Here is a 72,089-nt window from a genome sequence, read left to right on the forward strand (position 1 = left end):
TTCCACTCATTCCACTGGCTCAAATTATTGCTAATTAGACTTATAGTCACCGAATGTCAGGGCCAAAGTCCCAGGGTAGATAAAAAGGGCCTGTGGGGATTACAAATCTCAGGGACTCCCCCTCCCTACTCCCCTTCCACAATCCCTTTCCACAAACCCCTTCCATCTTCCATAGGCGGTATTCCACCGAGGATTCACTGACGGTATTCCACTGAGGATAACTTGTGCTGTGGCCCACCGCTGCGGGGACTGGACACCATCGAGGCGGCACGCTACCTATCAAACCAGCCTGACGAAGGAGAGCTGGCACGACAACGTCACAATAATGTGCACGCCTTCTCAAAAATACTCCTTTCCTTTCCAGTTTGCTCATATTAATATGAAATGTGATACTGCATATTGGCGGGCCAGATTGTAACATTTTAACTTCCAAAAAATGGGTTTTTTTCATAACTCAAGGCGCGACGAATTGATGCCGTTTTTAACCCAGACACCGCATACAAAAACTAACGCTTATGTAACGCAGATGCAGGCATCAGACTATTCCTCATTTGCATACGTGTTCAACAATCTTGCATATACAAATGATCCAAAAACAAGGGTAAGAGAGAGGGTATTGGTGGGCGCTTACTGCTTGACACCCTGGGGACGAGGTTGATTGTAGGTCTATTCGGGTTTTTTTTAATAGTTGAAATGAGGTGCGACTTTCATATTTTCTATACTCAGTTCTATTGAGATTAAGTTTTTTATAGATACCAAAATACTTCCCCCAAACATTTAAAGCAACCTTTTCATGTAATTTTGGCCACATTAAACAGTATATGCTCACACATGTAAACCATATATTATATATATTATTTATATTCCAAGAGATAAACACGCAGTGCAGAGGAGAACACTTTGCTGGGAGTTGGCATCACGTGACGACAACATCCATTTGAACAAATTTAATCCATTTACCACATCGTCTATCGGTTCCCGTAACATATTCGAATTGTAAAATTCGGACCAAGGGCACAGCTTCAAATTTGTATACAGCGCAATGGGCTACCACGCTATTTAAACTTCGAGATCAGTGACCCCCATCCTCGAAGTTAGAAGTGGTAATGGAGGGACTAGGAACCAGTCTACGGGTCTAGGAAGTGTACCGAATTTTATTAAACGGTTGAATACACCTGGATAACAGTAGCGCAACGGTCCATTTTCCAGTTACACATTGTGTGTAGATGTACAGAATGCGTTCACAAGTTCAACTCTTAGTGCGGTGTGCTGTATAACAAAAACTCATAAAATCAAGTCCCACTCCTTTGAATGCTGTTGGAGCTCAACATCAACAGCTTACTTCAACGAAATTGGATCTTTACACTGGAGAGCAATGGCGTCGACAAGTTCAAGGACTAGGATTTTTGTGATGGTGTTGATCGGATTTACACTGTTGGTGTCAGTCGGCAAAGCCCAGGTAAGATCGAGATTTCATTATATTTCCAACAGGATTCAAACAGGATTCCTAGCTACCGTTTTATCTGTGCAGTTATATATTGCACTAAATATAAAAGTCAGGAAACCCATGGTTCTGTGCACCTGACCCGAGTCAAGTCAGTCAGAATGTGTTTGACAATCTAGGCTGTGAATGGAAGGTATTTACAAAACTAGGCTGATGGTAGGGGACTGATTCTATACAAGGTGACCCAAAAAAATACAACCCCAAAACATATGCCTTTAAAAAATGTATAGGATCTTTATGTTTTTTTTTTAATAAAAGATGATGCCTCAAAACCGCCAAACTCACTGGTTTGACTGGAATTCTGATGCTGCACAATTTTAACGTGTTTTTAGATGGGGTTATGATCGAGAATACGCTTCATGTGGCCTCTCTGGACTCCCATATATTTGCACTAAGTTTAGTCGGGCACCATTTGCGGTCATCAGCCGACATTTGAAGCAAAAAAAAACCCGTAAAAAAGAAAAGAAAAGCCGCGTCGCCGCACAACTTTTTGGGCAAGCTCCATGCCAGAAACCGGAGACTTTTTTTGGCCTTAAAAGCTAATAGCGTTTTCCTTCAATACTGAAACAATCATGACAAAAACACTTTGCATAATTGCACAGTGGGCTTACAGTACAATTTTCCACTGTTTGAAGTACTTGTGTAAAGGATGGAAAATGACTAATCTCAGCTTAAATCTCATACCCAAAATATAAAAATCCACCGATCCCTTTTTTTTTTGTTAAAGACACTTGCTTGAGGGTTGCATTTTTTGGTCACCTTGTAGATTATTTAGTTAGTTAAATAAAACAGTTAAACAATCAAAGCTTCAAAGAAGAGTATGTCTTATATCAGATTTACCTTTGCACACAAACTCGTGTGACATGAGTTTGCTTTGTAACTATTCATTGTGCGATGGGAAAAACCCGACTGGGGTTGCGAAACGAAGGGGAATTTGCAATGACCTCATGGTAATTTTGCAACACAGGCATTGTGGCGACTATGATTGCGACAGGTGTGATTGCGAAATGATGGTTGGGAATTCCAATTTAATCGTTTTCCACTTTTTCAACTTAATGACAAAAGTTATCAGGATGTGTATTCAAGATACTGAATTATACTCACACCCAAATAACAAAAACACAGGGATTACTCCCGTTTTGAATTTATGCCACACGCAGCCACGTGAAACTTTTAATGCATTCCAATTATTACATACTCATAACTGTGCCGATTGGGCAAATTGGTCACATCAATTCTAACACAACCATTCTGGCACCGCAGAGTGCTCGATCCAAGACTCGGTGAAAAATATATCCCCATAAACTTGCGAGCGACCTAATTGTTTGGATATGTATATATGAAAAGCAAACAAAAAGGGGGAAAAGGGGGATGGCGGAGGGTGAAACTGAAATGTGTACAAAACTTAAAACACTCCTGCTGTTTCACTGGCTGTGACAAAAGTGAGCCAGAGCACAGCCAAGCTGCATGCAGCCAGCATGCAATGCATCAATCAACATGTTACAAAACAAACCCTCTCATTGGCTAAACGTTGTTCTTTTCTTTCCCACGTGCATACTTACCGATTAACAAAAATTAATATGGCAATGAACATTTGGCTCTTCTCCCCCCCCCCCCCAAAAAAGGGGAGACTCCTGTAAACTCTAAAAGCGAAGTAATACCGATAAACAAACACCCGGCCTGTCTTTGTCCTACCCTACTATACTCACAAATAGAACACTCAGCACTCAAGCGGGCCCTCCTGGAACATTGACGTTCGATCAGCGAAAAGGAATATCTAAGTACACTCTTCGAGACCAGACCTATTTTGGCACACAAACGGCACTAAAACATAAAAGATGACCTGGTTCAGTCCAGGATTAAAACCGGCCGCAATCCAACCAAGAAAAAAGAATCTGGATGAGGAGAACGTGAAAGTCTTATTGATACTTCTTCGAAGAACAAAACTAATAAAATGATCAGTAAGCTATGGATTTCGAGACATGGCTCTGTAATTTAAGGCAATGGTGACAACACATAAGATATTCTTTACCATCATAAGCAGAAAAGTGAAAATATAGAAAAGAAATGAAACATATGGTGACTGGTGAAATGCGGAAAAAAGGTAATGATCTGTTTCCCCTTTACACACACACACAAAGAAAAACGGGGGAGGGCATATGATCACTGGTCCGAATCAAATTATTAAGTGGATTGGAAATTGTAAAAAAAAAAAACACTAACGTACACAAACCAGCCCTTACGTCGCCTACATACACTGGAGACGAGTTCGAAACTTGCACTCATTGGCAATCTCTTACCTAATGAGCTTCTCTTCTCTTACCTAAGGTCGCCCTTTTACCTAGCAACGACGTCCCATTGGCGGGACATTTCGCTGGTTGACGCGCACCGTTCCTTGTGTGTGCCGCGCGTACACCAGGGGATTTGTTCTATGTGCATGTACACGCAGTGGCCGCGCTTTGCAGCAAATGAATTGCAGTCAGGCAAGATGGCGTCGGTCAGTCACCCCCAACTGTACTTCCTTTGCCGTTGAGGGGGTACTTGTGAACGGAGCGGATAGGCCTGCAGGCGGCTTAATTGTTTTAACCCGACCACCGCCGCCACCTTAGTTGGCCTATGATACGTGAGCAGACTCGCTGATTAATTATGCAAGACAACCGCATCTTGACCTCTAGATTTTGACCAATCAGCAGACGCTTTCTATATCGGGTCTACGGTCATTCATCCTTGGCGCATCATAGACATGGATAAAAAAAAACCTGTGTCACGCGCTCTGTATCATGTCACGCGATATGCACCCGGCTGTTGTTGCATTACAAAACACTGATTTTTGATGTATTAAGCAATACAGGCCAAACGGATAACTCTAAAGGCCTGTTGGCACACTGTGGTATTTCGTAGCCCCTCAAATTTGTCGTAGGCCCCCAATTTTGTGTAGGCCCTGGGCACAGTGCCTACTGGATAAACCGTGCCACACTCTATCCGACTGAAACTAGGAACAACACAGTTTGGAGTAACACCCATTTCATGAAAAAGATGAAATGTTTTTGAGGCGTTTACACTGAAATGATTTTTTTCAAAGTATAATTCGATTATGGCTATAGTGCATTTTAACCCTTAATCGTCCATATATATTATCACTCTTCGAAAATTAGACGATTATAAAAACATTAAGAAATAGGGGACAAATGGAGATCTTTGAAAAATTAGTTGAAACAAAATTAGTAACGGCTTTATAGTTACAAAACAAAATGTCTTTCGAAGGTTTTTTGTATAGTATGCAGAGGGACTGATATTCTATAGATCGTTTGCATTAATATTGTAGCCATCTTGGAGGGGGTGGTTTGTTCCCCTTGGCGGGAAAATCATGAGTAAACCATTTGTGCATTCATGCAGGGGCGGCGGAACGCTTTTCAAACTGGAGGGGGAGGGGGGCCCTTCAGCAAAAATAATGGGCACCTTCCGTCAGTGTGAAAGTGGAGGAGAAGGATATGGGACCATTCATTTCGCTCTAAACCTATATGACCAGGAACACATTACGAATACGTCGTCAATGTTGCCCTTTGGGTTTCTTTTACCTTCTTATGTAGAGAGACCATTTTTTGTTTATCGGGAGAGGGGCACTATTACTTTTGATGGCCAATTCAGTGACCGTTTTCCGCGTAAAGAGCACTATTTTTTTTAGGAGCCAGTTTTCCATATTGAGAGGGGGCACATTATTTTCATGTTGCGTGCAGGGCACCAATTGTGCTTTCGAGGGGCAGTTTTCCATCTCGAGAAAGTGCACAATCTTGTTAATGCGAGAGGGGATATGTGTTTTTGAAGGGCAGTTTTCCATTACAAGAGAGGAGACAATTTTATTTGTAGCGCAACCATATTCATATGTGTGCGTTTGGTTTTCATCCCCAGGGGCATATTTGCATTAATTGTTACTAAATAAAAGTAAAAACAAATTAAATTAAAAGCTTGGGGGAACAGAACACGTGTCTCTGAAATAAAATTTACCTTCACACACAAACTCGAGTGATGTGAGTTTGCTTTCTGACTATTAATCGTACCATCGTTCTGCGGGAAAACCCCGGCCCCGCGGATTGTAGGGAAATGACGGGGAATTTGCAATGCCATCATGCGCTACTAATTCACTTGAACACACGCCTTCTCTGTCCCATTCAGCTTGTGCCACCAACCGTAGGCGAGGTCGGTTCACCATTGACTCGTCTTTTCATGTTTTGTCAATGAAGTTTACTCGCATTTGAACTCGGTGGGAAAATATGACTGCGAAGTGATGGTTGGGGAATTCGAATTTCCTATTCCCCCGGGAAGAGTAATCTGAGTAAAAAGAAGAGTAATCTGAGAAACAAGAGTAATCTGGGTTCATGGGCGTTGCCAGAAAGGGGCAAAGGGGGTGCTTTTTCCCCGCCCCTTTCCCTGTAAAAGGCCCCCCCACACACACAAAAATAAATTAAAATAATATAAAATAAAAAATAATCATAATATGAAATGTGAAGTCATATTTGTTATTAATTTAATACACATTTAACAAAACGGGCGTCTGCAGTGGTGTCAATGGGGGTGGGGTGGGTATATGGTGAAGAAAGTACAAATTCTTTCCAATAGTTTGACAGTTTTTACCCAATTCAACTCAATAATTACGAGGTAATTTTATACCAATGTCGGGTAAATTACATTGCCCAACCGTATTTTACCCAACGTTTTTACAATGTACATGTTATATGATCATTCCAACATCCAAAAGTGTCGTTCGGTTTCGTTTTATGAGCAGTCTTTTGATGATTAAGTTCATTCAAACTCAAAGAGTCGTTCCATTCATTTAATTTCGTTGAAGGCCTCGGAAAGAGGTTGTTCAATAATTTGATTTAATTTTGGATTGACAAACAGTTTTTCACATATCTACATTCAAACGCGTGCTTGTGGTGTACTTTTAACTGATTCGTATTTGCCTGTAATTATAAAAAAAAGGCCACATTATTTTGTTTTCATGTTGTAAATTTGACCCCGCCTTTGTTTCTGCAAACTTTTGTTCACTTCAGAAATAATCAGAATTGGTCCAAATACAGAATCAAAGAAAAATGCACCAATAATGTACACACTATTACGAGCGGGAAAAAAAATCCTGCCTTGAATTCATGCGACTCCAGAGACAGGAATAGACATAAAATAACAGATCACTGATATTAAATAATTTATTCTAATCAAGAGAACGATTATGGAACAAAAAACACTTTAGAACTACTTACAATTAAACATAATAACAATATGTACTACGCGTTCATGCAGTCCATATCGCTTCCAAATTGAACCCTCAGAGTTTAAAATAGATTGTAAACGAAAAAGGAAAAGTGCACGCAGATGAACGATCTTGTACGCTTATGTGACTGGTATTTGGATTGCACTAATTGGAAAAAAAAAGTCAGCAGAATTTAAACTCAAGAATGGTGAAAATGTAGTCTTGAATGTCTCTAAACAAAATAGGAAAGGAATCTGAATGGCAAAACCACAATCATGCGTTCCCCAAAACGATATTGATTGCGATAACTTGGAAAAAGAAACCCCCAGTATGAACAAAATGTTCATGTACATTCTGTACTTACAAAACAGAAATATTAAATGCAGAATACAATTCCATTTCCTGTGTTTTGATTTGGCAGAATGCCACCACGGTAGGACCTCCTGTGGTTTTAGCCAAGGTGCAGTCGACTGGAAATGCCACCACTGAAGGACCTAATGAGGTCTCAGCCAAGGTGCAGTCGACTGGGAATGCCACCACTGAAGGACCTAATGAGGTCTCAGCCAAGGTGCAGTCGACTGGGAATGCCACCACTGAAGGACCTAATGAGGTCTCAATCAAGGTGCCGTCGACTGGGGAGATACCTGCCTCTTCCTCCACTGGCGTAATTATTGTAGCAGGGATCCTGGCCTTGCTGTTCACACTGGTGGTGACTTACGCGTTGTATGTCTGTTGGTCTGACTATCTGCTGCGTCGACGAACCGCCAAGGTGAGTTTCACAATAATCAGTAAAACATGCAACATTTTTATGAAAACAAACACCAAATAGTTTAAAGAATAGGCCCTACCTACTTTACCTTTCTTTAAATTTAATCTTTAATTGCGTGTGAAGGCACAAACTCCAGACATTAGAAGAAAAAAAACAAACAAACAAAAATGGAAGAAATCGAGATAAGAAAACAGCGAGAAAAGAGAGCAGCTGCTAAAATTGAATTCATTTATTTTGTACTCTGTTATAGGTTTGCCCTTTCTGAAAAGGGAGACATGTATAATCATCTTCGATAATCCTGTTTTCTTTCTTTTTCATCGCTTATGGTATTTGCATGGTATCAACTCAAGAGACTCAGATTTGAATTGAAATCAGACAAAAAATCACATCCGTTTGGAATACTAATCATAATGTCTATAGTATAGCGCATATTGATATCATAAAATGAGTTTCCGCAACGATATCATCTTCATTAGTTCCAAGCTGCTTTTACGAAAGACTTACTGTCGAATCTCCATGGATGCAAGGTCCCTTAAAAGATTGATTGCTTCTGATAAGACTTCAATTGCGGTCGTTTGAGTCACTGATATAACGATACGATTTAGTTCAGCAGTTTTGAAGTAGGCCTAATTATCACTAAAAAATGATTGTCCGGAAAAAAATGTCTTCCTCGAAGATCTATACAAGTAAACATTTTTTTTAAGTGCCTCCTTTTAATTAATCACTTTTTTTTTATTGACATCCATGTCTAATGGTTTTATTGGAATACAAATCCGTTTTAATCCTGGGAATTTGTGTTATCCCTCCCCGCCCACACCCTCCTCTCTTAACTTCCTACATAGCTTTTTTGTCCTATTGTGAGTTTGATGTTTTATGACAGTTATGTATTCCTTTGTCTTTTTTTTGGTGAAAATCACATTTTTAAGCCTAGAAACTGTTTACCCATAAACCTTTTATCATTTTCTCTCATCCATAAATTATGTATGTAATGTAGTGCAAATCTTTGTATGTGTAGTCTTGAAATGATTTCCTTGAATTCCATGTTTATCCAGTCGTTGGTCTTGAAATGCTGTAATTCTATGTTTGTCCATATTCCTTGTCTTACCCCTCCCCTCTCATCCTCTCCCCTTCCCAGCTTACCTTCCACATACCCTCTCCATTTCATGTTTTTTTTAAATACATATATACGATTTTAGTCTTTCGCTGCTCTTATAAAGTAAAGTTTTTGTTTTTAATGATTAAACATTGTAAATGTTCTTTACAATTCCGCTGCTGGCGGCGAAAAAGACATAATAATAAACCAATTAATAAATAATAATCTATAACCCGTGCAATTTTTTAGTTGACCCTCAAAAATAGGGGTTTTTTTTCAATTACTATTTTGTGCAATTTAAGTCTGATCAGAAGCAATCTTTCTTTTGGAGGAACTTGCATCACTAAATAATACAAACGTTATTCAGTTTGGGATGAGACATTGAACAAAACATCCACCGCCGTTTAATTATTAAATTGGGGGCGAAAAAAATACATCATTTTTTTTGGGAAGAGCATGGGGTATATGCATTTGTAAATACGAGTTTTCAAAGGAACATGTGCGACTGAAACCACGACCGGCACCCACACAACTCGATTTCTTTTTGATTCAAACCTCTGACCCCAAAATGCGTTCCTTCAACAATTACACAAATTGAATAATAGCCAATTTCCAAAGTATGGTTGTGTGAATGTTTATATTCTACTGTTAAATGAAGGCCAGTTGTGCTCAGTTCGCGAGGCACTTTGTCATTCTTGAATGTTTGTTTTGCATTTGTGTCAGTGTATTCTAGTATAATGTTATGGTATTTTCTTCTGCTAATGTCACTACGAACATACATACAAAAAGTGTCTCTTATAATGTAGCCATCCCTTTTTTCCTTCTCATTCACAGCCCTATGATGGAGATTCTCTTCCTTTTGTCTACGTAAGTCTGAGAACATTTAAGCCAATATTAAGGGAAACTAAGAATTTTCATTGAAATTATTATTAACAAAGAGGCCTGATTTTTTTTTAAAGATCAAGTCTATTCTTTGATTACTTTTTCTTGGTCATGTCGTAGATTAGGCAATTCATTCGTGAAGTGGACTGCTATACACTGCAAACAATTCAATAACTGAACATACATCGTAGTGGACTTGAATATTGCATCAATTATCGTTGCAACACAAGGTTCAGTTAAATACATGCAAGTCTACCTCTGTTTACTTGGGTTGCTTGTGTAAAGATATATCATGCAACCCTTATAATAGTACAACAATAACTGCATTATGATGACAAGTTTGCCTGAAGGGCGCGTAAATAGCGTCACCTTGACACACTTGGTAAATTGTATGAAGTTTATAGTTAATGTATGAAGACTGAATTTCTGCAGAGGGTACTTGTGTCACAGCACATTCTTTACATAACTATAAACACTGTGTTTTTGCCGCTTGATTGCATCCACTCTTGTTCACGTTTGAATCTACATGTTTATGGATGACTGTGATATGTTAAGGTACGCCATCAGCCTTGGGGTTTGGTCAATATCTCATCGGGGCATCAATGATTATAGTGCGCATGCGTAAGGTATAGCGCCCCTAGAGTGGTAAAAAGCATTTTGCTGGACATCTTAAAAAAAAGGGTGATTTCACTGATAACACCCAAAAAGCTGCAACTGTTGCTTTGCTATCATATGTTCTAAGTAAGGAGGTGAAAACAAATCGGGGCATAAATGATTAGTCTATAGTGCGCATGCGTAAGGTATACGGCCCCTAGTCTGGTTCCAAGACCTGACAATTATTCCCGACGCTCAAATTGTAGGTCAGGCAGCCTCCGTGGCTAAAAGTAAGCATGACGACATTGATGGCCCTTTTTCAAAGCTCGGCTTCGTTTCCGACTTTGCTTTATCGCTTGTGGCTTTTAATGTTCATATCATTTTTTTTTAATAAAACACTCTCTTCGTAATCTCATACAGTTATGATAATACAGTTTGGAGTTTCTGTAAGATAACATTGACTAATGTTGATCTGGAATCTTCAAAATTAGGCACCCAAATAGCACTGTTGGCAGGCGGAGCCGAACAAAGACCGAGTTTTGGCAAATCTCGGTCGTCAAATTCAAAATTGTACATGACGCAGCAAAAAGTTTGCCCATACTATCCGAGTATATTTGATGCACAAAATCGATGTTGAATTCAAGTTCTCTAAATGAAAGCAATGAATATTAATTATCAACTCATTTTAAATCAAATTAATAAGCAATTAGCAGTTAATTAAACCTATAGGCTATTATATACTCGGAAATACTCGGGCCCTATCCGATTGTCGACCTAACGACTTCGGCAAACTTCGGAAATGTTCGGAAAAAGGAGGAATTCCTCCCGTTTTAGTCACGTGAGTGACATAAATTGTAATACAATGTATAACCGGAGGCTACCGGACCTAAGATTAATCAGGAGTAGTCAGAATCTTTTGGTCTGGGAACCAGACTAGACGGCCCCTAGAGTGGTAAAAAAAAACCATTTTGATGGACATCTCGAAAAAGGGTGATTTCACTGATAACACCCAGAAAGCTGCAACTGTTGTATTGCTATCAAATATTTTCCCAGTAAGGAGGTGAAAACCGCCTTAGTTCCCTATGATCGCTTTGACGATTATTCCCCTTATTTGATACCGGTGGCTAAAATGTTTGACCGAGGCTGATGGCCTAAGGTATACTGAGCAATAACCCTGTAAATATCATCAAGTATAAATCCATTAGATTACGTGTTAAGTCCCCCCCCCGAAAAAAAAACCCACATACACAAGTGTCTATTTTCCTGCAATCGGGGGCCCCATATCCCTCCGTTGTTTGTACCCTATTCTTTTTAGGACCTCTCGTTTGTTTTGTACACGAATCCAAATTGGGGAGATCTCGAATTAGGGACCCTATTATCCTCTATTGTTCAACGTCCCTTATTGCACGCAGAAACAAACTCAAAAACTCAAAAATCACAGGAGAAATACACACCAAAAAAAAACAACTAACTAACACAAATTAACCCCCAAAACCCCAGAAATGTATGTCTGATTCGTGGCAAACGTAGGGTGATTGTGCGCAATACTTTTCCAAAGTACTTAATTTCAGTTTCGGTTATGAATGGCACTGTTTTAAAATGGCAGAATTGATGAAAATGTATTTCTTATTTAATAAGCATTTTGGCTAAAGACGATACAGATTGTATCTTTTCTATAATTGTTTTGCCTCTGAAGAAGAACTTGTTAATTAATTTCGCAACATCAGGCTGTTTTTTTTTTAAATAAGAAATGATTAAGAGATAATGTTTTGATGGCGTCACAAGGGTGTCAGCAATTGGGCCACAGTGTCGCCATTGTGTACTAAATGGTGGATTTCAATGAACAAAATAAACACGAGATCATTTTCAAATTGTCCCTATTATTACTTCCGGTATGACGTCATCATAATTTAGAACTTCGCCAATTCATTTGTTACTGTTAAAACAACGTTCATGGACAATCTAGGCGAATTTTTTGAAAATGGTTTTCAAATGAGAATGGTTGAGATTGTCTCGATATTTTTTCTTGGAGTGTTTACATATTCACTCAGTTAAGGAATTTCGTCTAAAAATAGCTATTTTCTCATGTGTTTTATTTCATACAGGTTCCGACTGATTTGGACATTGTAAGTGTACAACTCATTTTCTTATCCTTTGGTGTACTCAAGTTTGGTTGTCTTTTTTAATGTAGCGGGGAAGCCAAACATCATACGGTCAACTTGTCGGCAGGCCTCGCCAGTTAATTTAAACACGGATGATAAAGCATCTCCAAAATTGCTTCTTAAAATTCTTTTTTGTGCAGGGCCGGCCCTCACAAAAGGTGTTTAAGGCGTTAAATCAGTGATGATTCAGAAAAATAAGAACCCTAAAATTACAATAAGTAAACAACTTAACGAGCTAGGGCATATTAGTACACAATTGAATTGTATATAACTAAAGTTTCCATTTTAAGAATTAGATTTCTAAAATAATGTAGTACAGATACATACCCCAGAAGCAGGTTCAGAAAAAGGTTATTTCTTGATTGGTTCACAGCTCAGTTCCAAACTAGTGATCTGGGCTCATCAAAAGGTTGGAAAACGTGCATGTAGCCTGACAATGAGAAAAGGCCAATATTACGGTCTGCAGTCGTTAACGTGGTGGTTGTTTTTTGCGTGCGCGTCCCAAATGTATACATTTTGTGGCAAATGTATACATTTCGTGGGGCTGAAGAATTATGGAGCGCATATGATAAAAAAATTAGTATGGAGCGCCACGATGATTTTCGCTGATTCCCCACATTAATATTTCGCCCATAATTGCTGGAAATATTTTTACAACATTCATAAGAAGTTCTGGAAGCTTATCTCTACCTGGAACTGTTTGTTGCTATTAAACTTGCTTAACTAAACATTTGGAATTTTTATACAGCTCCATTTCCTTCTTCAAGTAAAAGTGCTGCCGTTGGTCATTTCAAACTGTTGTCCATCTTGCTTTTAATTTTAACGCTAGCGTCGGGGAAGTTTCTTTTGTCTCCTAAGTGGCCAAGCAGCATAACATTGTGTTAAACGCCCTTACCATTCAATTAAAATAAGTCTTTACATTACAAAACTCGCAAATGCAGAACATTACCATTTTCCATATTGCTGTCCTTTTCACGCAGGATTACATAAGAATAATGTTTTTTTTTCCTTCAAAAATAATGTTATTCCCTCACTTGTTTCATTTCCTTACATGGGGACGTTTAAAAAGATACGGCCGTCGAGTACGGTAAGTGTACTATTCGCATTCTTCGTTAACACTGGTGTCGCTATAATACAACGTCATTTCATTCAATGTCATTGGATTCAAAAATTGTAAAATCCAATGACCTTGTTTTTCCGTATTGCTGTATTTGGGAAAGCGATTGATTAAACATGCTGTTTCAATAAGGGAATACATATGTGGTTATGCATAAGTTGCTTGGCAGGTTTTAAGCATGTACGTTTAAAACTGGATATCGTCCTGCATGGTCGCCGAACATTCATCACTATATTGCGGTCAAAAAGTCAACTTTTTACAAAATTTTGCAGTAAATTATCAGGGGTTTAAAATCGCCCAGTGACGGGCTCTCGACCAATGGGAATAGCTAGCTTAAACTGTCTCAGGTATTGATGAATAACTATTGTTCTCTCGTCTATTTGATCTCCATTCAGGTTAACGAATGGATTTCGCCAAAACGGGTGAGTGTGCAATTCACATTCAAAGTTCTAAAGTATTCATTTCTCGTCATTGATACTTTGTTTTGTTCTCGAAGAGGCTCAGCTATAGATTCAACGCAACGTGTGATTGAGTTCAAAGATCCATTTCCATTCTTACCAAAGTTAAATCAAATAACATTTTCCCGGCATTGCCGTTCTTCAGAACGCCATGGTCCAGTGGTTACGGTGTTTGGCTCGTGTACGAAGGTGCGTGGGTTTAAATCCTGTCAGGAACATGGGTGTTTGTGCCCTTGGGCAAGACACGTAACTACAATTGCCTCTCTCCACCCAGGAGTATGAATGGGTAACTGCATGTGAGGGTCGAGGACCGATTGAGCCCTGATATCGGCTGCCGCGCGGTCCCATGGCCTGATAAACGGGTTAATATTTGTAAAGCACTTTGAGATTGCAGATACGATGGAAAGGGATATATAAGCACAGTTATTATTTGTTATTATTGAGAAAATCGATGATATACATTAGAATACCGTTTTAATGATTATTTTTTTTTTTTTATTTCCTTACATGGAACGTTTCAAAAGCTACTGTCACCGTCAAAGGTTAGTGTGGGGTTCGCTTTCTTTGGTAATTTTGGCTGTTTTAACGTTTCTTATTGCTGTTGGTGGATATTATCTCTTAATCAGTACCTTTTACATGCGTTCAAAATGCAACACACTTTCTCTCTATAGGGTGAGTAAAAAAAGGAACCCAAATGGCAGGACCAATTTTTTAATGAAGTTTTGCTTGTATCACTTTCAAAATCTAGGATATGAAAACCCAGTTAATGAGTTTTCTTTTAGAACACGAATTATTCAAATTATTTATGTACTTTTCAGGTTACGGAATATTCAAGACAAACACTGTTTTAAAGTTCTGTCCACAGATCACAAAAGAAAGTAAGTGTTATTTCAGCAAAACAAAAACAATTCACATGCATCCCTGCGAGAATTGTTTTCGTTTTGCTGAAAGAACGCTTACTTTTTTGGTGATCCGTGGACAGATTTACAAACCACTGTTTGTGTTTAAATTCCGTAACTTGTAAAGTGCGAGAGTGATTTGAATGACTTTTGTACTAAAAGAAAGCTTAATGATTGGACTTTTATATCCTAGATTGAAAGAGCTATACAGGCAAAAAGTCATTCAAAAATTGGTCCTGCAATTTTGGTTTTTTTTTTTTTACTCACCCTGTATTCCGAAATGGCATTGGCAATATTTTTCACGGGTCAATGAATGATATATTTCGCAGATGTCAGAGAGGCCTACTGCCTTGTTTCCTGTCTGTTGGGTCAAGTACTGAATGAATAAACGAATTGTCATATTTCACTTGCAAGCGCCACGACAGAATAATCATGGGCTGCGGTCCCAAAACAAGTTTCTGGGTTTTTTTTTTTGGTAATTGAAATGAGAAGTGAAGTAAAGGCGGCTGTTTTTCAATCGATGCAACCCATTGCCCTTTTTCCCGGATTTGGGAAATGTAAACATATTTGTATCAAATAGATACGGCTTTAAGATGATTAGACTATTCCGTTGGGGGTCTGCTCGCCGACAATTTGGGTCATGCCGCACATTTCTCAGATTCACCGGCGTGCGTATTTTCATTTCAGTAAAGGCTGAACTCTAAAGGGCTTTTGTGCTAAAGTTGTACGTTTATTGTAAACTACGTTCAGAATTTCCGGACCATTAGTTCTCTCGAAATGTCACATTTTCCAAACACATTTCCTCTAACACAAAGTGACTGTCACTTTATCACACATGAATTTGTATCGACCGGCGTCTTTGAATGACAGTTATTTTCTTATACTGGGCGCTTCATAAATGCTTTGTATTATTATAATGTGCCTTATACTAAATTGCTGTACCGAAGTTGGCATTTGCCGATTGAATTTGTATTTGCTGATCCATAATTATAGCACGTGTGATCATTAATCGTACAGATCTGGTTTCTATTAAATCAACATAAACAACAAACGCAGTCCCTAATTTTTCATCTTCTAAACTTCTTCAGGAATCCAGCTTTATCTTTCCACAAGTGGAGACACCAATAGTTGTACACACATCTCCAGATGGAGCAGGAAATGTCCCAGGTGCGTAAACATAAATCAGCCATGAACGATGCTCACTCAGCAGAATTAATTAATATTAGTCGAATTTGGTGGAATCTGCAGTCTGCTTTTCAGGTTGCAATACACTGTCTATGCGTTATGAATTAAAGACAGGTGAACTCGGTCCCAAGACAACTCGGCCCGAATCAACTCGGTCCAGGTCAACTCGGCCCAAAGTCAACCCGGTCCATTCGGGCAAAATAAATAAATAAATAAATAAATAAACGTAGGTTAACAAAGGTCCGATAGGTCTCTGTTATTGTTGATGTCCCCTAACGTTGATGGCTCCTAATATTTCGCCCCTTGTGCCTTGCTCGAGCAGTCCTTCCTAAAAGGTCACAGTTGACGTGGGACCGAGTTGACGTGGGACCAAGTTGACTCGGACCGAGTGGACTCGAAACCGAAACGAATGTATACAATCGAGTAGCAAACACACATTCATTTTGTGAACTGCCATGCAGTGTATATGTAGGCAGCAAACTTTTATGTAAACCCATGATCTGAACACCACTCACACACTCATTCAAAGTCACTTGTTGATTGTTTGCATCGTTTATAACAAACTTTTTTACAGTGTAACGTGCATCCTGATTTTGTTGGTTTACAGGCAGTCCGTCCACTCCGCCAACACATCTGAAAAGGGTCCTTGAGAAACACGAAAAATTCGCCAAAGACTGCAGTGAAGACACACTGAAGGATAACACCTTTCAGTTGCCGTACATTGCAATCGGTTACTTCGACCATGATGGTGGAAGCCTGTCCTTGGGCAAGTACAATGTCCACCTGTACATCCCTCGTGGCGCACTTCCCAAAGGTCGACTACAGCAGGTGTACATCTATGTCAACCCTAATGCGCCACCTGTTGACGGGATCGATCCGTCAGATTGTGTCTTGTCACCGATGATCCAGTGCGGCCCAACAGGTCTGAAGTTTCTGGCGAGCGTTGTGCTGTCCTTCCCGCACTTTGCAAAGGAGGGAAGCGGATGGGAGCTGCGTGCACAGTTGTGCAATGACGAAGAAGGCTCGCTCAAAACCTGGAATAATCTTCATGCAAACGACGACGGCGTGCTGGTGTCGACTAAAGACAAGACCGTCGTTCTCCTGATGAAGCATTTCACAGGGGCAGCTCTAGTTGGCCAACCGTCCGCAACGAGCACCAAGATAATGATGGCTGGGGTATTTGGGACCCCCTTTGATCAGTCTAAGGATCTTTACAGTTTCCGGTTTCACCTCTGGAACAATGAACCAGTTGTCAAACAGGTAAAACACCTGGTTGTTTGTTTGTAATGGTTGACACTTTATTTTTTGTACACAATGCAAGGAGCGGAATATTTTGGTATGGGTGAAAAATATCGTTAAAAAATATGTAACTAATTAAACCGAGTTAAATATTATCATGGTCGATTTCTCCACGAATCTCGATGGTTCATCGTGATTGAATGACTCTACAAACCGTAGCTATTCGTAGTTCAAACCGTAAATGTGTGACTAGGGCTTTACGTTAACAAGTAATGTGTATACAGACGGCGAAATGATTTAGCATGAGCCTTTAAAATACAACTTGCAAATCCATGCTTTATTCACGTCGCACAGAAAGTTGTGGAATCGGAAAACGAAATGGGCTCCAAGCAGCTGGACGCTTACAGATCACTGATTGTCCGCAGATCGGGAGACGTGGACGCTGAAATCGAGAACATGAAGCCTGGCTGGGAAATGGCCACTCCTACTTTACAGGTAGTAGCGTTTTTTTCCTGATTGTCTATGTGATTGCCTGTATCTTTACCTGCAGACCAGAGCCTTTTTTAGTTGGAACAACTTCTATTGTCAAAAGTTGGCCTATGGCGTCAAGTGAAAATAACTGGCTTATATACAAAAATCAGACAGTTACTTTCAAACATAAAAACAGCATCCTTTTTAGAGGTTTGGCCTGGAGCAACAAAGTCAGAAGAGGAAACAAAGACAAAAGGCCATACCAGGGCTGACGTGGGTCTTTCTTGGAACAATGGATTCGGGTGATGTAGCAAGTGATATGCAAGATTGAAATGAACTCGTGATTGAAACCACCATTGAATTGCAACTCCCTAACACTGGTAATCGGCATTTTTTGTTTGTTGAAACAAAACTCACAATGCAGTGCTCCACCAAGAGTTTGCCAAGGAGAGTCAATTTTTCAAGTTTACGGTCTGCAAAACACGGCCCATTTGGATGAGTGTCAGTAGACAACTTGAGCTGATTTGCTATCGATTGGGGCATAGCGTTCTGCCGCCTTACACAAAAAAAACCCATACCATATTGGTAAAAAGAAAAGGAAATGGCAAACAAATGTTCATAACAGATAATCTTACGCTTAGGAAACTAATGACCCCCCCCAAAAAACCCAAAATGTGCCGAGCTAATAATTTGTCGACCATCTCACCACAGTGCACTAGGAAAAAAAATAACTTTCCGTGGCGAACTCCTGGTGGCGCACTGCATTGTGAATCGCCCAAATTGCATTTCCAATTATTGTTTTTTTTTCTTCAAATGAAATCAAAAGAGGCCCTTGATAACATTTAAAAGTATTTTTGACAATTTTCTGGCTGTTAGAAACAGACGATATCAGTCGAAAGAATCTGGGAGTTACCAACGGACTCTGTGACCTTTGACCTCGAGCGCCACAATTTGAACGAGGCTCCTCATTGCGACGCTTTCATTTCTCAGGAAGCTTCGACTGGAGGCAGGGTACGCTTCTCCATTAAACCAGAAAAGGTAAGACTTGAGGAAAAATGTACATAAACCATGTTAGCTGGAGAGTTTTTATATACATGTAACTTGTTTCAAAGTGTTCCGAGTGCGTCCAATCTGTTCCCACATCTATTTAGAGACCACTTTGCTTATTAAAAACAATAGCCAATTGCTAATGCACACCTGGGTTGATTTTCTGCTGATTTATTTCTCAAAAACCCAGTCTTTGAAGAAATAAAATGGCACGTTTATAGCTCTTAAAGGGAATATACAACATTTGCAAACATCGAAAAATAAAACTACCAAGCTTTTGCGAAATACCTTAATAGGATGTTGGTAAATGACAGTCTAAAGCATCCTGTAAAATTATGGCACCTGGTATACTGTCATTTTCAAGAAAAGTGGTATTTTTGTATCAATTTCCAACGCTGATCGGCCGATCAGCGTTGGAAACAACTGGCTTTTTTTCAAATACTGGCCCCAATTGACCATTGCACTTGTTTGCAATCGATTACAAACCTATGAACGGGTACGAGCCAGCTAGACTGGTTCCCTGACCTTACAATTCCCTAATGTATGTTAACTGCTCTGTTTCTTCTTTTATGGAGTCAGGGAACCAGACTACAGGAAAATGATCGTTTTTCTTGGTTTTTATAGCATTTTCGAACCCAAAACCTCCAAAAAGTCAGTGTAACTATATTTGCTTTATATTTCCAACCCCCCAATTCCATCCATTTCTGAAAATTACAGCAAAAGCAAATGATGTATATTCCCTTTAAGTAACTCAAGTCAGGGCTAATACTCTGGTGTGGTATACCTACATATTGTGTACATGTATATCAAATACCAACACATCGATTTCTGGCTGTGCTTCATGGTCACATGGGTCGCATGGCGGCGACCAAAGGCACCTTAACATGCCTTCGATTTGACCACGTTGTAGCCGCGTCCTGCACAATTTAGCTTCTCAGCTGCGAGGACGCTAATCGTTCCTCTCCCCAACAACAAAATGGGTTTAGTCCACATGACACCGATGAGCAATACAATTACCGATGTTTATACCTCCTCTGGCCTATGCAAGGGCGGATCCAGAACACAATTTTGGGGGGTGCCAAAAAAAATTGTGTCTCCCAAAAAGTGGGTCAAAAAATTACGGCGTGGGGTTCGGGGAAATTGTTTTGGATTCTCGATGCTCTGTGGTGCGATTCGAGGCAATTTCTGACCACTTTAGCCAATGTTTTTTTGAGGAAAAGATGGTGGTGCACTCATTGCCTGCCTTTATTGCGACGTCACATAAAAAAACCCAATTGGTTTCGGTTGGTTTTTTTTTGGCGGGGGGGGGGGGAGCATGGCCCCCTTTGGCCCCCCTCCCGGATCCGCCCTTGTACCTATGAACAAATACTTGCGAAATCTTAATACAGATGCCCCTCACGGTAACAGAAAAGCTTGCATGTTCGTTTTCTCGTATTCGTCTTAAAATAGAGGGAGTCGAGACCAGAGACAGACAAGCCGCGTCCGTGCTACAAATGCCGACACGTAAGTTGAAAAGTATTACATTAGATATTTGGTAGTTTTGAAAGTCGTACTGATTTTCGTAATAAGTTTAGTTAAATTAGCCGTTTTCGAACTATTAACAAGCGATTTATTATATTTTAAGTTATTGTGAAGATATTTTCATACGCTTACATGGAAAACGTTTGTTGTCGATTGCAATTTGCTTTTGGGTGGGGAGAGATAAGGTCAAAATGGGGTTCAAACGACATTTATTTTGCGTTAAAAATATTTGTAAGTTTTATTTGAACGCTGGACCCTTCTAATCTTTGCGATGCATGCCTTTCATTGTCATGTCTTAACCTTCACATGGGAATATATGAAAAAAAAGTTTAATACAACTGGGCTCCTTGAATACTGAAATTAATTATGTGGTTTTGTTTTAGGATGCAGCCCGCGAAATCTGCCCTTCCTGTGAGGTGAGTTTGTGTAAAACAGTTTGTTTTCTTTTATGGAGACAGTTTGGTGAGAGACTATTCCAAGTAAAACTGCATCAAGTCTTTTCCTAGTTTTTTCTTCTATGTAATATTGTGCTGAGGACCGCCCCCGGTCACGACCTGAGAGCTGAAACATATAGGGTAAATGTTCTTGAACACTTTTTAAAGAACACATTCTAGTTAAATATAGTTTTTGAAAGATAGAAAAGCCGCAAATACTGTAAAGGTACATACGCCTACTAAAATTTGTATCTTTGTGGAGTCATGTCTTTGTTCTCGTGTACTAACATCTTAGAATGTGGAAATCTAGTTTCAAAATGCTCCTATTTTACCAGAATTAATCTCCTGGGCTGAAATTCAGACTTAATATCCCTTACATAGGATACTTCAATTTTCGGCCGATCAAAGCACCTTGGAAATTCCTATTTTTTTTATAGTAAAGTCCATATATCTATTTCGTGATAGCCTTGTGGAGACGTATTCACCTATAAAATATTGCCCTGTGGAGAGGAATCCAATCTTTTGTTCCCTATATGATACACATGTCTCCACAGGGTACCGTGTATCGGACCACTGTACATAATTCGGGCCCTTTAAATGCGTCACAATGTTTACAAGCAGTTCGAATAAATAAATGTGTTTTAAAGTTAAACACCAGGTTTTATAGTATATGGACTGATTTTGTTTCAAACGTGTGAGTTTATCGATTGTCTTTTTAGGAGGCCATGGAATGTGTTCCAGTTCTCAAGAATCGAGACTTGTCGGACGGTGATTATGGAGGCTTGTCAGAGGAGATGGTATGCGCCGTGTATGGAGAACCAGACTTGGCCAGATTGCTGGTGGGAGCGGGGCAAGCAGATGTCGGCCAAAGCTCGATGGAATCACAGGATTCATTAACGGTCTTCTTTGGACGTCAGAGGGCGCGTGGCGTCCAAGACAGGACGGCTGTGAAGCGTCTGCTGGAATCGCTTGATGAGCACATTGTGAAGAGAGTTAGGAAGGAACTACGGGTGGCAGGTAAAGACAACTGAGTATCCCCTGAAATCCTGAATCGCTTACAATGTTATCACTCGACCAAAAACAAAATGATATCCGAAGCCTGAGCCCAAACTTGGTGCATGGAGACCCTTGTTATAGAAAAATGAGGGTTCCTGTATTTCTTTAACCATCTCATGAAAGATTCATACTGGACCTCTTTTAATAACTCCAGTAAAAATTGCAGTAAATTTAATACAAATTCAGGGCTACCGAATTCAATTGGCCGCTCACTTTCTTTAACAAAATGCAGTAAACCTTAGTTACAACTATTTAAAATTGTTGGTCTCCTTCGTAGCTAAAATTATTACATTTGCTCCTAGCCCCCGAAAACTCGCCAAAAGATGGTTCCACGTCGACGGGAAACCCTGAAGATAGTTCTCGGCTTGCCGTGAGTATTATGCTTGACAGTCTCTATCGATCGATGCAAAGTAATAGAATAGAATACTCCGTTATGAATTAGTGGATCTCGACGGAGGAAATTTAACTTTTCGTCCGCTGTTTTGATCAGCTCGGATGTTTCATTTTGTTTTATCTTTCCTCTATTAACTCAGGCACTATGGACTCCGCGCCCCAACAATCAGCGCTCGTTTAAACTTTTGAGAGCCCCGTAGACAGGACACACAGCTTGTGCGTACTGTGCTGTAGCATAGATATAGAACTTAAAGTACTATATGCGATGGTAGCCCAGACCAATCTCAACCCCCGGTAACTTTTGAGTATTCGAAATATGCAGTGGATGGACCGGAAACCAGTCTAGGTCTCGCCCAACTCTCCTTTTCTGGCCGTTGTGCATGGCGCCCATGGTGGAGTTTCCTTGTTTTTTTTATTGTTTCTTAGACGGTTTATGATTTTGTTTAACAGTTGGAAATTGCCGTCGAGCAACGCTTCCGTTGGCTTGCCACGAGGTTGGGATCAGAATGGGAGGCACTTGCCACTTGGTTGGGATTGACTAACGCGGACCTGTCCAAGATTAAAGACGAATACAGATATGAAGTCAGTAATCAGATGTTTGCTATGCTTGTGGAGTGGAAGCGGCAGTCTGGAAGATGGGATGAAAGCATCTTAGCCGGGGCCTTGGAGAAGGTTGGACGAATTGACCTGGCACAGCAGTTCCAAGGTGAGGAGAGATTGCCAGTATCGTATCACATGTGTTTTAATATGATAGAGACATGGCTGGCCGGGTTTTTAAAACTGTCCAGTGTAACATGAAATTTGGACTCTTATGAAAACCAGTACCTTTTACCGTTTTATTGGTTGAACGTTCACAATCCTCACGTAGGCATGCACAATACTACCAGTGAGACAGTCTTTCGTAGTCTTGAATTCACAACGCACCGCCACAGCTGCATTCTCTGCCACGCGCACGCCAATCTCCATATACGGAGTTGTTCTACTCGCGAGGTGGACACTGCATTAGTTACCTTGAGGGGAGTTTCGAAAAACATGGAGTGAAATTGTTGATAAAAAAAATCGTTGGACTAGTTTTCAATATTTGACACATTATGACTTTTTGACCGAAAATTTTTGAATTTCTACCGAAAAGGTATTTATTAATGGGAAGTAATTATCAGCGTCCAGTCTCCAGCCGGTTTTAACAGAGTGTTTCAAACCTCCCAAGCAAACATTTATTTCCTTAGTGAGAAACAGTGTTGCAGTTAATTTCTTGTAATCTAATCACTTGGAAGGTAATCAAAAATCCTCCTGTCCCACATCAATTTACAAGTTTTTTTTTAAATGAAAATTGAATAAACAAAATCATATGTATTTCTTCCCGTCACTTATGACCTTATTGTGATTGGTTTGTGATTGCATTGATTACAGCTCTGTGTTACAAAATAAAACAGTTTGTTGAAACGAAATATCCTTTTATACTTGCAAGGTACTGATCGTGAACAATTAAGTCTGACACTTCATTATTCGTTGGTCACAGATGACCGGCAATTGTTTTCTTGTATCTATCACAATGACTTACGAGTGACTGTCACTTGTGACTTAGACTGGTTAACACTGGTGACGATAGCCGGGCAGTACTCTTGTATAGGATTACTACGCAACACCGATGAATGGGCTAGAAATGCAGTCCCACGGTGTGGATAGACTGAAGCACGAAAAGACTTTGAAAAGTTAATCTACTGACGAGCAGCCACAAACAGATAAAATAAAAGAACTCAGGCGATCAGACACGCGACACCTTGTCTTTCGAGAACAAAAGAGTGACCCCCGAAAGGTCAACTTTAATGTAAACAACAGAGGGCGGTATCCTCTTTTACTAATTCATCACAGACTTCCAGTGAATTGCTATTTTGAACCAAGTGAATATAATTATGTGCACTCTGGGACCGGTTTTGCTGTGCTTGGCTTTGTCTTGTGTAATTGACATCTGCAAGACGTGATAATTCCATCTGTCTTCAGAAAACCAGAAGAGGGCTTCTATATAAGATTTATTATAAGCAAAAATCCTGCCTACCTTGGAGTTTTTATACATTGTAGTTGCAAGATCTGTTATACAGCGAGGTTTGTAAAACCACGTCCTATATACAGGGTGAGTAAAAAAAAAAAAAAAACCAAATGTTGGAACCATTGTTTTAGTCAAGTTTTGCATGTAGCACTTGCAAAATCTAGGATATAAAAGCCCAATTCACAAGCTTTGTTTTAGTACGAGAATCATTCAAATAACTTATGTACTTTTTAAGTTACTGAGTTTTAAACACAACCATCGCTTTAAAGTTCTGTCCACAGATCACAAAAAAAGGTGTATGTTATTTCAGCAAAACAAAAACAATTTACACCTATTCTTATGTGATTTATTTTTGTTTTGCTGAAAGAACACTGAACTTTTTGTGATCCGTGGACAGAACCTTCAAACGGCGGTTGTGTTAATAATTCCGTAACTTGAAAAGTATATAAATGATTTGAATGATTTATGTACTAAAAAAAGCTTATGAATTGAGCTTTCATATCCTAGATTTTGAAAGTGCTACATGCACAACTTGACTAAACCAATGGTCCCGACATTTGGGTTTCTTGTTTTTTTACCCACCCTGTACTGTCTCTAAACAGCCTGAAAATTTTCAGCTTTGTTTCGTATGATTAGTATTATAAGAAAAAGCATAGCAAATAGTTATTGCATCAATTTTCAGTACTTATTTCGTTCTTATTTCCCCCCAGAAAAACGTACGACATCAGGGTGTGAAGTTATTGAGAACATTAAGTAGTCAAAAAGGAGCATTTTTTTGAGTGAGTACTTTTTTCAAGGTAAGCACAAAAAAAAAACCAGTCTTCCCAAATCTACCGATGTATGTTTCGCGCGGCTTTGTTCCAATTTGCTTCGAGTGAGGTAATCTAGTTACACTGTTAATCTAGTATGCGTGTAATAACAATCATGGCGTTTGCAAGTTATATGATAATTCCTTTTCAAGATTGAATTTGAATGATATGCCGCCACTTTTGAAGCCACGTGGGATCATTTGCAATTACCCGGAATGGCCAGAAATAATCCAATTGATTTAATGACAGAAACATTGTTCAAAATAATACTACTTCTAATGCTACAGGGGACTTATATAGCGCACGCATCTACCAACAACTGCTCAAGGCGCTGGAAATAGTCGACAGTGAGGGAATGATATTGTCTATTTTAAATGGAGAAACTAAGTTCAGTTTTAAGGGCCCTTGCAATGTATTTTTTTTTTAAGTTGGCAGAATTTTCGATCTTTTTTCTGTTGTTTTGTTTTCTTTGGTGTTTCGATGTTTTTTCAGTACATAGCAGTAAACCTATGAACACAGGGTTCACAATTTGGACAGAATAGCCCCAAACCTGAACAGTTTCTTCCTGAGATGATTTCACAGCAACAGCGCCCTCAGTTGTCCGGAAAATGGACAGAAAATTGTAAAATGTTTGTGCACTTTTCACTTAACTTAAGCAAAAAGGAATGTCAAATAGTTTTCATATTTAAGAGAAGTAAAAGGTTGCAGAAAACGTGGTCGGAAGAAAAAATCATCTCAGTGACCCTTTTTGGAGAAATGTGTTTGGTTTTTTTTGCTAAAAATTAATGTAAAGGCAAGGTGCATTAATACAGGCTGATGGTATTTCAAGAATATTTCTTTACCTTCCCTACCGTGTTTTATTTCTAAAACAAAACAGCTAGGCCTGTGTTGTACGAACTAATGTCTTATTCTGCAATACCTTATAATAGGCCTCATGTGCATACGTTAAAACGAAGTTAATTGAAGTAAAAGTGTAATAAGTATATTTCTTTTTAAATGTAAAGAAAACGCTTAATTAAATGTTTTTAAAATTGCATTATTCGTTTAGTTCTAACATTTTCTGTATTTCTAGAATTGACGGATTTTTTTCTACATTTTATGCATGCTAAATTACACGTTTAGCTATTTTTATAAATCATCTGATTCAGTTTTTTTTTACATTTCAACGAAAAAGAATATGCTTAGAAAAGAACGATTTTTATGATATAAATGAAAACATTCATGTTGAAAATTCTGACGTCTGTAATCCCAGTGAATATATAAATTAGATGCTGCAACTATTTTGGTTCATAATTATCATGACAGCCATCTTAAATATATTGAGTTATAATTGTACAGCTAAATGCCTCGCCTTTCCCAAACAGTGCGCTCTCCTTGTTGTTATCATAGTTATCTTAGGAGTAGCGCCTAGGTGTAGTACAGCAAAGAGATTTAGTTGCTCCAACAAAATCCAACTGTCAATTGTTTTTTTAAACGACATTCACATTTTAGATTCACCGGTGATCGAACCCATAACCGAATTCAGCATCATTCAGCCCTTTGAACACTAAACTGACTGAAGATCGAAATTAAACATGGCATATGTAATAATGTTGTTATAATTGCTATTTACACATTCATATTCCAAGAGAAAAGTTTCTACGCGACTGTTTAACAACTCTAGCCGGTGTACCATTTGCGAAAAAAATATCACCAAACGAATATTGTGCTTAAGAGACAAAACATCCCGAAGAATGATTATTTTAAAGGTACAGGTTAGGATTGTGCAATTATCACGTTTCTGTATAATACTGTTAGTGATATCAACTGTTTGTATACCGACTGTGACATTGTTCGCATCGAATGCTAAGTTTTGAAAACATTCACCGATTAACCATTAACCAGTTTGAGAACTAATGCATGGAAAGAATGCGGTATCGTGACATCACCATTTTATGATATCATTACATTCGAACTGAAGAATGGTTCATCGGCTTTATTCAGTTTATTTTTGTATTTTCTTTTGGTGGAGGGATATAGACGTCTACATGGTGTATAAAAAAGAGTAACCCAAATGTGAATGTAAATTATCTATACTATTCGTATAGCTTTGTGTGTGGCCATGTGGTGGTCACGTCGAAGGCATTAATTGGGCCATGAGGGTTTAACTTCAACAATGGAGGTGGCTAAATCACTGTGTCAAAACTGAATAAGTTGTTTTAAGGAAAATGATTAATGAAAGGTTTGCGGAAACACCATGTGCGAATGATTTCTCAACTAAGAGAATGGTTCTGAAAAGAACCAGAGGTATAAACTCGACGTTCCGGTCAGTATGCTTTGACCGTCTTCAGGAGAAAGAGAGAGAAAAGGAAAATGACGTCTTCTTTCTTCAAATTAAACCGTTCCACATGCTCAGAATACCAGATGCCCTTTTGCACAAACTTGGCCCAGTACAGGCTTTGACTCTTTGACAGAATAACAACGAATGCTCAGTCACCCGTGGCCACAGACACTGGCACAATCAAGGTATCATTGGAAAGAGGACGCGTTGGGGTTTCATACTGATTTTTGAACTTATTTCAAAATATGTATTAGATTATTTATAATTTACATCTGGGTTTCCTTTTTTATTGATACATCCTTAGGCGGCTGAATATTACGCTTTTTCTTTTGCCTCACAATAACATTTGTATGATTACAAGCTTCTGCAATTGTTGTATAAAAATAAAACCATACAGAAAGCTCGTTTCAATTTCATTGGACTTCTTTCTTTAATTGGGGTGAAAAGGTATATTAAAAAAAAAAATATCGATTGCATTCATTTCAGCAGCAAATCTTATTAAAGGTGTTTTTTTGTCACATTAATTCTTTATCAACGAGGGCACAATAAACCCACTCGTGTGTATTGTTGCACAATAGACCTTTATCGTGCTGCCACCATTTCAGTCATGTTCCCTGTATCCAATAACAGTACTGAATAATAATATTTTTGTGCAAAAAGGAACCAGACTATTTTGCCTTCCAGCCTCGCCTTGGTTACGTTGATTTGAATGGGAAAGAATCAACATGGCCGCAATATGATAATGGTCTATTGCACAAACAGCAAAGATGGCCGCAAGGCCATGCGCTTATGTATACTAGCATACTTATGTAATACTAGCATTGTCAAAGCCAATTTCCAATTCTGATATCATTCAAGCTTTTTAATTTCGTATTCCAATTGGGATTTAGCTTTAGCAGGAGCTTCCACAAGTCACTTTGGTGTCAGTCGGTCGGTCCCCAGAAAATTTACCAAAAACCAACCCCCTAAGTTTCCTATAAATTTGCAAATTTTAACTTAAACCCACCCCCCCCCCAAATGAAACACTTCGCAAAAATTGTGTGTAACAATTCGTGAAGTTGTTTATGAAAATGTGGTCAATGGAGGCAAGATATGTGCGTTAATGTTATAGTCACGTGGTGTGTCACGTAGTTTGATGCGTGATCTTGCAGTTGTTTATGAAAATGTTGTCAATGGAGGCAAGATATGTGCGGTAATGTTATAGTCACGTGGTGTGTCACGTAGTTTGATGCGTGATCTTGAAGTTGTTTATGAAAATGTTGTCAATGGAGGCAAGATGTGTGCGGTAATGTTATAGTCACGTGGTGTGTCACGTAGGTTGATGCGTGATCTTGAGATCTCATACACTGATTTTGTTTTTGAAATTGGAATAAACTGACGCAATATCAACAACATTTTTGGTCTGTAGTACTCAAAAGTGCAGAACCGACAAGAGCTTAATTGTCGCCGACTCTAGTGTCCCCACAATGGCCGTTCCCATTTTTTGCAAAGCAAAGCCGAAAGGTACCAAAAAACCCAGAGACATAAAAAAGATTAAATTCACACGAACTGATTTTGTTGCACTTGACAGAAAGAAGAACTTGCCTTTATTTTCCAACCGTACATGACTCAAGACTAAACTAAAAGTCAAATTGGAGCTCGGGGTTTCGTAGTGAGTTTCATTATGACAAAATGGCTCCCATGGATAAAATGTGTGGAGTACAGTGCACAACTTAAACTTTACGCGTTGTTACTACACTCAGTCGCCTTATTGGACCGATCCGTTTAGTCCCGCCCACTGCGCACGTGGCCACTGCGCACGTAGGGAAACAACCCGTGCGCGTCTTCCATGCCACACTGCACGTTCTAGCCACGCCCATCACAGGCGCGTGCAAGCATGTCAGACTTTTGTGCACGCATGTCGGACATTAATCAAGACTGTGATTGGTCAAACCACACTGGGCGGGGCTTAATCGATCGGTGATTACTGGTTGTAATATTTCCTCCAGATTTTACTTCGCTCAAGTTAAATAACATGATGACAAGGATCCCGTATACCTCCGTGTACATGGATCCATATTATGCCTAATTTATTCAACAAATTCAAATAAGGTACATGGTAGTAGTAGCACTAAGTTGTATGTGGGTATACTTTGTTACTGTTGAAGGTAGATTAAAAGCTAAACAGAATATGAACACTCCGGTTCCGTAATCGAATATTCTCCCAACACCAACACTGCATAATTAATGTTAACTCAAAACTTTAACAGTTTAACAGGAAGGCTTATAAACACCAAGCTCACGTCAATAACAACGAAAGCCAAACAGTAGAAATCGGGTTCTGATGTCTGGAAAAAAAATCCATTCTTAGCGTCAACTTTGTGGATTATAATTCTTTCGATACTTTAAATACCATTAGTTCTTATGACGAGGGTTTATATCGCTATCTAAACTCTAAATGTTGATGAAGGATACCGAAAAGTATTTGTTATTTAAAAATACACAATTATCGAATTTAATGACGTATTGGAACATCCAGCGAATACAGCCTCTGTGAGCATCCTTGTCTGTAGCTCCATCGAGCGACCAAGGGTGAAGTCTGAGCCGATTTATTACCTGCACACCACTGGGTCGGCTCCGGGGCCAAGCCTCCTGTCGCAGACACAACCTGAGTTGCCGAACGCGTCAGGGCAACCTATAGCAAAGTGGAGAAACGGGACAACAAAATTATATTTAATACAACGGGATTTGCCCTTTACCAGCGTGCTTTTTTTTTTGTATATAAACTCAGTGTTGTACCCAGTAATGATGTAAAAACCCGACCCGAAACCGACTTCGGGTCGGGTCGGTTCGGTTTGTCCATCTTTTCAGTCGGGTCGGGTTAGGGTTTGCATTTACATTTACGGGTCGGGTCGGTGATGCCGGTTTTGAGGAAAAAAAACCGAAATAAACCGAGAAAAGAAACCAAAACAGTTGAGATATTCAGGTGATGCAATATCATTGACAGTCACTGTGACCGCAGCTCATTGTGGTGTGGCCAAATAAAGTCCGCACTATCAAGTTCCCATGGTATTAATATCTCCAGTCGGATCAGGACTGACGGTGAAAGAGATACATTGTAACAGTTTTCATGATACCGCGTAGTGATACCAGGCGTTTGTTCAATAAGCGGAGTTACTCCCGATCATGAGATAGAGAGAGAGACGATGGTTTTGCAAAAGAATTCATGCCAAGTGGGTAGGAGCAGGCACAACAAAAAAAGTGACCACTGTGTACAAGCCAGCTATTGGGGTTTTTGGGGTCGGTTCAGGTTAGGATCGGTTCGGGTTGGTTTTACCTTATTTTTTTGTCGGGTCGGGTCGGGTCGGTTTGAGGGAATTAAGATCGGTTTCGGTTCGGATACGGTTTATATTTCTAATGTTTCGGGTCGGTTTGGCCTGGTAAACCGGACTCGATGTACATCATTAGTCCCTAGTGATTGTGAAAAAATATTAGCACTCGGTTGGCCTCGAGCCCAGTCCTGCTTGCTAGTGCAGACGTCTTACCACTCGACCACCGAGCTTGCCGGGGTCGGCTGTCTGATTCGAATCTGAATCAATTTACAGACAACCGGAATTGTAAACAATCAGAATAAAGCCAATTTGCTGGGTGTTTGATCGAATATCTTAATGGTCAAAATAATGGTCAAAATGTAAATCGTCCAAGACGTCTGACTCCTTCCGTTCATTCCTCCACAGTTCCTTGTATTTTCAGTGAATACTTACTGAAGTAAGCGCTGCCTCTGCTCTTCCTGCCCTTTTTCCCCCTCTTCACCATCTCGTACAAAGCGTCATCAGCAAAGTCGTCCTCTTCGCTGGCCATGACGAAGGCGGTCAGTACGGCCAAAGCAAGGATCACGAAGAACATCTTGGCAGCCATTTTGTTTTTAGTTCTAGTGCAAATATACAATTAATTTTTGTTAGAATACAACAGTGAGATACACAATACACAATCGGTGCAATCATATTAACAGTAATCGTAGCGGGCATGGTTTATATATGTATATATAACTATTAATTGTTTTCTTCTGTTATTGGTATACAATTTCAGCATTTGAATGTAATATTAAAGTTTTAAAAAATGGCTTGTTTGGGTAAGCTTATAACTTTGTTATGTTGTATGTTCCTGTATTATGTGATTGTCAAGTTACTTATTTCCTTTTTGTCTGAATTAGAACGCGCCATTTTGACTTCTTGCCCCATCATTAATGTTTAGGGCTACTGAGTGAATAAGTTAAAGTAATATTTCCACAAAGCGATCATACCAATCAACAGACTGGTCAATTTGGTGTTCACAGAATAACCAAGTTGTTCTACCCAGTATTTTATCGGCAAGTGACCAACATTTATTTCCTTCTATCCCTTTGAAATTTCACCTATTTAAGCTCTTCTAGGAGCTTCTACAAGTCACTTTGGTGTCGGTCCCCGAAAATTTACTTAAAATATTACAATGTATACCCAAAATTGAGCAAGTGCCATGCTGTCGTCAGTAAATGCACAACAACTGTTTGCAACCATTCATAAAGTTGTTTATGAAAATGTTGTAAACGGAGGCAAGATATGTGCAGTAATATTATAGTCACGTGGTATTTTCAGTAGTGGTTGGACGGTATCCATAAGGAGGAAATGAAAATATACTAAAGGTATGGTGTTCCGTATGTGCCATCGGCGTCGCATTTTTCGCCAGGGCTTATTGCGCACTCGCATTTGTTTAAAGTGTACTCTCTAAATTCTAAAGAGTGAAAATCACTCAATTCGAGTGAAGATTCACTCCCACAGTCTAAAACTAGGGACTAGACGTTTTAGAGTGAAATTTTGTCAATCGTAAAGATCGAGTTTCACTCGAGCTTCGACTGAAGTGGTTCATTTTTCAGACAATGTCATTCGAAATGAGAGTGATTTTCACTCTAAAACGTCTAGTCCCTAATTTCACTCTTTGGAATTTAGAGAGTATCGGTTCTCCCGTCCAATTTCACTTCTTGGTCATTCGATCATAAAAAAAACAATGTTCATGCCATTTCAGGAGGCTTTAGAGAGTCGGGAACGAATGCGGTTTCTAAATCAAAGTTAAGAGTATTCAATTTCGTTTAAGTGTGTTCAAAAGCGTAAATGTGGTCCAAAGTTGTCGTGCAAGAAAATTCCATTTCGTTTGTTGGCTTTCGATTCGCACCAAGTAGGCGAATTCGATAGAAGAAGTAATAATGTTCAATGAAATATATTGGTGTAAATGTTCTAGTCAGAATTAACAAGGGAGCCCAACGACTGTGTTAATTGAAATTAAAGTATCTATCCATGGAATTTGAATGATACAAGTGTCAATGTAACCGGGAAAGGTATACTTAGTTGTAATACTTATGACAAACAGATTGTAATGGGAAAATGTGAGCAAAATCACACGCCAAATGACTTTCTTAAAATAAAGTGAGACGGAAGGAACAGGCAACCACATTTAGCTCCACAAAGGTGCGTCGGTTCAAATTGAAGAATAAAGCAAATACAAAGAAAACCACTAACAGCCGACTACTAATTAGCCGACTGCATTTTTATCAACTGAAGATAGTAACTGAGGGGAAATATCTCTTAGCACCACATCAGAAGTCTTTTCAAGAATGTCGTTGTGTATCAGCTCATGTGCAATAATGAAGACATAACAAGTGTGAACATTTCAGGTGTCTCATGACAAAGTTCTCTAGGCCTACATTAGTTGTGAACAGCTCAAACGATCATAATGATTTGCGAGAGTATTTTGTTTTTAGGACGGCGATGATTTTCAGTGCTGCAAAGATTACCACATCCCGTCTGTGACAACTAGGAATCAAGACAACTTACCGTTGCAGGTTCGGCGTGGAGACAAGATTTGAGCTAGCTGGTAAAATGTATAATCAAGTGTAACCATAGTAGCTCCCTTCGCGAGGCAGAAATCTTTGCTTTTTTTTGGGTGGGCAAATCGTGTGAATACTGATATCCCAGTCTGAAATTGTCTTGGTCTTATTTTTATTATTATTATTATTCTACTAACAGCTAGGATAGGGCGACAGATTTTGCTAACTCCGTCCACAATTATTAAGGCGACATATAACTGTCGCCCTTTGGTAAAAACGACCCTTAGGACAAGGAATGTTGCTTTCGCAAACCATCTAGCTCGATTCCTCTTGGTCCAATTAGTAAAAATACTAAATTTCGTGGAAAAAAGAATAAGGTAAACTTGGGTTAGCTGACAGTTTAGGTTTGTGCACACGTTCACGGGAAAGTCGCCCTAGTGTAGCAAAAAGAGTAATTATTATTATTATTATTTTTTTTGGGGGGGTGGGGTTGGGTTAACATTAATACATATTCGATGTGATTAGGTATTTTAAGCATGGTTGCTCTTGTTTTCTTTGTACTTGATAGCATATGAGGAGAGCCATCAGATAGTGATTAAGTTCGCGTTTGGCAATCGTTCAGGGGCTTTATCAATATTTCTTATATTTTGTTGGTTTGCTTAGAATGTGTTTTACTGGTCTGTTACCTAAAATCTTGGTATTATACTTTGCGTCAATGAATGAATTGGAAAATTTCTTCTTCTCTTTTTTAAGAAAGTAATTAAAAAAGGGTTCAAAACTGCTGTTGAGTACCCTGGGCGTCGCTAGGTTTTTGTTTCTAGAGGGTGCAAAGCACTCATCAGAAGTGTTTAAAAAGTCACCGGCTGCGGCAAAATCGCAAAGTGGTTGGAGGTGGGGACATGCTTCGACCTTTGGATGCGCTGTTCATAAACGCGTAATATACGAAATAATGTAAAAAAAATAAGAATAACAAATATGGTCTTTTTGGCAATTTCTCCTGCTAAATATACATTCTTAAATACCTCGGACAGTTTAGCCATTCCTATTGGTCGAGAGCCCGTCACGTGGCCGGTCTTAAACGGATGATAAAGGCATGGCTAGCTGGTCTTAAACACTTTTACAGTGTCACATAAAATGTGGACTCCTAAAAATCCCGTGCCTCTTACCTTTTAATTGGTTGAACGTTCACAGTCCTCACGTAGGCATGTGCAACACTACCAGTGAGTCAGAATTTTATAATTCTTAATTCAAAACACAACGCCCCAGGTGCGTTCTGCGCGACATCGCCCAGAACGCTTAATCGCCAGCTGAACACTCCATTATTTAGCTAGAGGGATGTTTAAAAAAGCATGAAGTGAACTTAAATATTATTATAATATTATATTTTTTGACAGAAAAGGTATTTATGTGTGGGAATAAATATGTGCTCGAGAGGTTTTAATCACTCTGTTTAAGACCGCTTAGAGTCTGGGTGCTGATAATACCCTCGCCTCCGGCTCGGGTAATTATCAGCACACAGACTCTAAGCGGTCTTAAACAGAGTGATTAAAATCTCTCGAGCACACATTTATTGCCTAATTAAATAAACAGTAACATAATACTTCGAATCTTTCTTTTTATGTTTTTTATTTTTGTTTTCTCACTTTTTTTCCTTTGTTTTTGGCTTTCCAGAGGGGGCAAGCGCCCCCTTACCACATCCATTCGACCACCTCATATACCTTGGGTTTTTTGGGAAAAAAACGGGTCTTTATCATAACAAATTATCGGGAATTTGACTACAAATAAATACAGACAGAGAACATCCACACATCATTTCTCTTGCATCCTACGTTTGCTGTTCATATTTATTCGAAGTGAAGTAGTGCCTTGATTATCAGCCTTGGCTTTCAGGCTGCCTTAAGACTATAAATTATGAAGCCTTGGCTTTAAGGCTTAAGGGCAAAAGCCTTGACCTTGGCCATGGCCCTGAGGGATGAATGCCTTGCAATTTTGAGTAAAGGCTTTTCAAGGCCTATATGTGTTGGCCTTTTCTTGATCAATTTTATATTAAATTATATTAGGCAAGATTCAGGGATAATCATTTGATGTTAATTTGTTGGAAAATTCTGAGAAGATTGCTGACGGTCAGATTTCTTTAAAGGAAAATCGCACTTGTATACCGGCATCAAATTTCCTTTAGGAAAAAATGGGACTTGTATACTGGCATCAGATTTCTTTTAAAAAACAATGGGACTTGTGTACTGACATCAGTGGCGTATCCAGTGGGGGGTAGGGGGGAGTGCCCCCCCCCCCCGGCGGATTTTTTTGACATTTTTTTTTTTTTTAGCGATGATTTCCAGTGTTTATAGAGTTCTCTGACATCAATCTCACCAAAGAAAACCCGCTCAACAACCATTACAATGCGGCGTGAAATTGTCCATATAATAATATAGTATACACAATAATGGTAAGTTTTGTTGCCCCCCCCCCCGACATCAAAAGCTGGATACGCTGCTGACTGACATCAAATTTCTTTTAAAAAAACAATGGGACTTGCATACTGCCATCAGATTTCCTTAAAGGAAAATTGGGACTTGCATACTGGATCAGATTTCTTTAAATGAAACATGGGACTCGTAAACTGGATCTGATTTCTTTAAAGGAAAAATGGGACTTGTATACTGGCATCAGATTTCTTTAAGGAAAAATGGGTTTGCATACTGGCATCATATTTCTGCAAAGGAAAAATGGGACTTGTGTACTGACATCCGATTTCTTTAAAGGAACATGGGACTTGTGTACTGACATCCAATTTCTCTAAAGGAAAAATTGGACTTGTAAACTGGATCAGATTTCTTTAAGGAAAAAAAGGGACTTGTATACCGGATCAGATTTCTGAAAGGAAAAATTTGACTTGTATACTGAATCAGATTTCTTTAAGGAAAAATGGGTTTTGTATACTGGCATCGGATTTTTGTAAAGGAAAAATGGGACTTGTATACTTGCATCCGATTTCTTTAAAGGAAAAATGGGACTTGTGTACTTGCATCCGATTTCATTAAAGGAAAATGGTACTTTGGTGCTTATAAACTGGATCATATTTCTTTAAAGGAAAAATGGGACATGTATACTGGACCAGATTTCTTTAAGGAAAAATGGGTCATGTATACTGGCATCATATTTCTTTAAAGGAAAAATGGGACTAGTGTACTGGCATCCGATTTCTTTAAAGGAAAAATGGGACCTTGGTGCTTGTAAACTGGATCATATTTCTTTAAAGGAAAAATGGGACTTGTGCACTGGCATCAGATTTCTTTAAGTTAGTTGTTAGTCGCACCCATTGCAGATTGATAAGTCTTCCTATAAGTGATCACGGTTAAGGGTTTTGATGGAAATTGGGCACTTGGAAACTTGCCCCCACCCATGCATGGGCAAAGGTATTGAAATTTATGATAAGAAAAAGCAGAGCAATGAGTCGACGAGTGAACAAACATTCGGCCTACATTCACTCTGTGGACTTCCTTACAAAAGATGTCCACATAAACCAGGTTTCAGAAACGTTGTGTGGACTTACCCACGTCCACACCAGGTTTTCCACTCTCTAAAAAAAAAACAGTTTAGAGACAATTTGGGGTCAGATTTATGCGTCGCAAAATGAAGAGAAACACTCAAAGGATTCATAGTAAAATGTTTGGGTTTAAAGTTCTCACTGTGTGAGTGCATTTTTGTTTTCATAGGTTTTTCTTAACTGCACGAAAACAAAGGAATGTCCACACTACGTATGTAACTTAAACGTGTGTGATGGGGGGGGGGGGGGGGGACGACCGCACGGCAAAATCCTAAAATTGCCCAGCAGTTGAAATTCGAAAAGTTGCGAGGGGGTTGGTGTTGAACATCACGTGACACTTGGGGCGCTGTACATGATGCAAATGTGCATGTTGCGTTCTTAAAATTACGTAACAAATAGTGCAATGTAAGCTCGTGTAGTAGTGTTTGTTCTCCGTTTTTCAAATGTAATAAATTTGGACCGTTTGAACGTTAAAAGATATTAACCTCAAATTCAGCGTTTGTTCTTTCTCACCACAAACATCTGGGGGGGGGGGGGAGTTCAATGGCCCATCTCCCCGGATCAACAAGTGTGGGAGAAATATCCTACCCCTTCCCCGGGATTTACACCCAGAACTCAAAGGCTCATTGCATGGTGGGAATACCGACAAGCTAATTACTATTTACTTATTAACATACACAACATGATCAGGCCCGGATGAAGTGTTTCGTGGGCCCTAGGCACCAGTGTTCCGTAGGCCCTACTCCGCCCTAGCCACCGGCACCGAATTCAGCGTACAAAGACCAAAAAAAGGTATCTGGTTTCTGGTAAGGAGCTTGCCTCAAAAGTGGTGCGGCGACGCGGCTTTTTTTTTTTCTTACTTTTTTTTCCTTCAAATGTCGGCTAATGACTGCAAATGGTGCTAGACTAAATTAAGTGCAAAATATATCGGAGTCCAGAGAAGCCACATAAGGCTTATACTCGATCGTAACCCCATCTAAAAACACGTCAAAATTGTGCAGTAGCAGGATTCCAGTCAAACCAGTGAGTTTGGCGGTTTTGAGACATCATCTTACATTGAAAAAAAGACCTTTTCATTTTGCCGACGCTCATGGCTACGGCGATATGCGCGTGCATACCAGAAACCGGAGACTTTTTTGGGGGGCCTTTAGGGCCCCGGGGAAAAATAGATTCTAGACGCTTCAGACGTTTTAGCAAAATATCCTCATTTAAACATCATTTTCGAGTTTGGAGTCATTGAATCAGCTATTCTGATCAACAGAATTAAATGTAGGCTATTTATTCAGGGACGAAAATAGTTGGGGGAACGACATGTCCCATCCCCCCCCCCGCCCCCGCCGATCGACGCCTATGGTTGACACCCGTGCGTCAGTTGGTGAATCGAAAATTCCGAGAGGGACCCTAGAAAAGATTAAAAACTTCTCTGTGCGCGTGGGTGCGGTGTGGGTAGGCCTATATGTGTTTTATGGCACACCGCGGTATTTTCGTAGGCCCCCGATTGTTCGTAGGCCCCCGAATTGTTCGTAGGCCCTATGCACAGTGCCTACTGTGCCTATTGGGTAATCCGGGCCTGAACACGAGGGATGTTAATTCCATAGCAGTACCGGTCTCGCTGAACTCCTTAACAGTCTAGATAGCTCATTGGCTAATTGGCGCTCCAATAACAATGGCATTGTTCAGATATATCTCCTAATTTATCCGCAGTCTTTACTGAACATGCAGATCGGTGAACTCTATACACTCGAAGTGAGAGTCGTTGATGGAGAGACTGGGAACCAGTCTAGTTAACTTTCACGGTTGAATACATCTGGGTATGTATGACACAAACAACTTTCCAGTTTCCATTGGACTAATACGTAGCGACCGGTACAGACGTACTTTGAATACTGTTGGAGTTAAACATCAACTGCTTACAGTACAATGATTGAATCTGTACTCTAAAGAGCAATGGCGTTGACAGGTTCAAAGACTAGGATTTTCGTGATGGTGTCGATTGGATTTACACTGTTGGTGTCAGTCGGCAAAGCCCAGGTAAGAACAGGGTTTCATTTTATTTCCAACAGGATTCTCAGGTACCGTTTCACAAGGCAGAGCAGTTACAGTATTGGAAAGTCAGGAAACGACTGGTTCTGTGTATCTAAGTCAAGGCAATCATAATAAATGTGTTTAAAAATGTTTGCAGTGCGCATTAGGTCTAAACTTGAGTGAAAATTAGCAGTAGATCAACATGGGTAAGACCCAACTCTCTTTCCGGAGCGGGCAAAATTCACTCTTTTCGAGTCAACACTCACTCCATCCATCTAGGAACATTCAGAGTAACATACATTTCATCAAAAAGATCCAATTTTTCAGTCGTGTTTGGCCTTAAATGAAGGTTAATTCCAAAGTTTTTCGATTCTAAATTAAAGTGATTTCACTAATACAAATCTGTCCATTGTTTTACTTTTCCAATATTTGAAATTACATTTCGAGAACCATAGAAAACATTGGGAGATAGTATCTTCGAAAAATGATATTGTTTGGTCCATATTACACCAAAATCTCTCTTAAATGCAATATTTTCGTAGGTTGCAGAGGGACCGATATTCTATAGATTGTTTGCACTGTAGGCATCTTGCTGGTGGTGCTTTTGTTCCCCTTGGGTAACCATGAGTAAATATTTTGTACACATTCGTTGTTACTGAGTTAATAGTCAAGACACCTCAAAGATGGCCACTGAATGCAACTTGTCTATAGGGTCTTGTGTTGGCCATCCTTGTACATTTATGTTCAAAGCGAACATTTTGACTTTAAACTCTTCCACCTCCAAGCTATAGCTGCCCCAACTATCACCAAATGTATATTTACAAATGTGTTATTTAGTTTGTAAATTAAGAGCTTTCAGGGGATAGGACGTCTCGTAAATCAGGTTCATCCTCACAAATATACTCATAAATTTCGAGTGAATATGCTTCAAAACGGTTAATTAACGGATCAAATGGAAACATTAAACCCGGCATTATGTGACAGAGGGCTACCCCCTTCCCCGTGTCCCTAAACCCTGTACACACCACCGACTGTTGCTACCTAGCACCCCCCCCCATATCTCGAACGAATTCCAGAGATTCTGGTATAAAAACAATGACTAACACAAGGGGGGGGGGGGCTCTGTCACATATCTTGCTGCGTATGGGAAAAACCGCCGACAGGGGTTGTTGCGAAATGGTGTTTGGTTTTTGGAGGGGAATACCAATGACCCAATGTGCGCGGTATTTTTGTTTTCATTCAGTTTGTTTCGCCAACCGTTCCTATTCGCAGAGGAGCCTTCTCAGTGACGTTTTGTCAATGGAACAAAATCGCATTGAATATTACAGTATTTCGGCGAGTGTTTACTTAATTGTATGACAAATCGGTGGGAAAACCGCATAAAGAGGCGGTTGTGAAATGATGGTTGGTTTTGGAAGGGAAAGTCCAATTACATCATTTTCGTGTTTATCCCATTCGTATAATTACACCAACCGGTACAGGCCACGTAGGGGAGCTGGAGCTTCGTGATTTGTCTGCCCATGAACAAGTGTCATTAGGGTCACAAACAGCTTCAATTTGTTACAGAGTTTACTAACTACACCGTTATATCATAATTATTAAACTTATACATATTCATGAGCTAAACGCGCTTCTTTCAATGACAGATGTGGGTCATTCCATGTTAGGCCAACGCACTTTTTTACCTCATGTTTTCCGATTTTGATAAACAAATTGCTGTGGTTGTAGGTTCTGATAAGCAATGAATGCACACCAATTTTTAGCCCGATCTGATCTACCATGTGGTCAGAGCAGAAACCACAAAACCGGACATTTTTAGAGTAAAATACCACCCTTTTGGTAGAAATATGTCAAAACCGCGTCAATTTTCATCGAATATATGCGAATTTGGTATAAAAAAATAAAAATTGCATGCTCAAATCAACTCTTTTGTCAAAATTAAATTTTGTGAAAAGGAGGTCACGTACCTTTAATATTTTATCGTGACCTTTTACCCAATTTATGTAATAATGTATCATTCTATTCCGAAAATCAACGAAATGAAAATGACTTGATAGAACATGTCTTCCTCTATCATAAACTACTAAAAATCAGTAGGGGTCTTCAAAATTTACAACTTTATGACTATTTTTGTACAGTTAGTGGGTTACAAATTAGTCAATTTATAGACTTTACATTAGAAATCCACCCACACAATTTCTCATGTTTAGGGCTGATGAGGTATAACCAGACTAATAACATAAATTATCAGCAGTGGCGCACCCCGGATTTGGGGGGGGGGGGGGTCTTAGCATTTTGTTGTCAAATTTCTGTAGAAGATTGAAAAAAAATCAAACAAACAAATTGACAACCTTGGAGGTTCAAGCCCCCCCCCCCCCCGGTGCCACTGATAATTAATTATCCCACAAGCGCGCTTGAAATATTGGAATATGAAACAATGCAATGCTTCTGTGACCCATATGCCACCCGAGGCACTACATTATTCCGTGTTCAACGAGCCATAACGAATTTATCTTCAAGCAAACTTGACGTCGAATGCGTACATTGTACGTGGCGAGGGATGTAGGTGCTTAGTGTATCGGACCGTTCACCAGCAAATAAAAAGAACACAATACATACATGTACATGTACTTTCGATATCTGGGGCGCAATATAGCTGTGCAGTATTATATCAAATCACACTGTTGTTGCTGTAGATGGACTAATCAGGGTCTAGGATTCAAGGTTGCTTGAAGATAATACTCAATATCGCAATCAAAGTTACCTTACTCATTCATCACTACGCTTCTTGAAATTTAATGAGTCTCAAAGACTTGGCATTTTTTTCCCTTAAAGATAAATTTCACCCACTGTACTGGGTCCGGGTAGAAAGCATAGAGCTGTTGCGTACCCTAAACAGTAACTGCTGATGACAATAGACTCTCAAGCATTCGACGTCAAGTTTGGTTGAAGATAATTTCGTTAGCCCACCTGTGCTCGTGAAACACGGATTAATGTAGTGCGTCGGGTGGCATATTGGTCACAGCAGGATTGCATTGTTTCATATTACAAGCGTGCTCGTGGGATAACTAATTATCAGTGGCACCCCGGGGTGGGTGGGGGGGGGGGGGGGCTCAATTCAAAGCGCACTCGTGGAATAAATAATATCAGTGGCACGGGTGGGAGGGGGTCGAGGGGCTGGAAAACCCCCCCCCCCCCCCCCCCCCAGGTTGTCAATTTGTTTGTTGATTTGGGGGTATTTCTTTTTCAATCTTCTACAGAAATTTGAAAACAAACAAATTATGAACCCCCTCCCCCACAAAAAAAAAAACCTGGGTACGACAATGCTGATAATTTATATTATGAGTCTGGTTATACCTCATCAGCCCTAAACATGAGAAATTCCCAACCAAGATTAATTGAAGTACCTTTGGAAACAGAATAATAAGTTGTGTGGGTGGATGTCTAATGTAAAGTCTACAAATTGACTCATTTGTAACCTACCAACTGTACAAAAACAGTCATAAAGTTGTAAATTTTAAAGACCCCAATTGATTTTTAGTGGATTCTGATAGAGGAAGACATGCTCTATCAAGTCATTTTCATTTCGTTGATTTTCGGAATGATACATTAGTACATAAATTGGGTCAAAGGTCACGATAACATATTTAAGGTACGTGACCTCCTTTTCACAAAATTTAATTTTGACAATTTGAGCATGCAATTCGTATTATTTTGATACCAAATTCGCGTATATTCGATGAAAATTGACACGGTTTTGACATATTTCTACCTAAAGGGTGGTATTATACTCTAAAAATGTCCGTTTTTGGTGGCTTCTGCCCTGACCATATGGTAGGTCGGATCGGGCTAAAAATTGGTGTTCATTCATTGCTCATCAGGACCTACAAGCACAGCATTTTTTTTATCAAAACAAGTGCGTTGGTCTGACCTGGAATGACCCATGTTCCAAGACGCATAAAAATAGCCATTCTGCACAGGCGCTGACGATCTCTTCCGTTTTTCCCTCGTACATTAATTCTCCGTGAGTTCTTTTCTCAATTATATACGATACATAGCATTAACTTAAAACTTTGAACCGACATCATTCCTGATCCTGAAGTGTGTATTTAACTCTGACGTTATGCCGACGTCATCAGGTATCAAATTGCCAGCGATTTTAGCTCGAAAATTATTTTTTTTCCTCGTTCATAACTCGTGAACAGGAACAAAGATCGTTTTCAAATTGTGTGATCTGATAGATCATACCTTGAGGAACATTTCTGATCTTTAAAGGCACAGTCGTCTGACCTTTCCATCCGGGGTTACCTACCGATTGTCAAATTTAAATTCATTCAAATACCGAAAGAAGAGTGATTATAAAAACAAACGGAATTTCTTCCAAGCGGTTTAGCGGAACTCGTACGAATATGAATCGTTGTCCACAGATGTATAAAGTTTTATGACGTCATTATCGCGTCATCTAAGGGCGGATCCAGAGAGGTTAGTGTATGTGGGGAGGGGGCTGACGCTGTGCCGGGGGAGGGGTAAACAATCCTTATTTAACACAATTTTGGTTTCTGCCGCGAACGCCCCCTCCGCTCCCTGGATCCGCCACTTGTCATCATATATCACATCACATGCAATTTTAGGTCAAAATTTTACAAAATATAGTTGGAGTTATAAATTCTGAATTGAACTGAGTGCCGTGTTCTTTTGTGTGGGATGAGGTTTTAGATATTGCCCTGAGCAACATGTTTGATTCCCGGGCACAAATACGGCTGGACATTATTTTACATCCAGGGATACCGAAAGTGTAATAAAAAGTGAATGTAGTGTAACGTACGTTGACCGGATCCTCGGTTGTCACACGCCAGACGAAGAAAACCACATACACTATTCGTCAGGGTTTCGGGGCTCTAGGCCATTTATTCTTGCCACTTTCTTTACACGAAGCTCTCTCTTTATACAACTCACAACAACAGAAAACGTTATACAAAATGTCACACTACTGAGTCGGCGCAGTCCAGCAACGGGTCTCCCTGGCCCAGCAGCAGGGGTCCCAACGCTACGGTTGCCCTTGGGTCCGTGCTGGTGCCCTTTGCCGGCGGCCCGGCACCTACGTTACAGTACATTGAAAAAGAACGATTTTACTTTAAGTATAGAATTTAAGCAAATGTTAAGTGAAGGATGCCAAGCACAAAATATGTCATGATGATGTTAAGCACACCCGCAAGTGGCACGTAAAAGAATTGTTTTTAATTTAAAAACCATTTGTCAACATTTTGCCAAATTGCCTATAAACATCCTTTGGACAAAAGCAAGTCACTTTAGTTTACTAAAATTCGAGATGTTAACGTCATCAAACCGATCAGTTTTTGAGGTTTTAAAATTGTTTGTGGGGAAAATCAAGCAAAATATTCAAATGGTCAATGGGGGATGCTCAACAGAAAGGAAGTCATGATCACCTCACCACACAAACGGGCCCTAGCAGTACGTCAAAGAAAGATGATTGTTTTCATATTTTGGAAAGGACTTTTCAAAATTGTACACAATTGCAACTAAATATGTTTTTAGGCAAATCGATATTTTTTCGAAGTTGCATAGTGTAACGAAACCTACTCAGGGATCCGCCAGTTAAGTGAAAGCAACACAAAAATAATCTTAGAAGGAACAAGACGTTGATTGCTACTCAAGGGGGACGAATCAACCCCTCGCCGATGAGCAACCGAACCCTACCAAAAAGCACCTACCAAAACAGGAAAGCCACATGCACGAAAAGTAAATCAAGCAACCAATTATTATTATCACAGTCTAGCAAATTTGAGTATCACAATTTAATAGAATCATAAGATATAATAAAATGAAAGAGCACGGCTGAAATAAATAATTACGATTAGGGCCCCTAATCCCCATCTCATCTGACTCAACATGTAACGTTGTGGATGCATGTTTGATAATGCCCCTTCTCATTAAACACAACAACTTAGGACATCACCTTTACGTTCATTATGCAGTCTTGTGGGTGCAGACCTGTTAATAGGCCCACAATTGCCTACGCGGGCCAAATCACAATTTATTTGCTATTAGAGCATTTGTGGACCATGAACATTAAGGTTTGTAAAAAAGATGGGTGGAAGCCGTGAAAATAATTTGTGACTTTAATAAAGGAATAACAGTGTGAGGAGCCGGTCTACACTGCGTGATAATGACCGGGTTTGGGGGTGACCGCTGTTAATGGACCGAGACCAAATACCCTTTTAACGAAATAAACAGTTAAAATGCTCCAATTGTGTGACTTTTCTTTGGGCGATATTTCCAGATGTTTTGTGTTCATGGGCCATATTTTAGCTTATGCGTGGTACCCTGTCTCTTCGATATGCGTTGTTATATCCCCCCATAGCCGGGCCCAAGATGCGCTTGACGACGTCTTCATCGTTGCATTAAAAACGACATATTTTTACCTGATGGAGGAAGCTGAAATTTCGTTTGCATATTCCTTGTGTCCACAATTACTAAGAAGCTTGGTTTAGGAAAGGTGAATATGTCGGTGGGCGAATTGTTTAAAGAAAATAAATCGCAGATCTACGCTTTCGTCGTCAACATCCTCAGTATATTGCTATACGATGTCGTTTGAAAACTTCCTTACGCGCGCGCACCCATAGCAACTGTATTGCGTACGCGCGCGTAAGTCTCACACGAAGGTGGTTAAGCGCATGTGCAGTGCTGTATTGTTACAAGCTGCCGTATAATTTGGCCAATCATTGTCTTGCATTGGGCTGGATCAATGCTGGTTCAGAGGCCAGTTTTTCGCTTGTTCTTTGAAGCCGGTCTTTATATCACCGTTAATACACCCCCACGTGATCGAGTCTCGACCAATCAGAAGGCACCAACTCTCCAAGGTATTTATTAATAGTTTTTAAATGTATTCAACGCTTTTGAGATAAAAATTGTTATAGATGTAGCCCAGCCAAAAAAAAAAATGAAATAGCGCCCTCTAGTGTTCACACTGGATGCAGTCTGAAAAAGCATGATCACAACTGTCATGGAGGCATCCATGTTTTCTTCACGTTCTGCTGCAATCGGCATGTAAAACGGGCCCAAAACGCTATTTTGAAGGCTCAATTCGACAGATGAAATAGTCCTGTTGAAACTGTTGGCTCTCAGGTAAAGCTAAACCTTTTGTAATTTTCATAATACATGATAGTAAAGATTTAGTTGAGAACCACATGTGCTCATTGTGCATGTAAATGATTCATATGCAATGCTAGTGTGTTATATGCAAAATAAGCAGATAAGGGTGGTTCAGAGTAATAAGATTTAATTATGTAGGGGATATTAAGCAGACTATTTAGGTTAATTTTGATCTTTTAGTACACTGTTTTGGACTTGTTCTGGGTACAAATGAAGCTTGGGGATGCAAATGAAGCTTGGGGGATGCAAATGAAGCTTGGGGGGATGCAACTGAAGCTTGGGGGATCTCTAGGAAAGTGTGTGTAGATAATGTCCTGTTTTAGGGGATATGCATGTGCTTACATAATTAGCTTATAGATGGGGTATTCTTACATCATCCTTTGGGTTAGATATGTACTATTATGTTTTATAAATTGTTTGCGGTTAGGTGAAAGCTAAGATGCTTATGGGCTAAAAACCAAGACAATTGTGTTCATATTATTTTATAAAATGTTTATTTTTGTCATAAATTGCTTTATATTGTAAGATAAGTTTTAGAGCTGACCGAAGATTTATTGCCTTGGTCGGTATCAAACTTTACAATTGTGGATGACAACTTTTGTCACTTCTTGTTAAATTTTGAACTGGACAACCTGTTTACTGGAGCCCAAGTCAATTATATTGATTACTCCATGGAGCCTTGGGTAATGTAAAATTAGCTATGCCTAAGCTATATTGATAATTGAAATTGTTATCAAAGTATAGCAACATTTGAAGTTGTTTACAAAGTAGCATGTATACTATATGTCTGCATGGTTTTCTTTGAATCTCAGGTTTGGATCATCAGATTCAGCTCTCAGTTTTTGCTAAGTCCCAGCTCTCAGGTTCTGCTCAGCTGAGACTCAGTCGGCTCTCCGTTCCCGACTCACATCACAGTCGTCAGGTGACGAGCTGCATGAAGTGCAGGCCCTGGTCAGAGTGCCCCTGATCTGGACCATCTTCAGAGAGATAAACCTGGTGAGGGAGAGTTCTTCCCCATTCGACGGTACGGAGACAGTCTACGGTGGATTCCGTTCTCCAAGGAGCAGTACACCTGGACTGGAACTAGAGCACGCGTGCAAATATCCTTTGGAACTGTCTGTTCCTTGTTAGTGGAACACAGAGCGAGGACAGAGACAGAAAATCCAGGATCCTGGTTCGCATTATGTACATGTACATGTTTTATTAAAGTTGAGCGCTCATTTTTTTCTTGTTGTTCTTAAATACCTTAAATCTGTATTCATACGGTCTAAGTAGTTAATCCGATTAATCAAAAGTAATTTGTTGTTCAGAAATCCGTGTTGAATTAAAGTGTTAAATCAAAACGAAACAGATAGAAGTCTTTGTGACACTGGTAGTTTGTTTAGGTGGGTTACATAGATACTCACATTTGTATTTGTTTAAACTATAAATGGCGATGGGAGTGGTTATAGGCCTGTAATCATGTGACCTGTGACGTCATGCCAACAGGCAATCGCCGGGCAACCCAAACCGTTAAGCATCTTTTGCATATTATTTAAGCAGTATATGTCAACACTTTCAAACCATTCATGTTTCAAGATAATTATATACATCATGCAGAAGAGAACAGTTTGCTTGGGAGTTGGTATCACGTGACCACAACATCCAATGTTTAAACAAATGCCACATCGTCCATAGGTAATCTTAGCACATTCGAATTGAAAGATTGGGAACCAGTGCATATAGCTTTCAATGTGTGTACAGCAAATGGGCTACCAACTGTTTAAACATCGAGATCAGTGACCCCACCCTCGAAGTTAGAAGTGGTAATGGAGGGACTGGGAACCAGTCTACGGGTCTAGAAAGTGTGCCGAATTTTTACGGTTGAACAGTGGCGTCACCAGACTTTTCAGTCTGGGGGGGCACAGGGGGGCACCAGCATTTGATGGGGGGGGGGGGGCACTTAGGTGGATACGGATCGCCGTCCTGGGGGAGGGGTCTACAGGCGCGGATCCAGGATTTCTTTAGACGGGGGGCATACCTTTAGAGCATTTGCTCCGAGGACTAATGCGAGCGCGAAGCGCGAAGCCCTTACGGCGTGGGGTCCGGGGCCCGCTTAAGGGCCCCGGAAAATTTTGGATTCTAGATGCTCTGTGGTGCAATCTGAGGCCACTCCTTGCCCCTTTCCCCCTGAATTATTTGAGCAAAAGTTGTTAAGCTTATGAGGATTTTTTTAAATATACATTAATGTTTTTACAAATTTTAAGCTACTGTGTACTTCAAAATTTGTGCAAACCATGTATTTTCGTCTTCGCGGAGCAGTGTCTTACGGCGTGGGGTTCGGGGCGCGGGCCTACCGAAGGGCCCCGGGAAAGTTTTGATTCTATAGAAAACGGATGCTCTGTGGTGCAATCTATAAAAGCGATTTCTGGCCCCATTTCAGTAAAATGTTGTAAAGATTGTTAGGATTTTTTTTTCATTATCGCTTCGGTTTGCGGTAACACCATGTGTTTCTTTATTTTTTGTTCATTGGTTTAACATTGTACTCTTGTATTTCTTTTGTTCTTTACTTGATAACCAGGTATTTTCGACGGCATTATCAATTTCTTGCAATTTATTTTTGAAAAAATAATTGGATAGGCTTAGTTTGTAGAAGATCTGCCCCGAGGACTAATAATGCGGGCGTGAATGTATTTCGGCGTGGGGTGCGGGGCCCGCTTTAGGGCCCCGGGAAATTTTTGATAATTAGATGCTCTGTGGCCCCTCTTTCCTCTTTCTTTTTTATTGGTTTAATATATACTCTTGCTTTAACAAGCATTTTAAGTTTCTTCGTTTTTCACTTTCGTCTGCATGTTTTCGTGCATTTTATTTTTGAAACGGAATTGTATAGACTTAGTTTGTAAACTTTTGCAAGGATGCTTTCTAATGTTTTGTATAAAGTTTAATTTTTCAGTTTATCAACAAGATAAGATTTTCTACGGAAATTTTATACAGAAGCAGACATGTTTTGGACTCGATCCTTGAAAGCGCGTGGAAGAAATGCTGGCCCCCATGACCAATAGTGTGGTCCAAAGAGCACACTATAACGGCCGTCACACGTACACGTGCGTGTTTTTCGTACGGGTACATACGCTCAGAATCGCATTTCATAAACCGATATACTATGCAGGGTTAAGTACGGTGGGATCGCGGTTTATTTCGAAGCTTCTCGAGTTCCCCGTGTCATACGGCCACACAATGTTTGCAGGTCGGTATTTTTGTTAGAAGGTTGCCCTCCTCCTTCCCTCCATTTCTCTCACCTCACCCTCTTTCCCCCTGTTTTATTAATTTTATTTTTTTTGTGGACTCAATTTGACGGGGGGCACGTGCCCCCGCGGCCCACCCCTGGATCCGCGCCTGGGTGTAAGGGGAGGGGGTGCCCCCCTCCCCTTTGGAAAATTTTCGCATACGGAGGATGGGCTAGATGCAAAATGGTGCCACATTTGATGCTAAATTCGATCTGAAGATATCTCCAGAAATTGCTATTTTCGAGGTAATGATTTTAACAACGCGCAGAATTTTTTTTACCAACCCAAATCTCAGATGGGGGGGCACTCGGGGGGGCACTAGGTTTTCCAGGGGGGGCACGTGCCCCCCCTGGCCCCCCCTTGGCGACGCCACTGCGGTTGAATACACCTGGATAGCAGTAGTGCCACACTGTTCCAGTTACACATTGTGTGTAGATGTACAGAGTGGACGTGTTCATAAGTTCAACTCTTAGCGCGTACGTGCTGTATAACAAACACCCGTAAAATCAAGTCCCACACCTTTGAATGCTGTTGGAGTTACTCATCAACTGCTTACTCTAACAAAATTGGATCTTTACACTGGAGAGCAATGGTGTTGACAAGTTCAAGGACTAGGATTTTTGTGATGGTGTTGATTGGATTTACACTGTTGGTGTCAGTCGGCAAAGCCCAGGTAAGATCGAGGTTTCATTTTATTTCCAACAGGATTCAAACAGGATTCCTAGCTACCGTTTTATCTGTGCAGTTATACATTGCACTGAATAGAAAAGTCAGGAAACCCATGGTTCTGTGCACCTGACCCGACTCAAGTCAGTCAGAATGTGTTTTACAATCTAGGCTGTGAATGGAAGGTATTTGAAAATCTAGGCTAATGGTAGGGGACTGATTCTATACAAAGTGACCCAAAAAATACACCCCAAAAACATATGCCTTTTAAAAAGGTATAGGATCTTTATGTTTTTTTTTTCAATAAAAGATGATGTCTCAAAACCGCCAAACTCACTGGTTTGACTGGAATCCTGCTGCTGCACAATTTTAACGTGTTTTTAGATGGGGTTATGATCGAGAATAAGCTTCATGTGGCCTCTCTGGACTCCCATATATTTGCACTTAGTTTAGTCGACCACCATTTGAAGTCATCAGCCGACATTTGAAGCAAAAAAAAAAAGGTAAAAAAACAAAAAGCCGCGTCACCGCACCACTTTTTGGGCAAGCTCCATACCAGAAACCGGAGATTTTTTTGGGCCTTAAAAGCTAAGAGCGTTTTCCTTCAAATACTGAAACAATCATGACAATAACACTTTGGGTTGCTGAGAACGTGCCAATCATGTAAAAGTAGTCATTTTTCCCTCCACACACCAAACATACCACAGGAAGGATTTTTCACAATATCTATTTGAATGGGCGTCGCGAGGGAGGGGGCAAGGGGGGGGGGCACTTGCCTTCCCCACGGAAAAGCAAAAAGAAAAAAAAGGAAGAAAAAGAAAAGACAAGAAAAGAAAAGAAAAAGAGGCGCGAAGACAAAGTGGTGTAAATTTAATGATTTGGGGGGGGGGGGGCAAAATGTCCCTGCCCCCCTCTAAAACTGATAAATCGAGAATGTGTTGAGAAATACAAGCATTTTTTGGCCAAAAATATGTTGCCCCCCTCTAGAAAAAAACCTGGCGACGCCCATGCCTATTTGTGCATGTCCTTATCCTTAGGCCAACAAACAACACGGCACACATTATGAAAGGAGTACAAATTAATTTGATGCAAAAAAACCTTTAGTTTCCACCTGAACAGGTATCTCATCCTTTTTATTTTAAACCGTTGCATATGTCAAAATACTTAAGAAATTGCAGAAATGAAGGATAATTGCACAGTGGGCTAACAGTACAATTTTCCACTGTTTGAAGTACTTGTGTAAAGGATGGAAAATGACTAATCTCAGCTGAAATCTCATACCATAAATATAAAAATCCACCGATCCTATTTTTTAAAAAGACACATGTCTGAGGGTTGCATGTTTTTGTCACCTTGTAGATTATTTATTTAGTTAAATAAAACAGATAAAAAATCAAAGCTTCAAAAGAGAGTATGTCTTATATCAGATTTACCTTCACACACAAGCTCGCGTGATATGAGTTTGCTTTGCGACTATTCATTGTGCGATGGGAAATACCCGACTGGGGTTGCGAAACGAAAGGGAATTTGCAATGACATCATGGTAATTTTGCAACACAGGCATTGTGGCGACCATGATTGCGACAAGTGTGATTGCGAAATGTTGGTTGGGAATTCCAATTAAATCGTTTTCCACTTTTTCAACCCGCTGACAAAAGTTATCAGGATGTGTATACACGATATTGAATTATACTCACACCCAAATAACAAAAACACAGGGATTACTCCCGTTTTGAATTTATGCCACATGCAGCCACGTGAGACTTTTAATTCATTCCAATTATTACATACTCATAACTGTGCCGATTGGGCAAATTGGTCACATCAGTTCTAACACAACCATTCTGGCACCGCAGAGTGCTCGATCCAAGACTCGGTGGAAAAAATATCCCCATAAACTTGCGAGCGACCTAATTGTTTTGGATATGTATATATGAAAAGCAAACAAACAAAGGAAAAGGGGGATGGCGGAGGGTAAAACTGAAATGTGTTCAAAACTTAAAACACTCCTGCTGTTTCACTGGCTGTGAAAAAGTAAGCCAGAGCACAGCCAAGCTGCATGCAGCCAGCATGCCATGCACCAATCAACATGTTGCAAAACAGACCCTCTCATTTAGTGATAAATAAATCAACTCAGAAAATAAAAGGAATAATTTCAACAGTCTTGTGACACCCTGTACATGAACACATTTCAGGGACAAAAAATCCCTACTTTATCCACTAGCACACTGCATAGGGATATCACATTTTGCAACATGTATGCCAACTTTGAGATGAGCCAAAAACCAAACAAAAAATATTGTGCCCTATTTTTTGATATTTTGTAGAAAACATGTTGGGGGTTTAATTTTCATCCAAGTTTGTCTCAATGTTGGGTGGTCGGGTGATCCACTAGATCAAATTCAAGGTCAAAGTATAGGTCAAAATGTCATTATACTTCAAAAACCCCGACATGAAAAACAATGGTAAATTTGGTTTTCTCCTGATGTAACCTTTCAAAAGAAATCAAGATTAACAAATTTGGCTCACAGATTATATAGTTTGGTCATTTAACAAATGGCAGCAATGTCCATTTTGACCAAAATTGCCTGGGCGGTAGCGCGAAAACCGTTTGTCCGATGGCGCTAAAAATTAATATAAATAAATATGAACCAATTTGAAGAGGTTGGGGTTTAAAATTTAAAAGTTTTGGGGGGTGATTTGACACTGAATGACCCCAATGTCAAATGACAAAATGTTGTTTAAAGTCCCCCGAAAAGCAACTTAGGACAGTAGTATATTATGTCGTATTTTTGGCCATTACATTTTTTTTGCTAAAGAAGAAATTTTTCTTTTATTTGGATAGAGTTTACCTTCCTAAGCTTTTCCATCTACCATGTGGCAGCCGTCTTGGAATTCAAAATGGCCGCCATTTCGCCTAATTTGTATCTAACTTCGGACCTGATTGTCATATGAAGTTCATTCTGATGGCAAACTCCATGTTTTTGATACCAAGGAACCCGAGAAAATCATTGTTGATGGGGTATACTCCCAGTGGAGTACCCCATCAACAATGATTATAACTAGGGTTCCTTGGTACCGGTATCAAGAACATGTAGTTTGCCACCAAAATGGACTTCATACGACATTCAGGTGCCACCTTATTATTTAAATGAAATCCAAGATGGCCGCTATTTTTGAATATCCAATATGGCTGCCATCCATTTGGGATGCCTAAATGTGTTAATTGGATTCCTTGGTATCACATTTTTGGGGTTTGCCACCAATAGTGACTTCATACGACAATCAAAGTCCAAATTTAATATAGTTCAAAATGGCGGCAATTATGAAATATCCAAGATGGCTGCCATCAATTGTGAGTACCCCGTCCTCAGTGATTTACTGAGTCCATTTACTTGAGTTCATTCAAAAACATGGACTTCATAGGACATTCAGGTGCAATGTTATTATAAATGAAATCCAAGATGGCGGCTATTTTGAAAAATCCAAGATGGCTGCCATCCATCTGGGATACATCATCAGCAATGGGTCATTAAGATTACTTGGGATCAAATGTACGGTATGGGGTTTGCCACCGAAATTGACATTGTACGACATTCGTGTCCGAATTTGTTATGCAAAGGAGCCGAAAATGGCGGCCATTTTGAAATATCCAAGATGGCTGCCATCCATTTGGAGTACATCGTGAACAATAATGTACTGGGGTTCCTTTGTATCAAAAACACGGGGTTTGCCATCAAAATGAACTTTATGTGACATTAATAAATAGCTTGGAGAGTTGATGGTTTCTGATTGGTCGAGACTCGATCACGTGGCCGGTCATTAACGGTGATAATGGACCGGCTTCAAAGATCAAGCGAATAAATGGCCCCTGAACCAGCATTGATTCAGCCCGTTCAGCCCCATGCAAGCCAATGATTGGTCAAAATATAGTAACAGTCCTGCGGTAGCTTTTAACAATTGAGCACTGCACATGCGCTCAACCCCCATCGCGTGAGACTGACTCGCGCGTACGCAACACAGTTGCTAGGGATGCGTGCGTGCGTGCGCGTAAGGAAGTTTTGAAACGACATCGTACAGCAGTGCAGTATATACATGTACTGAGGATGTTAACGACGAAAGCGTAGATCTACGATTTATTTTTTTTTGAACACTTCACCCACCGACATATTTACCTTTCCTAAACCAAGCATCTTTGTAATTCCGGACACAAGGAATGTGTAAACGAGATTTCAGCTTTCTCCATCAGGTAAAGATATGAAAACATTGTTGTAATTTGTTTCGCTACGGCAGCAGTTTCTGTTGAGTTTACGTCGTTATAGCTGTTAAGCTAAAATATGGCCCATGAACATGAACACAAAAAAGTTTGATATATCGCCGAAAGAAAGTCACAGAATTGAAGCATTTTAAATGTTTATTTCGTTATAAAGGTATTTATTAATGGGAATAACAGTGTGAGGATCCGGTCTTCACTGCGTGATAATGACCGGGTGTGGGGGTGACCGCTGTTAATGGACCTCGACTTCGTCTCGGTCCATTTACAGCGGTCACCCCCACACCCGGTCATTATCACGCAGTGTGGGGGTGACCTCACACTGTTATTCCCTTAATCAGGTCCGAAGTTACATGATACAAATTAGGCTCGAAATGGCAGCCATTTTTAAATTCAAGTTGGCCGCCACATGGTAGCTGGGGGAAAATGTCTCCAATGCATTATCCAATCGATTTAGGGAGGTAAACTCTTTCCAAATATGGCAAAAATTCCTTCTTTAAAAAAAAAAAAAAGCAAAAGTACATAACGGCCTATATACTACCGGTATATGGCCAAATCATATGAAAATCATGTAATTAGCGGCCTTTTGAATTTATGCAAATTCGGCATATTTCCACCACTTGGATTTTTAACAACTTTTTTAGGGACCTTATAGCAATGCACTGTGTTGTGAAATTTGACTTGGATTATCAGGGAAAATTCAATTGGTACATGTCCACACATTGCATCCATTATTTTAACTTTAACTTAGGCAAATTAATATACGGCATTTATGCAAATTATACGGCATTTGGAAAAATTTCGGAAACATAGGGATCTTGAAATTTACCTAGGACTAGAATAATGAGTAAATCAATGTTAAAGGACTAAAACTGTCGTTTAAAGTACCTCCAAAATCCACCTAGTAATCTACCTATAAAATCAATGCGAAAGTCCTAACATATGCGGCCATTTTGGATTTATGCAAATTAGGCATATTTCCACCACCTGGATTTCTTAAGACTTTAAGTATGTCTTTTTAGGTACCTTATATAAAATGTACTGTGGTGAAAAAAATTCTGTTGCTATTTGTTTGAGGTCACACCTTATATTGCCTGTACTATTCGTGAAAACTCAAAATCGCACACGCACGTTATTTTGTCCCCATAGAACAACGTGCATTTTTGCTACAATTGTCTCTTCGTGAAAACTGAAATTTTCCCTTTATTGATTCTCATGATCTCAATTTTGATTTTGACAAAATAAATTCGGGAAGATGTCCGTTGCAATACATTTAATCCATTTCGGCCCAAAAAAAGAATTAAAAAAATATATTGATTTTTGCCAAAATTGTCTCTTCGTGAAAACTCCGACGATGTGAGCAGATTCGATGATTAATTATGCTAGACAACTGCATGTAGATCTCAAGATTTTTACCAATCAGCGGCTTTCTATATCGGATCTACGGTCATTCACCGGTTGCGTGCCATAGACATGGATTAAAAAAAACCTGTGTTACGCGCTCTGTATCATGCATTGGAATTGACCAATCAAACCATTAGTCCTGATTTGGGTATGAAATGACGTCACGATTAAACTCGACTCCGATTGGCTGACGCGCGGCTTGAATGTTTATTCATAGACGTTGTACAGAAGACCTGGCTCCATGGATAACGGCTGATACTCAGACTACCGCCACCTTGTCTGTGTAGCCGGAATTGTAATGCGTAGTTACCAAAGAGAAAATACATTTAACAAAATACGCTCTCGGCAGTTCAATTAATTGCCTACACTGGTATCCCTACCAGATAAAACATACATCAACAAAAATATTCCCTAAACGCGGTCGTAAGGTGCATTTGAACATATGTACATCAGCTCGCAGAGTCTTTTATCCTCCAACTTTTTTCGGACCCCCAAAAACTGAAAAAGAACTAGGAATGGCTCTGTTGATGCTTGCTATTTTCCTCACATAAGAATACACTTCTTCGAAAAAAGAACCCACCTAACTTGTCTATAACCTTAAATAAAAAAGACCCACGGTTGCGGCCCCTTATCCCCATCTCACCTGACTCAACATGTAACGTTGTGGGCCCATGTATGATTACCCCCCTTCCCGGTAAATACAACAACTCGGAAATCACCTTAACATGCATTAATTAGGCAGTCTTGTGGGTGCAGACCTGTAGATAGGCACAGAATTGCCTACGCAGGGTTAATCACAATTTCTTTGCTATAAGACCATTTTGTGGACCATGAACTCGGACAAAGATGGGTGAAAGTGCTGCCGTGCACGCGAGTGCGCGCTCGTAAACTGTGAAATTCGTATGAAATTATTATTTGTTTAAACTAAAAATGTACAATGGGAGTAGTTATAGGCCTTTATAACACACCTCTTGCTTGTTCTTTATCCTGGTTGGCTGAAACGCGGTCACTGTGATTCACTAATAGGTTCGTGTATGAAACTTGCGTCAGCGAGTAGGCGCGCGTCGAGACATCGCGCGGGCGTAATTTCCAGAGTTTAGTACCTGATCGGGCATTTTTGACTGTTAACAGCGCCCTCTGACAAAACTCAAACTCAAAAATTTAATCTAGGGAAACTAAAAGCGTTCCATTAATTGTTGAATTGCTTACAGTTGAATTGCTTTTGAGTTAATTATTGATTAACAATTTCAATAATTAAACTCTGAAATGTTTCTTTTTTTATTTTATATTTTGGACAGAGGTGAGTTATAAAACACATAAGGACTGGCATAATTCGGTCCCTAGTGCACGTCTATGCCCCCCCCCCCCCTCGGGCCTGTTTGTGAGCAGTAGAAGCTCCTATTTCCCGAGGCCGAAATAGGACCCTCTTTTGCATTCTCTGGTCACTCACAGTCCCCTGGGGGGGGGGGGGGCATAGATGGGAGCTAGTGACCTCATTGCCAGTCTATATGTGTATAATATACCATTTGACCTGTGACGTCATGCCAACAGGCAACCGCTGGGCAACCCAAACCGTTAAGTATCTTTTTGCATGTTTTTGGCCAAACATTAAACAGCTTGGCGAAAATCGAGGGATCTCCTAAGTTTAATGTTTTCTATAACTGTTTATATATTTCGACTTTAATGTACACGTATTTAATGTTTAATTTTCTCGCACCACGGGTTTACATTGTTACATCTTTAGGTTAACGACAGATATCAGATACTATGAACATGAAGCAACTAGAGTGAAACCAATAACAAAAGAACATGTGAATGTCAAACAAAAACAATTAAACCTCGCATCTTAAATTCGTATCCCATTATTTTGAATACAGAAAGTGCTAAATAGAATGCGCAGAGATGAAAACAAAAATATGATTCTTTCGTAAATAACCATAAACCAAACCGACAACTAAATTGAATGGCCATTTAAACCGAATGACATAATTCAACTTAGGATGTGTTAAACATGAACATGTGTGGTCTAACAACGAATTTGAACGTCTGAAAACTAATACGAACCTCGGGAATGACAGCATGGAACTAATTTGCTTCTAATCGGCCACTATCGCGATGAATATGAATGTTATTTTTGCGAAATATTAACGATTTCAAAGATGGCCACTGAATGCAACTGGTCTATGGGGTCTAACGTCCTAGCCATCCCTGTACATACTAGATGTTCAAAGCAAACATTTTGACAAAAAACGGTTCCTATACTCAAAGCTGTCTTTCCCCAGCTTTCGATGAATATGTATTTATTTTCTTTCAGTTTGTAAATTAAGAACTTCATGGAACAGTTTGTCTCTTTAATCAGGTTTACCTTCACACACATACAATTATAAAGGTCGAGCGAATATAGTTTATGACCAGTTAATTAACAGATCGGGTGGGAAAACCGACGACTAGGACGTGGTTGTGAAATGATTTTGTGAAATAATTTTGTGAATTTTGTGAATTTTGTGAAACCCTAACCGCCTATTTATAAAGCTACAAAATACCACTGAGTAGTCACCTGTAGGGTGTATTTCTTTCCATACAAGTGTGCACAGCACATGTAGTATTCTGTGATATTTGGTCCTTGACCCCCGGAGCCTTTAGGGGGTCAGGGATAAATAGGGGAATTCCCATGACATCATGCGCCACGTTGTGAACGTCGTGAACAAACCTTCTCTGCCATGCCCCTTTCAGGTTGTGTCACCAACCGTTACTACTATACGCAGAGGAGCCTGGCAATGCAGCCAAATCGCATTGAATATTACGGTATTTCAGAGACTGTTGACTCAATGGTACCACAGATCAGCGGGAAAACCACCAACAGTTGCGATTGTGAAATGATCGTAGGGATTTGCGGGGGAATTCCCTTACATCATGCGCCAATTTTTGGGCACAAACCTTGTCTGTTCCATTCAGTTTGTGTCACCAACCACTATACTGGACGCAGAGGAGCCTTCCCTTTTGGCAATGAAGCTAAATCGCATTGAATATTACGGTGTTTCGTAGACTGTCAATTTGAAACCACCGATTAGGCGATTAAAAATGAGGGTTGGCTTTTGAAGGAAAATTCCAATTACATCGATCATTTTCCATTTTTGGTTCTAAACCAACCGTGTTTTTTCCCCATGTGGGTACCTACGCAAACCTTAACACACTTGTAGGGATCTGGAGCTTGTTGATTTGTCTGCCCAAGAACAAGAGCCAACAGGGTCATTTTTTCCCTCCATTTTTTAACAGTGTTTTCTTCACTGTTATTTCATATTAAACTCATGCATATTCATGAGCCAAACACGCTTCGTTCATAAGTAGATGGTCCAAGACTCATACAAGTATAGCCATCCCGCACTTGCGCTGAACCTCATTGTTCACAACTATTTCATCCTTTTTTTCACGTACGTTAATTCCATGCTTCTTTTTTTCCTAAACTGTACTCAACTGTAACTCTGACGTCATGTTGACATCATCAGTTTTCAAATAAAAATTGTTGCCAATTACCTATGAACATTCTTGGGATAGGAGCAAGTAACTTTAGTTTACTAAGTTTCAGAATCTTGACCAGGCGCGGATCGGGGGGGGGGGGGGTGGTCAATCCCCCAGCTCTGTCAAAAAATATTTCGTCCAAATTCCTAAAAATAGGTTGACCCCCCCCTCCCCCCCCAAAAAAATATATATACTAAATATATACTGGTATAATGTCCGCCTGTTCAAAATACGGTACACCATTCTGTAATCTAGTGTTAATAATCGTGAAATTTGAACAGCGCCCCCTATTGAAATATGGTATCAGCCCCCCCCCTCCCCCCCCCCCCCCCCCCCCCCCCCCCCCCCCCCCCCCCCCCCCCCCCCCCCCCCCCGGTTTTTGATTTTACGGACGCCAAGTGTTCGGAGAAGAAACCTGTGTAGCACTTTAGGTGAAAATTTGTTGTTGCTCTTTTGTTTTTAAAATGTTTACAGGATGAAAGGGCAGGTCAATGGCATTTTAAATTTTTGAAATGGCACCTTCCGTTACGGAGATACGGACGTTTTTGTTCCACTTTTTGTCAATGGCAAAGAAGTCCCATGTCAAAGGTCAATCTTTTTATTTTCTTTGTTTTAAGGGTGGCACCGTTGAATTCACATGAAAATGCACTTATTGGCTTATAACTTGAAATATATTTATAGCATGTACATGAAACTTTCAGAATATAATCTACATATGCCAAGCTGTCTTTTCGGCACATAAAATCAAAAGAATTAATTAGTCCTGCATCTTATTTGCATATTAATTAATTAAAATTAGCAAACTTGTGCACTGTTAACAAGATATACGAGGTACACATTATTAAATATTCCCATAATGTTAAAGGAAAAGTGCCTTACTTGTTCTCATGTTCAAAAAGTCACAACCTTATTAATTAATTGCCTCTAATTAGAAAATGTAATCAATCTGATGCGAAAGCACAGCCAAAGCTAAGTAGGCCTGCATGACTGTGTACGAACACTTAAAACTTCGAATGGGAGATATATGCCCCCTACTGCCTTTTTGTTTGTCATATGTAACACAACCGAGCATGTAATTTGAATATAATTATATCAACGAGTTATTAATTAATGATAATTATAACCTTAAGACTTGGAATGGAGGAATAGAACTTATGAAACTTGAAAGTTGCAGTTTATATACCAAAAACTACCCAAAAAAACCCACTACCCATATTTAAGTAGGAATGACATGTACATGATCATGATGAATTTAATAGCGGAATATAGACTTCTGTTTTTATGATTTTCGGATAATTAATACGCAGAGAAATATTTGGGGCGAACTGACATTGGGGCGATATGGCTGTTACTATAACGGCATTGAATATGGGGCGAAGTGGTTGAGAGTCCATTTTGGGGGCGAAGTAGATGACTGGAACGGTCGCGTCACAAACGGTGAAAAACATCTTCACTTTACATCTTTGTTTTTCATTTACACTAAAATATAAGCTAGTGCCCTTTTCACTATCCCCAGTGAACATTTTCACTGAAATAAAGCTCCGCAATTGGACGCAGACACGGACGAAACGATCCAAGCATTAAAGCAACATTTGTCCCACGGTACCGGGCCACGGCACCACGTGGCCCGGAGCCCAGTGACGGGCCGACCAACGCAGCGCATCCAGGCAGGCATGCAGTGGAAAGCCACGGTGCGCCGTGTACACGCACGCCGTACACACAAACTACGTGCGTACAGGCAACTCTCCAAAAGTGCTTTCATTTTCGTTTCCCTTTCCGTTGACTTTTTTCAAATCGTAGATCGTTGTCATTTATATCAATATAAAGCTTGAATATCAATGTTTTACACACACCTTGTTCCCTGGTAAATAACATGAATTTTCATCTTGAAAAACGATGCTGAAATTTTCAAAACTTCGTATCTCCACTCTTATCTAAAGTTGATAATTTCTGCCGTTTTTTTTACAGTGACTTTTTCATAGCTGAACTGAAACAACGTACATCAGAATAGTGTCCCGCTATAGTTTGAGCCACCACTGAACCTCCTGAGGTCATTACCAAAGTGTCGTCGGCAGTGGAAACCCTGTTATCTGCTTGTGCTTGTGGCGCCGGCGTGCAATCGTAAAAGGACGTGCAGCAGTTTACAAGAGTGAGTATCAAGATCTTAACGGTCACAATCACTATGGAAATTCATTGAGATATTTTCTTATGAAACTCTTTTGTAGAAAAATTAATAAAGGCATTTAAACGAATGCGACATTTTATCGTCATTCACCATCATTTGCAGCTATCCAAAAAGTAACCATTCAGCCCTGGTATGAAAAGGGCCCCCCCGGTACCTTGTCCGGTCCAGAGCCAGTCCGGTCTTCAGCCCAGTCTCGACCGGTACATGGTCCTGGCTGACCAGAAGTTTTGAAGTCAGTCAGGCGCATCAATTTATTGCCCTTCCGAGAACCTCCAGAGCAGAACAATAGCAGACTTACCGGATTAAAGATAAAATCCTTCCAAACGCCTTGGTAATTTACGGTCCCATTGTGCGCGAAACCGATATGGCAGGGGTTGTGATCTGTGCCGACGAAAGTGTTCTATTGTTTCGCGCTGAGAGATGAAAACCACAAGCGGGTTTCTTCTGGGATATATTACATGTGTCAATACTTGCAAACAATAGACCCGAGGATAGAGGAGTTCCTGATTAGCAACCGGATAAGCTCCTGGGCTGGTAGCTGGGACGGTGCGAAATGACTTCTTGGGAGGGGACGAGCTTACCGGGGGGGGGGCCTTTTCATACCGTGGCTGCATGGTCACGGTCCCTAATTATTGTAGAAAAACATATACTTGGTTGAAAGATAGTAATGGGACTAAAAACTACCTGTGAAATTGTTCTATCTGGCAAGCTGTCATTTTGAAGAATTCGTTGGAAATATCCATTTTTAAATGTCTTCGTACATGACAAAAGTACTCTAAGGATCGTGTGATCGAAAAGTTACAATTAACTGGTTGTACTAAATGGAAATTCCATTCAATGATTCTTTATGATGTATCACATTCACGAGTACATTTTCATGCGAACTGTATTCCAACAAAAAAGAAAATGAGATCGAAACAATTTAGTGTTTCATACGTGCAAAATTAATCGGAACGAAAGCAACGTTCTCATGCGGTATTTACATTTTTGACGAAAAAAGAACGACGCAGTTATGAAATGCAATTAATCCTACTCGTCGCACATCGCGTAACACATGGCACTGTTCACCATTGAACGACAATGTCAGATCATGGCAGATACGGCCACAAACAATTGTCAGTTATTTGTTTGTTTTACTAAATCAGAAGTGGAGTAAAGACATTTTTTCCAGAGATGCAATCGATTCTCTTTCCAGGTTCATTAACTAAACAGTTTTGGTTTCTGTCAAAAAGAACCCACGGTTAAGATTTGTTTCAAATGTACAGACTCTAAGGCTTACCGAAATTCAACACAATCAATGAATGTTGTTGGGTCAATATCATGGAAATTACCCTGATATTTCTATTTTCACAACACATCCTTTAAAAACAGATTTTTTGTTTAAACAAAAATATCGTATCTTTCATTTCATACAGGTTGACGAATTACAGGACATAATGGTAAGGGTACAATTCATCCACTTTCCCTTCTGTGATGTCGGCCTACTGTGAAATATGGCTTACTTTTTCATTGTGATGTTTCGCCTGGATCGGGCGTACTTATTGGCGGATATGTTTGAACAACGTAGTAGTAATTTGTGCACCACTATGCCTGGTAATGTCGATAAACTAGTGAACCGATGAAATACATTGGGTACAGTCAAAGTGATGGAGATTGTCTTGGTATTTTTATTCACACAACGACTCCGTAAGGAAGTTAAATTCTAAACAAATATTCCCTCATCTGTTTTATTTCGTACAGGATAGAGAATCAGATGAAGAAGTAAGGGAACAACTCATCTACTTTCCCAACTTTGGTGTATTCAAGTATGGTTTACTGTTTTAATGTGATGTTTCGCCTCTGGCGCCATATTTGGCAGATAATGTTCTCACAACATAGTAGTAATTCAAGAAGCGTCCCACTGCCTGGAAATGTTGGCTCGCTATAAAACTTGTATACTGTGGAATTACATTTTAGGACAGCTGCAAGGATTCTTTTTGACTTAATGATAGTACTAATAATAATGATATTTCTAAATCCGCAAAATACATAAAGAAAGTTCTAATGCGCATAACAGTACAAATTACATTATAATTAAAACCGTATGATTAGAATTAAAATTACTAATACTATACAATTGTTAGGTACTTCCAACATACAATCATGATTTACTGGACAAACATCGAAACCTTATCATAAAATATTCACCGAGTGCATATTACCTCATATAAAGCCTTCTGAAATAAAAAGGTTTTTCACTTCACGTTTAATTTTATGAAACCGAAAAAAGCTAATAGTGAACCAAACCTGATATTCTTCCCAAAATTTGTATTTAGATGATTTTCTTTCGATGTTGCAACATATAGATCTCACTCGACCGTTTCAAGAGGTTTTATTCTCGGTGAAACAACTCACTGTGAGATACAACTCGGTATTTATTACCCTCGAATATCAAAAAGCTGCATTGCAGATATTAAATTCCACTTTCAGTTAGTTTACGTATTTGTTTAATTCACAAATCAGATGCTATGCCTGCTGAATGAAGAGAAAACATAACTGAAATAGGCCTACGGGGAAATGTTCACCTACCAAACCGAAAATTGGATTTTACCGCGTAACACGATTTTCAACTGCTATAGTTATGGCATAAACCCCCTAAAACATTCCATTGTGAAATTAATAACTGTCCTTCCAGCAAGAGCGCATTGGTGGCTCGTTGGGGTAAACTTCCGACTACATTGTCGAAGGTACCGGGATCAATCCGCAATAACGGCGATATATTATTTTTCTTTTAATACATGTTTTAAATCAAATCCTACTTTCGTATTGAATGTTTTTTTGTTTTTAGTTACCATAGCTCTCGAGGTTTTCTTTTAGGAAAATCGAGTACCGAAAAACTATTTGGTTGATAGTCTGGTTCTCAGAGCCAAAGACGTCGAATATTGTCAGGTCGGGGAACCAGACGGTCCACGGCTTTAACGGTAGTAAGGGTGTTTCAAGAAATGTCATTCTGTCATCTATTTTATTTCCATACAGAGTGGGATCCCGCCACCACCAACGGTAAGTGTAGAAAACATGCTGTCATTATGGAAAGTATTTAGGCATACATGTCATCAACTTGATACAATCGTGGGAATTAAAACTGAAAAGAGAGGAAAGGAAAAATTATTATTAGTATTATTTTGAATTTTGTAATATTATTTATTTGTTATAAATAAAAACATTTGAATGTTGAGCCTCATTTCCTTCACCAAGTAAAAGGCCTGTCGATGTTTAGTTAAAATCAATGTCTAGCTTGCCTTTAACCTTAACCCTATAAGGGCCGGGTTATTTTGACCATCTCTCAGCCGGGGAGGGGGGGGGGCGGATTGCGCCCCCCTTAAGATCTCGGCCATAGCGTGACGAAAAATTTTGAAACTGATGGGTACATACATAGAGCAACTCATCATAAAAATACCCTAAAAAATTCATTGCTAAAGGTCAAAGGATTTTGAAATTATGGCTAATTAATTATTCCTATGTATGAATGGTAATTCTGCTCTGTGTACACGACGCATATGGAAAAATTCAGTTTTCACGGCGCGTAGCGTAGCGCCTGAATTTTTTTCGCTGGTTTTAACCCGACGTCCGATTTTTATTTTTTTGGTATCAAAAGATGTGCAAGCCTCGAGGCTAAAAAGACAGCTGGAGTCGCGAAAAAAAGTCATAACAGCTGGAGTCGCGAAAAAAAAAAATCATGGCTATCGCGGTAAAAAGTTGAGGGAGGCGGATTCCGCTTCCCCGGCCCTTTAAGGGTTAAAGCCACCCTCTGACAGACTGAAGAATTGCCTGGGTTAATTTTACCCAAGAAAGGTTGAAAACTGCAACTACCCAAAATTCGGTTGTACTATAACCAATTGATTGGGTCAGAACTTCTGCTAAATTCAACTAAAAGTTGTAGTCATTGGTCTTGTATGACTGCACAACGATCTTCAGTTTTTTTCTTTCCGATATTGTTGTATTTTAGAACACGAATGATTACGAGTACTGTTGCAATTACTTAATGTAATTCTTTCACCTTTTTTCTCCCAAATCTCCATACCGATGACGGATGAACATCTGCAGCCGCCCCCACCGGTAAGTGTTCACATTCTTTGCAAACTTCGGAGTTCTAAGCTTGCTTCGCGGTTTCGCGATTATTGGGGGATATGCTCTCGTTGTCCAAAGTATTTATATGATTTCGGGACTGGCTGCAAAATGGGGAATGCAAAATCCCGTCTTGAACCAAGACTAACCTTGACCCTGTCTTGTAGAATATAATGTAGAACCCATGAAAACAAATAGCGATTTCACTCCCGACCGGATTTACAATTGTAACCAAAACATTCCCACTTTTGCATGGAAAAACAACACCATGTTTACAGTAAAAAGTATTTTTTTACTTAAATAGGCAGACATTTGCAATGTCTGCCTGTCTTTTTAAGCCCCCAAAATATTAATAAGGTTCCCATCCATTGTGGTGTATCGAATTTAAGGTTATGTGAGATTTGAGGCAACCAGATTTGAATTCTTACCAACATTAAAACCAACATCGTTGAGTCAAAATGATCGAAATTGTATCCCATTGAGTATGACTACCGTAATGTGTAGATATGGGCAGCAGAGTACTATAGATAAAGTTTCCATGGGTCCAATAAGTGGTTCGAATGAGCTTATAGAGGGGTAACATTTCTGTTTACACAATGATTCCGTTAAGAAGATTGATGTTTACTAAATATTCCCTCATTTGTTTAATTTCATACAGCACATACAGGCAGGAGAATCAGATGAAGCGGTAAGTGTACAACTCATCTATACTTCCCAGCTGAGGTGTACTCAAGTATGGTTAACTGTTTCAATGTGATGTTACGCCGCGGGCTCAATACTTGGCAGACAAGTTTTCATAGCTCAGTAGTCATTTGGACAGCTTCTCTTTGCCCGAAAATATTGGTTCACTATAAAATTGTAAAATGTCAAAATTTAGGGCTGCAAGTTTTCTTTGAAAAAGAACTCTACTTTATACTAAGTTTCAGTTTATTTTACCGACAAAACTCGTGTAAATCGTGATAAACACTGACAAATCGCCTGGGTAAATTTTTCACAAGGAAGAGTAAAAACTGCAACTACTCAAAATTTGTCCTTTACTCAATTGTTTGGGTTAGAATTTCTGTTAAATTCAAACAAACCGTGTGGTCATACCAGACTAAATTTAATGTGGTCGTTGGATAAAATTAACCCAGGCAAAACTTATTTATATATTTATATATATTTATTAAGTACATTTCTTTACCCATTGGGGCCAGCCATACATCATAAATTACATCATCAACGTACAATTACAATTACAAATACAATACCAAAAATAAAATAAAAGTACATGATATTAATGTATTTTGAAACTTTTATAATTAAACACAATCGAAAAACAGGCTTTACTAAGGTTTGTGAACACAAAGAATGATATACTTTCGTGTGTATACGATCTCCTTTAGAACCGTTTCCTTTCCGTTATTAAACTCTTTAACTTTAAACTTGTGGATTGTTATGTTTCTTCTTCCGTGTAAAAAAAAATATATATTTATCTCGCGAAGTGGTTAAGCCAGATTCAGCCATGATTTTGTCGTTAGATTAAAAAAACTGAAATACGAGCACATGTCCCCATATTGTTGCATTTTAGAACGCGATTGATTAGAAATACCGTTGCAACAACTTAATGTTATTTTCTCAACTTTTTCCCCTACTTTCCATAAATATGGGTGAACATCTGCAGCCGCCCCCACTGGTAAGTGTACAATTCGACTTCTTTGTAAACTACGGAGTTCTCAGTTTGGTTCTCGGTTTTGCCTTAATTGAGGATATGCTCCTTATTATCAAAAGTAATCACAATTTCGGAATGCAGCAGAATCGCTGTTTGAATAAACAGCTTTTTTTGCTGTAAAGTAATCAGTACTTCGGATTCTTTCGCAAGTATCATTTATCAATCAGCCTTAAACCTGCCACCGATACATTTGCATTCTTAACCAAACACGACATTTGTTCACAAAGAAAAGTGAAAATTGGTTGAAGTTCTTTGTTAAAAATTCCATCTGTGGCACAACATTTATTAATATTAACCCATCTCTTTCAAAGGGACGACCTATCTGCCTAGACACCATATATGTAGAACATATAATCTCTTTTAAAATTAAAGTTTGATTCCTCCTGGATTTTCAAGTTTCTTCCAGAAAAAAAATCCTTTTCCATCTTTCTATTTTTGGCGTTACAATAGTTATTCAATTTGGAATTAGCCCTGAAAGAAACTGTAATTTAAAGCTGTAAGTCCATCCATACGTCGTGGGAATGAAATATTTTTTCAAATCCTATGACATTTTCCCGATATTGATGTTGTTCAGACGTCTTCTTCAGCGGCCCAACCATTCCAAACGACCGCAGCCGCCAAACCAGCCCAACTATCTCCACCGACCTCACCGGCCTCAACAGCCACATCGGCCACACAGGCAGCATCGGCCACACCAGCCATACCGGCTACACCAGCTGTTCCACCGGTCGGTATGGGAAGAGTAAGTTATCATCATTTTACTCTGTTAAAAAAAAACTCTTGCTGTTATTTTGTTCTGTATCTCTTTTTATATTTGCTGTGTTTGACCAAACTGTACGAAAACTGAAAATAAATGTATTTGAGAATATAAATATTAAGCTAGATTAAACGCAACTTTGTTTTAGAATTCCAACAACCGTCATTCGAACGTTATTCGGGAACAGTTGTCGAGACGAATACAAATAATTTTACACCTTTTTCCTTTGCACAACAATTCTAATTTGCTACTTTTTGAGTGCATGCAATTCGCATTCTTTGTAACTAGTTCTGAAGTTTGAATCGCGGTTTCTCCAAAATTGGCAGATATGCTCTGATTAGCATAAATACTTACGCAATTGCAGAATGCAGTAGAATTGTTCTTTGTCTGGACGACGTGATTTGTTGTTAAATTTGTTGCAAATTATCAATACTTTTGGGCGGCAAGTACCCACTGACCATGTACTTTGGAGAATTATTGATCGCGTTTATGTATGGCGATATTGCACAGTCGGCCTTAAACTTGAAACCAAAATATAAACATGCTTAACCAAACACTATGTATTAACACAGATATATGGTTCAGTTAAATTTCTTTCTTTCTTAAAGATTTCCTGTAGTACCAATTGTTATCAGCTAACAAAACTTGCTTACACCAATTCACTTTTGACTTACATTACGATTTAACATGCTTAACAACTGGGTGCAATCCTGGGAATTTAAACCTCTAAAGAACCACAAACATAAGACGACAAATGCTTTAATGCTACTAGGCTGGACAAAATTGAATTTAGAAATTCTACGCGGCCCAAACCACATAAAATAGAATCTATTGTCTTTAGACTTATCTATTTTTTTTTTAATTGTGACACCTTATCCAATTCCTTAATTACAGGGGGCATCGGCTTTGCGGAATTTGGTAAGTTGAAAACGTTTCGCCTTTTCTGATGTTACTTTAAATTGCTAAAGGTCGTTTCATAGTTTCGCAAAAATTGGCAAACACGCTCTCATATTCAATCACATTCATAATAATTTCATGTTGCGGCAGAATCCGGGTCAAAATCTCGTGGTTCAGTTGAATTTATTGTTGATGTTCCAACTGTCTATCTCAGCCGACCCGTTGAGGATGTTACATTTTCGGTGAAAAAAAAAATCATTGTGTTAAAGATAGAACTCGCTTTTTTTTTTTACCTTCGAATAGCAAAAAACAGTATACTGAATATCTCCTTGTTTTTTCTTGCTACATTCATTTGGAATTTAATCCCAAACAAGGGGAGAAAGAAGAAAATACTATATATAGAATGTTGGGATGTTAAAGAATGTTGGAATGTTAAAAGAATCATTGTTTTCTTCAAGTAACAAGTATGGTGTTGTTTAATTCAAAATTCCAAGTTGCTTTTCACCTGAGAACTAGCGGTTTTTTTTTCTGGTTAGAAGAAAACAGAACAAACGGCAAAGAATTATTACAAATTTGTGGACTCTAAGATTTAATTGGATTCATCACAACCACAGACTGAGTGAAGTCCCACCAACATTCCAAAACTGGAGGTGTCTTATTTTTAAATGACAGGAAAACGTTTACAGGTTTAGGTACTTGATACAAATCATTATAAAAGGGAAGAAATGTGGAAAATAGTACACTTATGATATGTGGTTGGAAAATGTTAACGATCCATTTTCTTGTTCAAATAAACAGTCACGTGTTGTTCATTTCAATATAGTCTCCGACTTGCTTTTAACTTAAAACCTAACGGTTTTTTTTTGACACCATTGATAATTTGTTTGGTTCACGGAAGCTGTGCTAGTTTACTGCGAATTAAAGCAACCACAGATTGAGTTTAATCCCCGAATATTCAAAGGAATGTGGTTGGGTCGAAATATTCGAGATTGCTTAAATTTGACTTGATGTGATGCAGGACGAAACTCCACTTTAAACTCACAATATTAAGTTTTCCGGAAAGAGGAACCTCTCATACCGAACCGAAAATGAAATAATTTCAAAAACAATTGGTTCGCGTGGCTACGGCGACGCGCGTGCATAGCAGAAACCGGAGACTTTTTTTGGCCTGACCGTCAAATGCCGGTACCATAAATAAATATACTGAAATTACCTAATTCCACTTTCAACTAGTTTACATACTTTGTTTAAGTCACAAATCACACAACATGCAAGCGAAAGGAAAATAAACCACACTTTTAGAAAGGAAATAATTTCACATACCGAACTAAAAATTAGATATTTACAAACAGAGCGGGTTCAGTTGAATTTCTCCAATGGACGCAACCCATTGCCTTTCCCAGTTCTAAAAAAAATTCAGAAAATAAGGTACAGATTTGTTACAAATGCTCTAAGAACTTGTAACCTAAGCATTTCCATGCTGCACCAAAACACAACATATTTACAGAAGAAAGTGTCTTTTCTTGAATTTCTTTCGGTAGCAAGAGATCCTTTGGTGAAGTACATCCTCAGTTTAATTACTGAATCGGCATAAATATCTTCATTTGATATTTGCAAAAAAAACTTCAATGCCGTTGAATTTTGTTCGGAAAAAAAAATCGGTGGTGTTATTCTTTTGCCAACCATTGCTTGCGCAAATGTTTCTGTTTTCGTTACAAATTTATTTCATGACATGATGGTGTTTTTCTTTTCCATCACAGGAAGACTTTACAGGTTGAATCACTAGATACAATCATGGAAATTTAAACAAAAACATCAGAGTTACAAATGAAATATTGTAGATACAATTTACTTCTCCAAGTAAAAAGTCTGTTTTTGTTCATTTAAAAATAATATCCAACTTGATTTTAATTTTAAAAATAGCGTAATTCTTTCCCCACTATTGATAATTTGTTTTGTTCACGGAGGCTCAGCTAGTTTTACTGAGATTCAAGGACACCACAGACTGAGTTTAAATCCCCCATATATACATTCAAACGAATGTCGTTGTGTTAACACTAAAAGAGTCGGGGCGGACCCCGCTCCCCCCCCCCCCCCAACTTTTCTGCGATACCCTTGCCAAAAAAAAAAAAATCCCGCCCAGAGCTTTCCTGACTTTTTAGCTTCGCGTCTTGCGAAAAACAGAAAATTCCGACTATTGGTTACCGTGCAGAATTTTTTTTTAAATTTCCCCATATGTATTGTACACAAAGCAGAGTTGCCATTGGTGCATATGAATAATTAACTAGCCGGTCATTCTAAAACCCTTTACCTATAGTCATGAAATTTCTTCGGTATGTTCATATTAAGTTGTTCTATATGCATGCACTAAGTTTAATAATTATAGTCGTCACTCAATGGTTGAGATTAAAAAGGGGAGGGGAAACAGCGAAGTGGTCATAATAACCCGGCTCCTTTAGGGTTACAATATTCGAAATTGCCCATTTCACTAATATGATGCAAAACTAAACTACACTTTAAACTTATGTTATTTAGTGCACAGGTAAATGGAACTTTTCAAACCGAAGCGAATATAAAATAATTTATGGACTTGCGTTACTCGAACTCAAAATGAATACACATCTAACTGAAACAACCAATCTCCATTTGGGTTCAGGAGTCCTTAATATTTTATTTAAAATTTAACACATTGTATATTATTTATATTTTATATTTAATTTAGTATTTGCATTTTTATGTAAATTAATAAATACATTGCAAGAAATTGTTCATTGAAATCTTTAGATTGTTTCCATGGCAATATTACATTTTTCAAAGTAAAGTATAGTTGCCATAAAACATTAACCAGTAATACTACTTCCAACTCAGATTCAAAACGTTTGGGATGTAAGTAGATACATACATATAATTTCCTTTTACTTTACCAACAATTAAAAAACTTCCTTTGAAGTACCAAAAAAATCACAATATTAATATTACATATTTAAATATAAACTTGTTAACAATTCAGAACACAATATAAAACTGTTTGATGGAATCATATGACATTTCGAGGAATAAGCTGAGATAATTGCGGTAATAGACAGATAGAACCAGTGTTTGTGTGGGGAAAACACGCAAAACAAGTGCAAGAAAGCGGAGCTTCTGAAACCAAAAGAGCAAAGAAATGGGGGAAAAACAAAGGTGGGGTTTGGGGTGGTGGTGGGTTAAGTTTCATGGGCAAAACATTTGCCTTTTCTCCGGTCAGAGGTGGAATCGAGAATGACGCGACGCCAAACTATTGCATGCTATTTACATGTACACGGAAGAACTTTCCACCAATTACCGCCAGTTATTCACGCGTTCAGCGTGTAACGTAATCGTAAACAACCACATAAGGGATCTTCTCAAAAAATCTCTTTCTGTTTTCGTTAATTAATTAACTCATTAATTAATTCATTAAAAAATAATAATTCATTACATACCGGTTATTTAC

The 72,089-nt window shown here is 39.3% G+C and overlaps 3 protein-coding genes and 2 long non-coding RNA genes across 5 annotated transcripts; 4 read left to right on the forward strand and 1 right to left on the reverse strand.

The window, feature by feature from the left end:
- Window positions 1-12,195: 12,195 nt before the first annotated feature.
- Window positions 12,196-16,566, forward strand: LOC119735570. The gene is made up of 6 exons (XR_005272188.1): window positions 12,196-12,216; window positions 13,322-13,339; window positions 13,765-13,791; window positions 14,352-14,369; window positions 15,815-15,893; window positions 16,519-16,566. It is a non-coding gene; the product is annotated as an uncharacterized LOC119735570 (long non-coding RNA).
- Window positions 16,567-16,597: 31 nt separating this feature from the next.
- On the forward strand, window positions 16,598-23,758 carry LOC119735174. Its single transcript, XM_038208880.1, has 9 exons — window positions 16,598-17,171; window positions 17,505-17,645; window positions 18,498-18,659; window positions 20,118-20,171; window positions 20,573-20,605; window positions 21,343-21,640; window positions 21,982-22,049; window positions 22,523-22,778; window positions 23,592-23,758. Exons 1-9 carry the CDS (start codon window positions 16,812-16,814, stop codon window positions 23,756-23,758), a joined length of 1,539 nt encoding a protein of 512 aa, XP_038064808.1. The 5' UTR covers window positions 16,598-16,811.
- A 5,042-nt stretch (window positions 23,759-28,800) lies between these two features.
- LOC119735398 lies at window positions 28,801-33,135 on the reverse strand. The gene is made up of 3 exons (XM_038209098.1): window positions 33,095-33,135; window positions 30,992-31,158; window positions 28,801-29,922 (listed from the first exon to the last, which is right to left on the reverse strand). Exons 2-3 carry the CDS (start codon window positions 31,143-31,145, stop codon window positions 29,840-29,842), a joined length of 237 nt encoding a protein of 78 aa, XP_038065026.1. The 5' UTR covers window positions 31,146-31,158; window positions 33,095-33,135; the 3' UTR covers window positions 28,801-29,839.
- Window positions 33,136-49,584: 16,449 nt separating this feature from the next.
- On the forward strand, window positions 49,585-64,184 carry LOC119735428. Its single transcript, XR_005272168.1, has 5 exons — window positions 49,585-49,771; window positions 60,929-61,109; window positions 62,561-62,584; window positions 62,886-62,906; window positions 64,161-64,184. It is a non-coding gene; the product is annotated as an uncharacterized LOC119735428 (long non-coding RNA).
- Window positions 64,185-65,207: 1,023 nt separating this feature from the next.
- On the forward strand, window positions 65,208-70,392 carry LOC119735175 (oleosin-B6-like). The gene is made up of 6 exons (XM_038208881.1): window positions 65,208-65,240; window positions 65,908-65,937; window positions 66,913-66,924; window positions 67,535-67,702; window positions 68,612-68,635; window positions 70,375-70,392. The coding sequence occupies exons 1-6, from the start codon at window positions 65,208-65,210 to the stop codon at window positions 70,390-70,392; spliced, it is 285 nt and encodes a 94-aa protein (XP_038064809.1).
- The last annotated feature ends 1,697 nt before the right edge of the window (window positions 70,393-72,089 follow it).

This window comes from Patiria miniata, unplaced genomic scaffold (genome assembly GCF_015706575.1).
Source record: "Patiria miniata isolate m_02_andy unplaced genomic scaffold, ASM1570657v1 HiC_scaffold_29, whole genome shotgun sequence".
Taxonomy (NCBI): domain Eukaryota; kingdom Metazoa; phylum Echinodermata; class Asteroidea; order Valvatida; family Asterinidae; genus Patiria; species Patiria miniata.

Excerpts from the sequence above, each read along its gene's own strand:
- LOC119735174 (XM_038208880.1), top strand. The coding sequence starts at position 16,812 with ATGATCCAGTGCGGCCCAACAGGTCTGAAGTTTCTGGCGAGCGTTGTG. Across the intron at positions 20,172-20,572 it reads CGTGCTACAAATGCCGACAC|GATGCAGCCCGCGAAATCTG; the intron begins GTAAGTTGAAAA and ends GTTTTGTTTTAG. Across the intron at positions 22,050-22,522 it reads AAGATAGTTCTCGGCTTGCC|TTGGAAATTGCCGTCGAGCA; the intron begins GTGAGTATTATG and ends TTTGTTTAACAG.
- LOC119735398 (XM_038209098.1), bottom strand. The coding sequence starts at position 31,145 with ATGGCTGCCAAGATGTTCTTCGTGATCCTTGCTTTGGCCGTACTGACC. Across the intron at positions 29,923-30,991 it reads CAGAGGCAGCGCTTACTTCA|GTTGCCCTGACGCGTTCGGC; the intron begins GTAAGTATTCAC and ends ACTTTGCTATAG.
- LOC119735175 (XM_038208881.1), top strand. The coding sequence starts at position 65,208 with ATGACGGATGAACATCTGCAGCCGCCCCCACCG. Across the intron at positions 65,241-65,907 it reads ATCTGCAGCCGCCCCCACCG|CACATACAGGCAGGAGAATC; the intron begins GTAAGTGTTCAC and ends AATTTCATACAG. Across the intron at positions 67,703-68,611 it reads CACCGGTCGGTATGGGAAGA|GGGGCATCGGCTTTGCGGAA; the intron begins GTAAGTTATCAT and ends CCTTAATTACAG.